We start from the raw sequence: 72,089 nt of genomic DNA, 5'->3' as shown, positions 1-72,089 counted from the left end.
CAGGCTTTCCCTTTGATGAACAATAAGCATTTAAGGTTCTTCCTCATCTTTTCAAGGCCTCATAGGTCATTTCTTTATAGCACTGGGTAATATTCCACTGTTTGGTGTACAATCACAATTTCTTTATGCACTCACCTATTGAAGGTCATTTTGGTTGCTTTCAAACTTGGCGAGCATAACTAAAGCTGTCTTAAACTGTGAGGGGGAACCTGTTACAGGACTCTCTCCCAGCCTCTGGTAGCCCCAGAAAAGGCCATCTTCCTGTGTCTTTTCATCATCTTCCTTCCGTCTGTGCATGAGAGCTAAGCTAAGCTACGCCTGAACTCCTGGTCCACAAGAACTATGAAATAATATGTGTTTCCTTAAACCACTAAGTTTGTAGTAACGTGTTGTTCAGCAAGTCCCCTTGTTTATATAATGTCTACTATGCTCCAAGCCATCCCCCTGTTATGATGCAGAAGGTATGTGCCATCTTTTCTTTGTACATTGGTCTCCTTCCCCTCCTGCCATATGGCAACCCAATCTGTAATTTTCATATATTGGTGCCGGGATATGTTACTAAAAGAGTACGTAGTGAGTCCCCACCTTGACCTAACCAGGCCGTCAGACATTGGGCCAAGACAAAGAACATGAGAAATGAGGCAAAACTTCTTTCCAGGAATTTCAGTAAACAGTTCCAGGTGAATTAGCCTGAGAGTTTCATCAATACTATTCATTCCTTCATCCATGCATTCCTGCATCCAACCATGCATCAAGCATGGACTCAATCCACTTTCATTCTGCTATGCATTTACTTAATGGGTACCTGAATCTTCCTCTGAGGTGGACCTCCCACAGATGACCCATCTTCAAGCAACTCCCAGGCTCCCACAGTGGACATCCTCAAGTAAGAGTCTGCTCTCTCTAATCTGTATCATTTCCCTGTACAGTGACAGTGTCCCAGTCATCACCCTCCTTGGATTGGTGGCTATCTGCCACGTGCAGAGACTCTATCCAGAGAGTGTGCATCTCAGCTGGATAGAGAACTGTCCTACATTGAAGGGAGCTGAGCAACTCACATCCAAGGAGAATAGTGATGGGCACTACACCTTGGGAAGCTTGCATTTGGTGAATGTGTCAGGCCAGGAGTCTGAGCGGGTGCTCACCTGTAAGGTGCAACATGAAGTACAATCTCCCATCCAGGCCAACCTCATACTGTGTACAGCACCCCATGGGACATACAAGCCCACTGGAAGCCCAGTTAAGCTCACCTCTACTGCTCCGAGCTCCTGGTTCACCTTGTCTCCTGAGTGGAGTGAGGTATTTAATCTCACAGAGCCCCCCATTTGATGTCTCCTGTTGCCCATTGGGATGCCTGTTCTTTTCTTTGTAGCTTTGTTTCTGGGCTTCAAGGTGCTGCTGGTGATGAGCTTCATAGTCACCTACATCTGCAGGCGACAGAACCTGTAACAGGTGATTTGATTTGGAGGTAGGCCTTAGTGCCAAGAGAGAGAAGTCATGTCACCATCATGGGCTGTCCAAAGGAGTCCAAAGTGAGCCCACTATTTCACACAGTACACCAGGGGGATCTAGCTTCAAGTGAAGGTTGGGAAGCTCTTGTTTTCTCTAAATGTTGTTGGAAATCTCAGAGGCTTCCAGCTCTCATGCATCCTACAGTGCCCTTGGGTTTGAAGATTTTTAAATGAAGTCCCTTGGAGTCCTGGGTGGGGATCCAAGCTGTGGAGTTGGGATGAAGGTCAAAGCTTTGATCTTCAAAGTCCAAGAGTGCCCTCATATACTTTTATATATCTCAGGTTTCATAGGACTTATCTTTGGAATGATTAAGGAAAGTATTACTAAGACTACGAATGGAGCCCACTAAGGGACAGCAAGGCTCTGACTAGTGGGAAAGATGAATGTGGGTGTGAAAGATCTCAGAACTGAGACAGAGGGGCTGGGGTGAGGTGAGTTGGCGTCTTTTTTCTGATCTGCACCATGAGTCCAGCTTTGCAGAGTGCAAACTGCCACATGGTAGGTGCTCAAGAGGTATTTGGGGAATTAATACAAGAATGATTGAATGAGTGCATGATTTTCCCGACTGCTCCTGCATGCTCTGCAATCCATTGCCTCCCACTCTGTCCAAGAAGCTCACGCAGGGTGTGTGTGTGTGGGGGGGGGGTGGAGAAGCTGCCAGTCTTAACTCCTACCCTCGACACGATCCCTTCCTCACATCTCTGATGTTCCTTCTCTCTGAGCTTCAGAGCGGCATGGAGGATGGACTTTGATCTGTGGGACCCAGAGATGTCTGAATCCTGATGGACTGAGCTTCAAACTGGCCCTACCTCTGTCTTAAAGGAGAATCAAGTGGGTCAAGAAAACAAGGTTTCCATTCTGATCCTGATCAGGAACAACCCTTAATTTTCAGAGCACATTTGACTTTTATTCTTTATTTTTTAATGTTAATTCCAGTGTAGTTACCATACAGTGTTATATTAGTTTTAGGTGTACAATATAGTGATTCAATAATTCTATACATTACTCAATGCACATCCTGTTAGGTGTAATGTTAATCTCCTTCACCAATCACCCATTCCCACACCCGATCTCCTCTGGTGACCATCAGTTTGTTCTCTATAGTCAAGCTTCTGTTTTTTGGTTTGATTTTTTTTAATCTTTTGTTTCTTCAATTCCACATATAAGTGAAATTAGATGGTGTTTTTCTTTCTCTGAGTGACTTATTTCACTCAGCACTGCACTCTCTAGCACCAACCATGTTGTTGCAAATGGCAAGATTTCATCCTTTTCAAGATGAGTGATACAGCATTATATGTGTATAATTATATGTCATATATATATACACACATATCACGTATGTATGTATATGTATATGTAGACACACACACACACACCACCTTCTTTTATCCATTCATCTACAATGGTCACTTAGACTGCTTCCATATTTTGAATGAGCACATTTTACTTTTCTACAGAAGTTCTGCAAGTAAGATTTTAATTTAACATCGATATATTTTGAAAAGTCTACATGGAAAGCATTTTTCAGTTCTGAAACATAGAGAAATAGAGTAAAAATCCTCAGTCCTACCGCCAGATCTATGCCAAATATTAACATTTAGCCGTGATGTTCTGTTTCTTTTGAAAACACTGACTGAATTTAGAGTTTCTCATTCTCCCTTTTTTTTATTGGAGTTTGATTTTCCAACATATAATATAACACCCAGTGCCCATCCCATCCAGTGCTCCCCTCAGTGCCCATCACCCAGTGACCCAATCCCCCACCCACCTCCTTTCCACTACCCCTCATTCATTTCCCAAAGTTAGGAGCCTCTCATGTTCTGTCACCCTCACTGATTTTTCTCACTCATTTTCTCTTCTTTCCCCTATAATCCCTTTCACTATTTTTTATATTCCCCGTATGAGTGTAACCATATAATGTTTGTCCATCTCAGGTTGACTTATTTCACTCAGCGTAATACCCTCCAGTTCCATCCACGTCGAAGGAAATGGTGGGTATTCATCGTTTCTAATGGCTGAGTAATATTCCATTGTATACATAGACCACAGATTCTTTATCCATTCCTCTCTTGATGGACCCCAAGACTCCTTCCACACAGACTCATAAAACAAGTTTGAAAGTATTCCATCCTTTTCCATCCTTTGGAACAGCTTTAATAGAATAGATATTATTTCTTCTTTAAATATTTGATAGAGGGCAGCCAGTGTGGCTCAGCGATTTAGTGCTGCCTTCTGCCCAGGGTGTCATCCTGGGGACCTGGGATCGAGTCCCATGTCAGACTCCCTGCATGGAGCCTGCTTCTTCCTCTGCTTGTGTCTCTGCCTTTCTCTCTCTTTCTGTGTGTCTATCATGAATAAATAAATAAAATCTTTTTAGAAAATAAACATTTGACAGAATTCCCCCTGAGAAGCCATCTGGCCATGGACTTGTGTGTCGTGGGAAGTTTTTGATGATTGCTTCAATTTCCTCACTGGTTATTGTCCTGTTGAGGATTTCTATTTCTTCCTGTTACAGTTTTGGTAATTTGTGGTTTTCCAGAAATGCATCCATTCCTTCTAGATTGCCTCATTTGTTGGCATATAGCTGCTCATAATAAGTTTTTAAAATCGTTTGTATTTCCTTGTTATTGGTTGTGATCTTGCCTCTTTCAAGCATGTTTTATTAATTTGAGTCTTTTTTCTTTTTAATAAGTCTGGCTAGTGGTTTATCTATCTTATTAATTCTTTCAAAGAAACAACTCCTGGTTTAGTTGATCTGTTCTACAGTTCTTCCGGTCCCTATTTCATTGAGTTCTGCTTGAATCTTTATTATTTCCCTTCTCTTGCCTGGTGTACGTTTTACTTGCTGTTCTTTCTCCAGTTCCTTTAGGTGCAAGGTTAGCTTGTGTATTTGGGTTTTTCCCAGTTTTTTGAGGGTTGCTTGTATTGCGATGTATTCTCCTCTCAGGACTGCATTTGCTGTATCCCAAAGATTTTGAATGGTCGTATCATCATTTTCATTACTTTCCATGAATCTTTTTAGTTCTTCTCTAATTTCCTGGTTGACCCTTTCCTCCTTTAGTAGGATGCTCTTTAACCTCCATATGTTTGACTTTCTTCCAAATTTCTTCTTCTGCTTGAGTCCCGGTTTCAAAGCCTTGTGGTCTGAAAATAAGCAGCGGACATCCCAATCTTTTTTGGTATCGGCTGAGATCTGATTTGTGAGCCAGTATGGGGTCTATTCTGTAGAAAGTTCCATATGCCCTTGAGAAGAACGTGTATTCAGTTGCATTCGGATGGAAAGTTCTGTATATATCTGAAATCCATCTGGTCCAGTATATAAGATACAGCCCTTGTTTCTTTGGTGATGTTCGGCTTAGAAAATCTGTCATTTGCCAAAAGTGTTGTGTTGAAGTCTCCTACAATTGGTGTATTAGTATCTAAGTATCTCTTTACTTTGGTTATTAATTGATATACTTGGCAGCTCCCACATTAGGGGCATAAATATTCTTGATTGTTAGGTCTTCTTGTTGGATAGACCCTTTCAGTATGATGTAGTGTCTCTCTTCATCTCTTACTACAGTCTTTGGGATAAACTTTAATTTATCTGATATGAGGATTGCTACCCCTGCTTTCTTATGAGGATCATTTGAATGGTAAATAGTTCTTCACCATTTCATTTTCAGGTGGGAGGTGTCCTGAGGTCTAAAATGATTCTCTTGTAGACAGCAAATAGATGGGTCTTGATTTTTCATCCAGTTCAATATCATGCTCCTTTTGATGCGATCATTTAGCCCATTCACGTTCAGAGAATAACTGAAAGATATTAATTGAAAGATATGAATTTAGTGTTATGGTAATACCTATTCAGTCCTGTGTTTGTGGATTACTACTTTGGACTTCTTCTTTCTTTTACAGGGTCCCCCTTAATATTTCTTGCAGAGTTGGTTTGGTGGTCACATATTCTTTCAGTTTCTGCCTATCTTAGAAGCTCTTTCTCTCTCCTTCTATTCTGAATGACAGCTTTGCTGGATAAAGTATTCTTGGCTGCATGTTCTTCTCTTTCAGTACCCTGAGTATATGCTGCCAGCCCTTTCTGGCCTGGCAGGTCTCTGTGGATGGGTCTGCTGTTAATCTGATATTTCTCCCCATATAAGTTAAGAATCTCTGGTTTCTTGTTGCTTTAATGATTTTCTCTTTATCTTTGGAATTTGCAAGTTTCACTAATACATGTTGAGGTGTTGAATGGTTTTTATTGATTTTTGGGAGGGACCTCTCTATCTCTTGGATTTGAATGCCTGGTTCCCACCCCAAATTAGGGAAGTTCTCAGCTATGATTTGTTCAAGTATACTTTGTGGCACTCTTCCTCTTGGCCTCCTCTGGAACCACAGTTATATTCCCATGCTATCCTTTATTTCCCTAAGCCTTTCCTCATTGTCTCTTAATTGGTTTTCCCTTTTTTCCTCAGCTTCCTTCCTTACCATCAACTTGTCTTCTATGTCACTCACTCTTCCTTACACCTCATTAACCCTAGCAGTTAGGACATCAAGTTTGGATTGCATCTCATTTAACTTATTTTTAATTTCAGCCTTATTAGATCTCAAATCTGCAGTAATGAAACCTCTAGAGTCTTTTATGTTTGGTTTTTTTTTCCCAGAGCCACGCATAGCTTCATAATTGTGCTACTGAATTGGCTTTCTGACAGCGAATTGAAATCCATATTCTGTAACTCTGTGGCAGAGAGTACTGTTTCTGGTTCTTTCTTTTGTGGTGAATTCTTTCTTCTAGTCATTTTGTTCAGTGCAGAGTGGCTGTATGAGTGGGCTGAGTCAAAAATATCAGCCACGACCTATGTAAAGTACACCCTAGATGATTCCAAAGAGGTCAGAGACCAGAAAATGAAAAAGAAGATCAGAACAAAATAAAACAAAAGGACCACTAACGAGAGAACAAATTCTAAAACAAAGTAGACAAAAGGCCAAAAACCCCAAAGAAGAAGAAAAAGAAAACAAAAGTAAAGCAGAAAAAGAGAAAAAAGAAAATGGGGGGGTTTTGAGGAATGGTGATGGTGAAGATGTGGTAGTAGAGAGAGAATGTATTCTACCTGAGGAGTCCTAGAGGGTGATTCTCTTGGTTCTGAGTGTATTTTATTCTGTATGTTAGAACATGCTCAACCCCAAATCTATATAAAACAGCGATGCTTATAGAATTGTAGCCCCAACAATGACCACCAAAACATAAACAAGATAAAAGAGGGGTGCAGAATGGGAGTGAGGAGAGAATGTAATCTCACAGAATGAACCAGCACAGTATTCCACTTGGTTCTCAGTCTACGCTGGTCATGTTTTAGAAGGTATTACCTTCCACATTGTAGAACAAAACGAGGCAGAGAAAACACAAAATACAAAGCATTAATCCATTTCTCGTATATCTCCCAAAATTAAATTGAATACGTTGAAGGAAATCCAGAAGTGAAAAATATATCTAAGACATGTAATTGTAGAAATATGAAAGTGAAAAAGGAAAACAACTTAAAAGTGAACAGCTGGTAAAATATTGTAGGTAAGGTGGGAAAAGAGAAAAAATATTGGAAATTTTTAGTCTGATACAAAAACAGGTGGTAATGGCAAAAGGGAAAAAAAGGTTACAAAATAAAGGGAGGGGCCTCTAGTTTTATATCCTATTTTCCCTTGGTCCTGGAGCTTTCCATCACTGCTTGGTCAAGAACTTGCTCCTGCCCTGTACTTGCAGCTGGTCTTCAGGGGGAGCAGTCTGCTGTGCTGATTCTCAGGTGTCTGTGCCTGGGCGGAGATGTCCCGCCCCTTGCCAGGTGCCCGGCTCAGTAAGAGCTGTTTATCCTGTGAGGCCTTGGTTCCCTGGCGGCCACACCTCTCCCAGGCACTTGGTGAAACCAGGAGGAAACAGAATGATGGCGGTGGCCAGCTCTCCAGCTCTGGAGTCAGCTCCCGAGAGTAACTAATGCAGTCTTCCAGTCCACACTGGCCTGGATGCTCCCGGGGTAGGCGTAGGTGCCCTGATCTGCACAACCTGGAGTCTCCTAGTGGCAGTTCTCACTGTCCTGTGCCCTCCTCTGTTCCGCCTGTCCCAGGGGAACGCAGGATCCCCAGCTTGGATGCCCTGGGATCCGGGGCCCTGTGTTGCTGGGCACGAGCTCCCGGGGGCCGCCTCTCCCAAAGGGAATGGGGCACAGCCACCTCCGTCTAGAGCAGGCCCACCTGACCAACCGGCTGCTCCCAAAGGCCCCGGGGGCTGTGGTGCTCCAGCCCTTTATGGATATCGGACCCGAGGTTTGCGGTGAGCTTTCCCCCGGGAGCCCCTCCTCTAATAGTGACTCGGGGAATCTTGAGGCTTCACTGCCCCTCCTGGGATTTTGCCCAATTTCCCTACTAAGCACTTTTCCATCAGGGAAAATTCCGGCGTAGGTTTTTAAAGTTCCCACTTCTCCAGAGCTGGGCTTTCCTGTCCCTGAGGCTCCCGCTGCTCCCCTTCAGCCCTGCTACTCGCGGTGCCCCTCCCCCACTTGATTCTTTTTTATTTATTTATTTATTTATTTATTTATTTATTTATTATTTTATTTTTTTTTTCTCGCCTTCGTACCTTGTTAGAAGTGAAAACCCTTCTGTTGGTAGCGTTCCAGCTGTTCTCTCTTTGAATCTCAGGTCAACTTCGTAGGTGCTCAGGATGTTTTGAAAGTTATCTAGGGTAGTTGGTGGGACCAGTGAGTCGAGGACCCCTACTCTTCTGCCATCTTGCCCTTCCTCTGGAGTTTCTCATTCTCAAATTTGATTTTATAATTTCACAACATACTATAATCCTTAAGCAATATACAATTTTACTTGCATGTTTTATATTTTATATAAATGCTATTACACTCTATACGACATTCTGGAACTTTTATTTTTTATGCTCTATACAACTTGTGGTATTTCTTCATGTTGCTATATGTAGCTCCACTTTATTAACTTTCCACAGCTCTATAGCTGTCTATGATAAGAATATGCTACTGCTTAGAGATTCTTCTGAGGATGATATTAAAGCTAACCTACTATTTGGGTCAGAAACTTTACAAGTATTTCTCTCTACCCTTGGGCACACATGAGAGGATCCCTCGTGTTCTTCTGCCATGGTCCACATAGCAGCAGAGTTAGTATCATTTGGGAGCTACTGTAGCACAAAATAAGCTTTTAATCTTTGATGAAGTTTTGCTCTTTCCATTTATACCTGATCTAGCTTTGTTCTTCTGAGTTGCGTGTGTGTGTGTGTGTGTGTGTGTGTGTGTGATATGACAGGAATCTTGTATTTTTTCTCCCATTGGGATAAATTATCCAGCCCTCACTGGTCAGCACAGCCATCTTTGCCATGTAATAAACCACTCCATCCATGTATGGCTCTTTTTATGAAGCATATCGCCATTGAGGTTTGGAGCTGCTTTATAGGATTGTAATTGAGTTTTGAACATCAATCTTATTCCAACAAGCTTATCACACTCACACTAATGCTCAAAGTATGGACATTCTCTTATGTGTAACTCTTCCAACACCAATCGGCTCAACTAGCTTAGTTTTTACCTTCATTAAACTTACATATGCACATGGTTTAAGAGGCAAATAGTTCTATACGTTCTACATATGAAGATTAGAGTCTGCCTACCTCCCACTATTCTCTATCTCCCAGAGGCAACCATTTCATAGTCTTTTATTGATTATTTTTGCATGTCATCCTTGTGCAGGGGCCATGCTAGCCCTCTCTGTACCATTCCAATTTTAGTATATGTGCTGCCAAAGCGAGCACTTAATTGGTTATTTTTAACTGCTTCTTCTAGAGATGATAGCCAGAACTCAGATAGCATGCTTATATTGCCACTTCTTGACTTCTCACCCGTCGGAAATATTCACTGACTTCCCACTATGGATGATTGGGATACAATGCTCTGTCACTCCTGACCCCACCCAACGTGTGCACATCTTTACCCCATCAACATAATATTTTAATGTTGGATAACATCATAGTCAGTGTCCTCATGATAATGATATTGGATTTTATAGCTCAATCGTGAAACATCCCTAGCTTTTGTGCGTGTCCACCTGCTTATGTGTATTTTGTGTGACCACCACCATATTCAGGGTACAAACAGTTCTGTGGCCACAGAGGTTACCCTTGTGCTACTCTTTCTTTGGGACAGTCAGCTCCATCACACCAACCTCTGGCACATGCCAATCTGTTCTCTATAATGTCAAGAATGTTGTGTCAGTGGAGTCACACAGTGTGTGACATTATGCGATTGATTTTGTTCACACAGTGTAATGCCTTTGGAAACTTACAAGCTGTGCACATGAAAATAAATTATTCCTTTTTATTGCTGAGTAGTATTTCCTCGTAGAAATGTAGCACACTTGGTTCCACCATTCACTTATCACTGGATATTTTACTTGTTACCAGCTTTTTACCATTACAAAGAAGGCTTCTGAAGACATTCACACACAGGTTTTTGTGAGGCTGTAGTCTTCATATCTCTCAGATAAATGCCTGGGAATGTGACTTTGAGGACAGCGAAACCCACTTCCTCTCCTGAAAGAAAAGAAATGATGCAAACACATGCAACTTCTTCTTTTTTATAGACTTTTTATAGATTGTTTGTTATAGATTGTTTTATAGATTGTTTTCTCTAGACAAACAGTTATCTCTACACCCACTTGGGGCCCAAAAACACAACCCTGAATCAAGAGTTACTAACTCCACCAATAAGCCAGTGAGGTGCCCCAAGCACAACCCTTTCTGAGGTCCACAGTGCACTGTGCATTGAGGTGAAGTTTTACCAGTTCCATCAATAAAGGGTTACAATAGGGAGTCAGTTGAGGAGCAGACCTCATTTGATCCCCAAGTTTTTCAGGTCCTGTCAAAGCCATTCCTTCCTCCAGTACAGTAGCTCTTGGTGGAGGATGGTACAGAATGAGGGCACAAGCTAGCCACCCTCAAGTGTCATAGGCTCAGGAGTTTAAGACAAAGCCCCCAACCACAGATTCTTCTTGGCTTGGAGATTCTAAGTGAAGAATCACCTGGAAGACCTCCAGATGGGGGAGGGGCCCAGTGCAAAGCGCAGAGGCCCCAGGTTGGCAGGAACCATTGTTTCTGCTAGAACTGTCCACTCCATCTGAAACATAAGAAAAGGCCTCTTCCTACATTTCCTCCTCACCATGTAAGGTCTTCTGTACGTGACTTCTGTTTCACAATGCACAAGCAGATTGCTGCCTCACAGCTATGTTACTGCATCATAGATGCTTCCCTTATATCACATGAGGGGTGGGTATTTCTTTTCTACAGAACAGAGGCTCATTTTCCCCAGCACACTCATTTGCACAGAGCAGGGTCCTCTGGCCTCCACAATGTCAGCTCCTGCCTCTGAACCCAGCCCCCCTCTCTACCTGCTGCTGGCTCTGCTATTGGGACTCACAGGTGAGCATTGCCTTGGGGGAGACTCCCCTTTCCCTGACTCCTCAATCTTTCCCTGCCCGTGGACATTGAAGGCCTCCAGGTAAGCACAGATATGCTACCTAGGTCTGCCAAAGAACGCCAAGGACTGGGTATCATCTGAGAGCATGACATCAGGGATCTGAGCATTTCCTCTATGAATCTATCACCTGCAGCTGGTTACCAGAGGTGTCCAAACAGTTGATGCTTCAATTGGTCACAATGACAATGTGTGTGTTCATTGACCTAATCCTCACAACGCCCTGCCTGGTAGCTCAGACTGTCCTGATTGCAGATGGGGAACCTGAGGCAGGGAGAGCAGCAGGCCCAATATCACTTACTTAAGTCAGAGTGGCCCAGCTTGGATTCATGTCCAGGCCACCCCGATCCACAGATCATTCTGTTAACCATGTTATGCTCCTTCTTTCTCAGTGGAGGCTAATTGCAGAAACATCAGAAAACACAGAGAGACAAACAGAAAAAGAGCCATCACTTATCACACTCAGGGGTCTCTAGAGTTCCAGTTCTGCTCTGTGAACTCAGAAACTTTTATTAATAATGTGCGGATGTTTCCTATGTGTTAAATTTTTTACTGAAGTTTAACACGTTTTAAAATTTCATTTATTCTTCAAAATGAACTCTATAGTAGCATGCTAGGCCAAACATTATATATATGTGGGAATGCACTTGTATGGGTGTGTGTGTGTGTGTGTGTGCAGGTGTGTACATGTATAGGTGGGTGTGAAAAAGCTGCATACACAAACTTGCTCATGCACATGGAATTTTTTCTTTCCTTTTTAAATTTAAAATCAAAATATAACATAGTGTATTGTTAGTTGAAGAGGTACAGGTTAATGATTCATCAGTTGCATATAACACGTCCTGCTCATCACATCACGTGCCCTCCTTAATGCCTATGACCCCATCCTCCCCACCCCTCTCCAGCAACCCTCAGTTTGCTTCCTAGGGTTAAGGGTCTCTTGTGGTTTCTCTCTCTCCCTCTGATTTTGTCTTATTTTATTTTTCCTCCCTTCCCTATGATCCTTTGTTTTTTCTTAAATTCCACATATGAGTTAGGTCATATGATAATTGTCTTTCTCCGATTGACTAATTTCACTTAATATAATACCCTTTGTTCAACCCACATCATTGCAAATGGCAAGATTTCAGTTCTTTGATGGCTGAGTAATATTCCACTGTATATATACCCCATATCTTCCTTATCCATTCATCCGTCCATGGACATCTGGGCTTTTTCCATAGTTTGACTATTGTGGACATAGTGTTATAAACATTGGGGTACAGGTGCCCCTTCAAATCACTATGTCTGTATCCTTTGGATAAATACCTAATAGTGTAACTGCTGGGTTGTAGGGTTGCTCTATTTTCAACTTCTTGAAGAATCTCCATACTGTTTCCCAGAGTGGCTGCACCAGCTTGCATTCTCACTAACAGTATAAGAGGGTTCCCCTTTCTCTGCATCCCTGCCAACACCTTTCATTTCCTGACTTGTTAATTTTAGCCTTTCTGACTGCCATGAGGTGGTACGTCATTGTGGTTTTGATTTGCACTTCCTTGATGTGGAGTACTGCTGAGCATTTTTTCATGTCTGTTGGCCATTTGTATGCCTTCTTTGGTGAAATGTCTGTTCATGTCTTCTACCCATTTTTTGACTGGATTATTTGTTTTTTCCCTGTTGAGTTTGATAAGTTCTTTATAGATTTTGGATACTAGACCTTTATCTGATAAGGCATTTATAAATATCTTCTCCCATTCTGTAAGCTGTATTTGGGTTTTATTAACTGTTTCATTTGCTGTGCATAAGTTTTTTATCTTGATCAAGTCCCAGTAGTGCATTTTTGCTTTTGTTTCCCTTGTCTTTGGAGATGTGTCTAGCAAGAAGTTACTGCAACCAAGGTCAAAGAGATTGCTGCCTGTATTCTCCTCTAGGATTTGGATGGATTCCTGCCCACATTAGGTCTTCCATCCATTTTGAGTTTTTTTATTCTGTATGTGTAAGAAAATGGTCCAGTTTCATTCTTCAGTATGTGGCTATCCAATTTTCCAACACAATTTGCTGAAAATAATTTTTTTTTAATTTTTATTTATTTATGATAGTCACAGAGAGAGAGAGAGGCAGAGACACAGGCAGAGGAAGAAGCAGGCTCTATGCACCGGGAGCCTGACGTGGGATTCGATCCCGGGTCTCCAGGATCGCGCCCTGGGCCAAAGGCAGGCGCCAAACCGCTGCGCCACCCAGGGATCCCTGAAAATAATTTTTTCCATTGGATATTCTTTTCTTTCAATAGATAAAAGATTAAAATATCAAAGATTTGTTGACTATAGAGTTGAGGGTCCATTTATGGGACCTCTCTTCAGTTCTATTGATGTATGTGTCTATTTTTCTGTCTTACTGATCACAACTTTGTAATACAGCTTGAAGTTCAAAATTGTGATACCACCAGCTTTGGTTTTCCTTTTTTCAACATTCCTTTAGCTTTTCAGGGTCTTTTCTGATTCCATACAAATTTAGCATTATATGTTCCAGCTCTCTGAAAAATTCTGATGATGTATTGTTAAGGATAGCATTGAATATATAGATTGTTTCGGTAGCAGATATTTTAACAATATTGGTTCTTCCCGTCCATGAGCACAGGAAGTTTTTCCAATTTTTTATGTCTTCCTCAATTTCTTTTATAAGTGTTCTATAGTTTTCAGAGTACAGATCCTTTACCTTTTGGTTAGGTTTATTCCTAGGTATCTGTAGCTTCTCTGATTTCTTATTGTATTGTATTTTTTTTTTTTTTATAAAAGCCAGCCATTCTAAGGAATGAAGAGATATTTCACTGTGGTTTTGATTTTCATTTTTCCAATGACTGGTGATCTTCAACATCTTGTCATGTGCTTTCTCACCATTTGAATACCTTCTTTGGATAAATGTCTATTCTAGTCTTTGGTCCATTTTTTAACTGGGCATTTTGTAATTTGGTTGCTGAATTATAGGAGTTCTTTATAATGCTAGTTATTAATCCATTGTGAGAAATATGCTTTGCATCATTGAGTTAACTTTCTCCTATTCTGTGAGTTATTTTGTCACTTTTGATATTGTCCTCTTCTGTACAAAAGCTTTTAATTTTGGTGAAGACCAATTCATATATTTTTTAGTTTCTTATGTGTGCTTTTGGGGTCATGCCCTAGAAATCACTGCTAAATTCAATATCATGAGTTTTGCTATAGTTTTTCCTCAGATGTTTATGGTTTTAGCTCTTATACATAAGTCCTTTCAACCAATCTGAGTTCATTTCTCTATGTAGAGCAAAGTAAGGGTTCAATTTTATTCTTCACATTTAGATATCTTTTTTTCCCACCACTTAGTGTTGTTCTTTATGAAAAGGCTGTTCTTACTCCATTGAATAATCTTAGCACTGTTGTTGAAAACTATTGGACTTTATATGTGAGGATTTATTGCTGGGGCCTCTATGCTATTCCATTGCTCTATATTTGTATCTTATTCTCAGTATCATAGTACTCTGATTATTACAGTTTGTAATAGATATTCAAATAAAAAAGTATGAGTTCCCCAATTATGTTCCTTTCCAGCGTTGTTTGGTGATTTGACATCCCTTGAGACTGTATATGAATTTTAGAATGGGCTTTTCTGTTTCTGAAAAAAAAAATGCCATGGGATTTTGATAGTGATTGTTTGAATATCAAGACTGCTTTAGGTAGTACTGATGAAGCCTTCCAACCCACCAGTGGGGGATGTTTTTCCATTTATTTATGGCTTCTTTTATTTCTTTCAGCAATGTTTTGCATTTTTCAGTGTTTTTTCCATACAAAAATTTACTCCTAAGTATTTTATAGTTTCTGATGTCAGTGTAAGTGGAATTGTTTGCTGAATTTCCTTTTTGAGTTGTTCATCACTAGCATATAGAATGCTCCTGGTTCATGACTATTCTATTTGTATAACACAAAAGAGCTGAATCAATTATTAACTCTAACAGTTTATGTTTATGTGTGGAACCTTTAAGATTGCTACTCATGAAATCATGTCATGTGCAAAGAGATATAGTTTTACTCATTCCTTTGCAGTTTGGATGCTACTTATTTATTTTTCTTGCCTAATTACATTTCTGGAATTTCTACTATTGTGTTGATACAAATGGTGAAAGTAGGCATCTTTGCCATGTTCCTGGTCTTAGAGGAAACCTTTCAGAACTTCCCCATGTAGGATGATGTTAGTTATAGGTATTTCATATATGACTTTATCATTTTGTGTAGGTTTCCACCTATTCCTAGTTTATTGATTGTTTTTATCACGAAATATCTTTAATTTTGTTGACCTATTTTCTGAATCAAAAGAAATGATCATGTTCATTTTCCTTCATTCTATAAATGTGGACTATTACACTGTCTGACTTTCATATGTTGAATCTGCATTCTGCATTCCAGGAAGATATTCCACTTGGATATTGTGTATAATTCTTTTAATATGCTGTTGAGCTTGGTTTGCTAATGTTTTGTTGAGCATTGTTGCATCAATATTCAAACAAGATATTGGTGTGTAGTTTTCTTGGAGTGCCTTTGTTGGCTTTGGTATCAGCATAATGCTGCCCTAGGATGAGTCTCAAATAACTAGAAATTACTTAGAAGACTTCTTTCCTCTTATGTTTTTTGGAATATTTTGAAGAGGATTAGTGTTACTTTTTTGATTTTTTTTTTTTAATTTTTGGAAAGAGTCTCTCGTGAAGCTATATGGTCCTGGGCTTTTCTTTGTTGGGAAATTTTTGATTATTGATTCAATCCCTTTACTAGTGATATTCTATTCAGAAGTTCTATGTGTTCATGATTCAGCCATGGTAAGTTGTGTGTGTCTAAAAAGTCATCCATTTTATCTAGGATTTCCCATTTATTGGTGTACAAAGTTCAGTGTATTCTTTTCGAATCTCCTTTATTTCTACGATATTCTTAGTAATGTCTTCCTCTTATTTCTGACTTTAGTTAGTGAAGTCATTTCTCTCTCTCTCTCTCTTTTGTTAGTCAATCTAGCTAATGTTTTGTCAACTATGTTGGTTATTCTGAAGAGGTACTCTTCAGTTTGTTTAATTTCCCTCTTGTTTTTTATTCAAATTATTTTTTATCTCTATACTAGCCCTTTTTACTTCGTTCTGCTAGCTTTGGGTTTATTTTTCACTTATTTCTCTGACATCTTACAATGAGAGTTGTTAATAGATTTGTGATCTTGCCTCTCTCTAAATGTAGGCATTACACCTATAAATTTTGACTTAGCACTGCTGTCACCACAGACCATGGGTTTGAGCATGTTGTGTTTTCATTTTAATTTATCCCAAGGTGTTTTCTAAATCCTCTATGATTCCTTCTTTGCCCTTTTGGTTTTTTTAGAGTGTGTTGTTTCATTTCAATACATTTGACGGCACCTGGGTGGCTCAGTGGTTGAGCATCTGTCTTTGGCTCAGGTCCTGATCTGGGAATCCCTGGATCAGGTCCTGCATCGGGCTCCTGATAGGTCGCCTGCTTCTCTCTCTGCCTCTATCTCTGTGTTTCTCATGAACAAATAAATAAAATCTTTAAAAAAATACATTTGAGAATATTGATTACTTCTTCTGCTATTGATTTCTAGTTTTATTTTGCAAAGAACTCCATCAATTCACTGCTTGAATAGTCCTTTCAGATCCTTTTTTTTATAAATTTATTTTTTATTGGTGTTCAATTTGCTAACATATAGAATAACACCCAGTGCTCATCCCATCAAGTGCCCCCCTCAGTGCCCATCACCCAGTCACCCCCACCCCCCGCCCACCTCCCCTTCTACCACCCCTAGTTCGTTTCCCAGAGTTAGGAGTCTCTCATGTTCTGTCTCCCTTTTTGATATTTCCCACTTACTTTTTCTGCTTTCCCCTTTATTCCCTTTCACTATTTTTTATATTCCCCATATGAATGAGACCATATAATGTTTGTCCTTCTCCGATTGACTTATTTCACTCAGCCTGCTCACTCAACCTGTATGATAGTGGCCCATACAAAAAAATTTTTTATGCTAATCTATTTCTATAATAGTCTGCGGAGACGTAGTTGACATAACAATGGCCCTGCAAAGAGATCTGTATCCTAATACCCGTATCCTAATATCCTAATATCCTGTGAATAGTTTCCTCTTACACAGGAAATGAGATTTTGCAGAAGTAGTTAAGTCATGACTCTTGCTATTAAGAGATTATCCTAGATCATCAAAGTGGCTCTGACATAGTCACAGGAGTCCTTGTAAGAAGGAGGCAGGAAAGTCAAAGTCAGAAAAGGAGAAGTGAGAATAGAGGCAAGAATTTGATATGGTAAGAAAATGGAAACCATGAGTAAAGGACTGTGGGCAGCTTCTAGAATTTGGAAAAGCAAAGAAGAGATCTCCAGAAGAAATGCATCATGACTGAACTTTGGTGTTAGCCCAACAACACTAATTTTGGATTCCTGATCCCAGAATTATAAGATAGTACATTTCAGGCACTACATTTTTAATAATTTATTACAACAGCATTTGAAAACTAATATAATGTGATTTCAGTATGGGAAAAAACTCCCGGAGATTTAAAACATTGTGTTACTTCTCATTTGACCTGCCTGTTCATTGTGTTTTTGGAAGCTCTGCCATCACTGTCACGTAAGTATCCAAACTAATGAAGGGATCTCAGCATAGATTTGCATGTGGAAGAGAGAAGTTGATCCACAGAGGTTCTTGATGTTAAATGCACAGCCCAGAAAATACACCCATCCCATTAGCTCATACACAATGCTCTAAAGAAGTCTCATGGTCCTGAGAGTGCCTGATCAGAAAGTGCAACACTCCATGAGGCCAGAAAGTGAACACTCAGAAACATTTGGTGAAGTATGATGCTTCCAGAGAGTACTGAGGCACTTAGACCTACTGTGTGACACATCACTGAGTCTCGGTGTCCCTTAGCTTCCTCATTTGTGATAGGGTCTCACCTTATAGGCTCATTGTGAGGGTTACATGCCATGTATGTGCAACGTGCTGAGTCCAGGCCTGCTCACGGGGTGCACTCAGTCAATGAGCTGTTGTGAATAAACCCTTGAAGAAATATGTAGGATCACATAAGGATGGATAAATGACTGCTTGGTTTTACCTCCAGGTGTGGCAGGTGAGTTGGAGCTGCAAGTGATCCAGCCTGAGAAGTCAATATCTGTTGCAGCTGGACAGACTGCCACTCTGCGCTGCACCCTGACCTCCATGATCCCCACTGGGATGGTTAAGTGGTTCAAGGGGACAGGGCCAGGCTGGGAGTTAATCTTCTCCTTCCATTGGGACCACTTCCCCTGAGTAACAAAAGTTTCAGATGCCACAAAGAGAAACAACATGGACTTAACCATAAGCATCAGTAATATCACCCCAACAGACACAGGATCCTACTATTGTGTGAAGTTCCAGAAAGGAAACTCCATGTAGAGTTCAAGTCTGGACCAGGCACCTAGGTCACCATGAGTGTGAGTATGGCATGGCATCCTTCTTCCCCTGGTTATGACAAGTCAATAAGAATGCCCTCCATTGTCTAGGCAACAGCTAAGAATCAGGTGTTGTAGTGGGTGCCCCTAATTTCAGCCCCTTCCACATATCAGAGAATTTGAAACCTAGAGATGTTATGATAATTTGCTTAAGGTGCCCCACTGGGAAAACAGTGGGAAACTCTAGAATCCCCAGTCTGAGGGCTCCGCAGCTCTTGCCTTTTCCTCCCCCCCCCCCACCCCACCCCCCACCCCCCGCTCTTGCCTTTTCCAATCCTGACCAGCCCTCTGGTTCCAGGGATAAGGGAATGAAAGTCTGAGTGACTTACCCAGTCACAAGATCTGACCTCAACCCTGGCTCCAGAGAGCACTCCCCTCAATGTATTACTGTTCTCTTTACTCGGCACTTATTGAGCACCTGCTGTGTGCAGGCTCTGCTCTGGGTGTTGGGGAAGCAGCAGGAAACAAACAGGCAAGAGTTTCTCTCTCATGGAGCTTAAGTTCCCTTCCCTTCCAGTGAGAATAAATGCACCGTTGGCAGAGAAGTGGGTCAATGTCTTTCTTTCAGCTTCAGAAAAATCACAATGAGAAGAAGCACAGGCTCACTGTTTATTCTGGCATCTCACGTTGGAAATGATGACAGTGAGTCTGAAAGAAAAGCTTCATGTAATTTGGGGACTGACTCACAAAATAGTGACTGAATCTCCCCATAACCCCTGGACATAGGCAGAGAAGGTAGCTGTATCCTGATGGTACAAGTATTACAGAACTTTTTAGTAGCACATTCCCTGAGGATGACTGGCGGCATTTCCTGGAGGGTGTTTTGAGTCCCTTGAGCAAAAGTTCATATTCTAGACTCAGCTGTTGGGACTCCACATTTTCCCTCTGTTGCTGAGGCGTCAGCAGGTCTTGGCACCCAGAAGAACCCCTCCCCATAATTGTTTGCAGTGCAGAAACTCAGAGGGAAAAGGAGGATGGTGTCACTGTCTGGCTGGAGAAGGTGGGACACTTGCTCAGTTATGGACAACAAGACTGGAGGCCACAGGAAGTCCCTAGGGATGCAGTAAGGGATCGGAGTAACCTCTTTGTACCTGGATGAAAATAGTTTGGTTCCTTGGTGAGGTATAGACAGAGACTATCCAGGGGGGGTTCTCTCACAAAGTTGTCTTCATTTTTACAGATAAGGAGATCACAGGGAAAAATTTCCAAAGCCAAGCTCTGCACAGGGGCCAGCAGCTCCATTTACTAGGGCTTGAGGAGAATATTCACAGGGGGATTCAACATTATAATGAGGTTGATCTAACAGTCAGCCACTATCTGATTCATCTGCTCTTTTCATCTGCATTTCCATGTTAAATTCCAAACAACTGTTTGCATTGCCTCACTTGCCCCTCACTGCAACCCTGGGAAAAGAGAAATGCCTGCTGTCCCATTTCACAGAGGAGGGCCACACTGTGCCATGATCCCATCTGGTTCTGGCTTCCATGGGGTCCTGCTCCACCCCTGCTTCCCCTGTAAGAAAGCTACACAGGCTCTCTGAGGTTTCCAGGGAGGCAGTGAGGAACCCTGGATACCAAGAGTGAGAGCCATCAGAAATGTCCTTCTTGTGCACAGATTGGTGGGAAGTCACCTGGCAGAGGAGAGAAAGGACTCTGAACTCAGGCCTGGAACTACACCTGGGCCATGCGCCCAACTCACAGTTCAGCTCTGGAACCTCGTGTCCTCCTCTGTGTGATGAGATGACACTGCTCTCCTCACACTATCAGGAGGAGGGCTGAGGCTTCTCCACAGTGTCACACACGTATGGTTAGTGCTGATGACCACAGTCATGCTTACTGTTCATTGATGCTCCTCTTGTAGCCAAACTCTCTCCCCGCATGGTGTCTGGCAGACAATGAGCTTCACCTGCAAGTCGCACGGCTTCTCCCCCAGAAGCAGCACCCTGAGATGGTTCAAAAATGGGAATGAACTGGCAGTCCTTCAGACCACTGTGTACCCAGAGGGAGACAACGCTTCCTACAGCATCTCTAGCACAACCAAGCTGGTGCTTCCCGGGGGACATTCGCTCCCAGGTCATCTGCGAGGTGGCCCACATGACCCTGCAGGGGGGCCCTCCTCTTTGTGAGACTGCCAACTTGTCTGAGACCTTCCAAGGTAGATGCCCCTCACCCCCAGCCCAAGCCCAGGTCTGGCCCCCAAGCCTAGGAGCCTGCCCTTCCCCCACTCTGCTCCAGGCCTTCCATTGTCTGGAGTCTGAATCCTGAAAGACCCTCCCAGTCATCTGACACATAGATGTATAGTCATCTGCTACTGTTTCTGTGGCAGCTTCCAGGCGAACACCTATCGTGCTGAGCACTGTGTTAGGTTTCATTTACTTTACCATGGCAATTCCAATTATTAAGCACCTGCTGTAACCCAAGCTATCATGTGCTTGGTGATTTCATTTGTTTTGCTACAGTTATTCTGTTTTACTGCATGCCAGGAACTTGCAGTGTCTTGATTTCACTCATTCTTATCCTAATAGGAGCTATCAGTCCTTGAGCACCTACTGTGTGCTGGGCACTGTACTTAGGGATGTCATTCACATGCAGACTACCCTCAGTGTTTGAGCACCAGCTGCATGCCTAGCACTGTTCTGGGTGATTCCCTTGCTGTGCGGTGGGAGCTAAGTTCTCAAGCCTCCCCCCTCCCCCATGATCTGTCTGTTCCATAAGGTCAGAGCTTCTGCTCTGTGCTGTTTCAGTTCCACCCACCTTGGAGTGGTACTCCAAGGCACCCCACAGCAGGGGACCAGGTGAATGTCACTTGCCAAGTGAAGAAGTTCCACCCTCAGCGCCTACAGCTGACCTGTTTGGAGAATGGAAATGTGTCCGGAACAGAAGTGGCCTTGGTGGCCTCCAACCTCCTAGAGAACAAGGATGGGACCGGTGAATTCATCCACCCACAGGGAAAATGTAGTGTTCACCTGCCTGGTCCAGCATGAGGGGCAGTCCACTGTCATAAAAAACCATACCCTTGTGGCTTCTGCCTGCCAGAAGGGCCAGGAAAACACTTAAACCCCAGGGTGAGGCTTCAGTGATCCTGTTCCTAGTATCCCACCTCCTGCTCCTTCACCTGACAGTGATTAAGTCACTATGCCAGGCCAGCCATCCCTCCCCCTGCTCTTTCTCACCTAAGGGTGGTCTGTATCCTTTCTAGACCTTTCCATCATCACTCCAGCAAATGTCTATACCTGCCACTCTGAAATTCCAAGAAGTAGCCCTGGAGACCGGAGTTTTAAGTTTGAATCAGGTTCCTGGGTGACCATGGGTAGTCACAGCACAGCCTCCTTTTGTCCCATTTGTGATAACGGATCAGCAGTAATCATGATTACTTACTGCAGTATTACTTTATGAGAATTACAGTTCATTTCTGATCTCCTTTCCTGCTTCAACCAACCCTGTGACCTTGGAATTTTACAGAAGGGACTTGGAAAGCAACGAAAGACAGGTGGTGAAGATTTCTTGCCTTTAGATGATGAGATAAACTATTCAAGGGATACTGGAGTCCCTAAAATAGGACCAGAGACCTATACAACAAACATGTGTCAATTATAGCAGCAGGGAATTTTCCCAAGGACCTACAGAGTCCCTTTTCTACAATCAAAATATTTATTTCTCTCTCATGTAACATCAGAAGGAGGTTGAGCCAGGTTTCCAGGAGTCTGCTCTGGAGTACCTCCCAAAGGCCCATGAGGCATTTGTCCTCACTGCTGGGTCAGCACTGGATCACTGAGTGTCCATGTCTGTACTGGCTGGGAGAGTAGAGATAAGAAGGGAAGAACTAATGATTTCACTTAAAACTAGAGGTATGCAAATGTTACATATTGTGTCCACTAATGACTTAGTCATGGATATACATCCAGTTGCAAATGGAGTTCACAATTATATGGTCACGTGATTAATGACATTGGTTTTTCTATGAAATCAATGCAACTACACACTTCCAAAAATTAATAATAATTGCCTAATAGCATCTTAAATGAAGTATATATCCACATCCTCCAAAATTTCTTCTGTAATTTTATTTTTTTGCACCTAACATGGTTTTAAGTTAACTGTAAATTCAACTGTAAATGCTTGAAAGAATTTTCCTGTGAAACATGTGGGCCTCCACACTTCTTTGATTTGAAAAGAATCTGAATAGCTAACTAAGGCTACTCAAATTCTTTATTTCATTTTGGATGTTTGTGACAGGGAGTGCTTTGAGGAACTTGTTCCATTTTGTCAAATTTCTGCCCACAGAGCTGCTTATAATATTACCTTATTTTCTTTTCAATGACTGTAGGTACTGTAGTGATATCCCATCATTTCTCTTTTTTTTTCATTGTCAGACTGCTAAAAATTTTTCAATTTTATTACTCTTTCCAAAGAACCCACTTTTGTTCCAGTGATTTTCTCAATTGTTTGTTTTTAATTTCATTGCCTTTCTCTCTCCTTTTTTAAAATTTCCTTCTGCTTGCTCTGGGTTTATTTTACTCCTCATTTTTTTTTTAAATGGGAACAAAGGTTATTAAACTAGACCTTCTTTATTTGAATGCCATATCTGAGCCTTCATCTGTGCCCAGCAATCAGAAGTGCGGAGCCAGGATATCTTGGACCTATCCTGTTCTACCTCCCACCAGGCCTTGGGACTTCTTCATCAGCCAGCTGAAAGAGACCAAGGTCCAAATATGCACATTAGGGCTGGCTTTCTAGATGCTCCCCACACAAACTTCACACATCAAGTGCCCTGGGAAGCAGAATCTAAGATGATATTAGAAGGGGAAACTCACTGTGGAGTGCTGCCCAATCCACATGCATGAAAGAGGGAAGGAGGCAGGACTGGCAAAGGGAGATTTTGAACACAATGCAGCACAGCAAGACATGGCCCATGGACATAGGATTGGCTAGTTGGATGCTCTTTTTGAGTTATTTTAAATGGAGTGGAGGGGCTAAGCCTCGGTACCCCCACTTTTTCCAGTCCTCTGCTGCAGGCTCCCCTCTAAGCAAGTGCAAACATAGGCAATAGAGCTCTTTCAACTGAAAAAAAAAAGCCCAGAAGTTTACCCATCTGAGACCTACCATCCTCCAACATGCCAGGGGGCAACTATGGTGAGCTCTCTGTTCCTTCCTTTAAGATTATTCCATGTATTTCAAAAATTATTTGCATTTCTTAATGTAAATATACAAGAAAAAAACAGTTATTGGGAAAAGGGAAAGAATATGAAGCTGTCACAGTGATCAATCACTACAGGCTTTAAAAGATGTGATGCTTACTTATCGTGAGATGAGCACCTATTCGTTACATAGGGATTTGTGGCCTGAGGAAGAGCTGGCAGCAAAGTTTGTACTTCATGCAATTGCTCATGGTAAATTCCACATGATAAAAAGAAATGTGTGTTGGGGGACTGATGCTATTTAACTGACCTGTGGCAACTGACATTCATAGGCATCAGCACCATGCAAAGTGAGAACTGCCTGTGTGTGTCTCTTCCTCAAATAGGGTGTCAACTCTGACAGAGAAGGGACCATACCTGTGTCCTCAGTTCCCAGAACAATGACTGCCATGTGGTAGGCCATCACATTAAAAAAAAAAAAAAAACAAATTGGTGAATACTTCATTGAAGATATCAGTTTCTACTAGATGTCAGATTGTAAAATAACATTTAACTTAATTCAGTCAACTGGTACATGTACCTAAAAATTTTTTTTTTATTTTTTTTTTTATTTATTTATGATAGTCACAGAGAGATAGAGAGAGAGGCAGAGACACAGGCAGAGGGAGAAGCAGGCTCCATGCACCGGGAGCCCGATGTGGGATTCGATCCCGGGTCTCCAGGATCGCGCCCTGGGCCAAAGGCAGGCGCCAAACCGCTGCGCCACCCAGGGATCCCTACCTAAAAACTTTTTGTTAAATACTACTCTCTCTTCTTTGTGTTGAAAAATTCTACCAGAACTTCATATCCTCCAGAAAGTAAGCAAGTGGATTTTCAAAAAACAAAACAATAACCCTTTCCTGGGTGTGTCAAATGAGTACAGGAACCTCCTGGAAGAGCTCCCAATGGCCAAAGTGCAACAGTTTGAGCAACAAATAAGTAAAGCAGTATATCTGGTTCTGCTATGATCTGAATGTTCAAGTCTCCACAATATTCAAGTGTTAGAATCTTCAAGCCCACTTGTTGGTGTTAGAAGATGGGGCTTCTGGGGGCACTGGGTGGCTCAGTGGTTGAGCGTCTGCCTTTGCTCAGGTTGTGATCCTGGGGTCTTGGAATTGAGTCCCACATCGGGCTCCCCACAGGAAGCCTGCTTCTCCCTCTGCTTATGTCTCTGCCTCTCTCTGTGTCTCTCATGAAAAAAAATAAAATGTTTAAGAAAAAAAAGAAGATAGATCCTCTGGACAGTGAGAAGGTCATGAATGTTCCACCCTCATGAGTGGGATTAGTCCTTATAAAAGAGACCCCCCAGTGCTCCCCAGCCACTTCAGCCACATGAAGACACAATGAAAAATCCATAGAGGGCCCTCCTCCAACCACACTGGCTCCCTGATCTCAGGTTCCAGCTTCCACAACTGTGAGCAAGAATTTTCCTTTGTGATAAGCCACCCAGTCTGGGATATTTTGTTATAGCTGCTTGAATTGACCAAGACTGATTATAACCTCACACATGAGATAAATATCTTTGAGCTCATATTGATAAAAATTAATAAATGAATACATTGATAAATTGAAGAGAAGAAATAATGTATAATGACTGATATATTTGCTATTCCATTTTCCAGAATGTCATATAGTTGGAGCCATGCAGTATGCAGGATTTTCCTTTCGATTAATAATAAACATTTAAGATTCTTCCCTATCTTTTCAGGGATTTCAGGTGCTCATTTCCTTTAGCACTGGATAATATTCCACTGTCTGGATATACCACAATTTCTTTAACCATTTACCTACTGAAGGTCATATGGATTGCTTTCATGCTTGGCAATTATGATTAAGCTTCTATAAATTGTGAGAAGGAATCTGTTCTAGGCCTCTCTCCTACCTTCTGGCAGACTCAGACCACCCACAGATTGTACATGGCCTTCTCCCTGTGGTTTCACATCATCTTCCCTCTGTGCATGACAGCTAAGCTAAACTGTGCCTGAACTCCTGGTCCACAGGAACTATGAAAAGTATATGTTTTTTAAACCAGTAAGTTTGTGGCAGTTTGTTATTCAGCAAGTCCCCTTGTTTATATAGTGCGTACTACTCCAGGCCATTTTCCTATTGTGATGCAGAAGGAAGGTATCCTCTTCATTTCTGTACATTGGCCTCCTTCCTCTCATCTCATATGGCAACTCAATTTGTAATCTTCATGCATTGGTATTGGTACATGTTGCTAAAAGAGTGTATAATGAGTCCTCACCTTGACCTAGAACCAGACCCTCAGATTATCTTGGTCCAAGACAAAAAAACAAGAGAAATGATGCAAAATTTATTTCCAGGGAACTTTGGGTGAAGAATTCTAGGTGAGCCAACCTGAGAATCCAGTTTCAGTCAGAAGTGGAGAGACCTTAACCCTGGGCTGCCACGTATCTGCTCGTTCCCCAGTAGGACCTGTCTTGTGGTTTAGGGAGAGTATCCAGAATGACAACTTGTCTACAATTTCAATGGAAGTTGCTGCCCCTGAGTAAATGAAGTAGAAAATACAGAGGTCAACCAAACAGACTATTCTATCTGCATTAGTGATGTGTTGCCCAAATATGTGGGCATCTATTACTGTGTGAAGTGAATAATAGGGCATCTGGGTGTCTGGTGGCTTTGTCAGTTAAGCATCCGATTCTTGGTTTCAGCTCATCTCATGATCTCAGAGTCATGAGATCAAGCCTCAGGTCAGGCGCCCTCTTGCACTCTCTCTCATTCAAATAAATAAATAAATCTTTTTTAAAAAATAGGGCATCCTAACATGATGTATGTATCTGGTATAGGTACTTATGTGTCCATGAAGGGTGACTACAGTCTGAGAAACCTCATTCTTTTGGTTTGTAAAAATAAATTTTTCAAAATTTGAAATACTTACCAAATCATCACCATACATTGGACACTGTGCCCCTTCATCTGCAAACAACCCTTAGGCTGGGATTCAATAAATGGCCCCTCTGTCCCTTGGAGGCCCTGTGCCCCATATTCAATCAAGCCATGTTGACAGACTATGCCTTTCTCTGATGGCCCAACCACCAAAACCTAAACATAGGGCAAGAGAAATTCAAAATAAAAAGATACTCAGTAGGTAAATTGCAACCACAAGTGTGCACTGCATGGTCCAAAACATTGGTAAACTGAATCTAGAAGTCTGACTGGCTTGAACTCAGGGATAAACCTGAGCTCAAGAATAGACATTGTGTCTATTGTGCCTATTTCCTGACTCCACATATCAGTCATAGACCCTTGAAGCCACATGTATTAGCTTCTGGATTTGGATGAAATCTCAACATGAGTGAAGTGAGTCCCCAAACCTAATATCTCCTGAGTCAAAGCAAAGGGATCTACAGGTAGGCAGAACCTCTACAAGCCTGCACAATTCCACTCACCCATTTCTAACTGGAATGTGATTGAGGCCTGGTGGCACGTCCCTGAGGGCCACCACAATGCAGGCAGGGACCCCGTTCCCCACACAGGAAGTCAGTGGGTAGATGTGGTCTCCTACTATGGCTTTGGGGGAGCCAGGAGACCAGAAGGAGGGGTTTTGGATATCACCCACCCCCAGATATTGTTTGAAAAAGCTGTCCTGGAGGGGTTGAATCATTCTGTTGGCACTTGATCTTTCCCTGATCTGCCTTACCTCCAGTTCTGCTCTTCTCTTATTTTCTGAAGACAATCAGTGTTTCCTACTTCTTACCACTCTCTGAATTAATTACATTAAATACAATGAGATCAGTGTATCCATCTGTTCTGCTGGGAAAACCAGCCTTCTTCAGTAATGTTTTCTTCAAGTCCAACCACATTCCACGCCATCCAACTGGCCATGGAAAATTTACATATTTCCCTCAAGCTGAAAAATATAGTATAGGTGGCTTACCTGCCATTCTCTTGCATTTGTCTGTGGTTTCATTGTAGGTACCACAACCTGGATCTCCCTGCCCTTGGTTTAGTGTTAGACTATACCATGCTGTGTGTTCGTATGAATTCTACTGAAATACATAACATTTTATCATATATAAACATCTTCCAGATTTTCCTCATTATGAATACATTCTACTGCATAGCTGAAATCAGTTGAAAAGAATTCTAGAAGTCGTTAGATCATAATTTCAGAAGCCAGGAATCACAAACATATAGTCTTAAAGTTGTAAGCCCAGTATGATGGTAAACATGCTGCGTCTGGCATAATCTCAGCTTTGCCCCTTGTGACCTTGAGCAAGTTACTGAACTTCCCCAAACCCTAGTTCCTTCTTATGTAAAATCTCAGTATCTTGGACTCATAACTGTGTAGAGTCTGTGAATATTCAAATCTTAGAATTATCAAGTCACAGAGTAAGGAAACTGACTTGTAGGTTCTTAAATGGAATGTAACGCTCATCTTTGCATCTTTCATAGCCAAAGTGGAAAAAAAAAAAAAAAACAGAGAGAAAGAGAGAGAGATTTTGATGGCTTTCCTCAATCTCATCATTCTTTCATCCATGCATTCCTCCATTCCCCCTTGCATCAAGCATACATTCAAAATGTACACTTTCATTCAGCCATGCATTTATTTATGCATACCTCTGTTAATAGATACCTGTGTCCTCCCCTGGGGTTGGCCCTGGGCAGATGACCCATCTTCAAGGAACCCCCAGGCTCTCACAGCGAATTTCCTATAGTAACTGATTACTTTCCTGGACTGTGTCAGTTTCCCCTACAGTGACAGTGTCCCAGTCTCCATTGTCTTCAGACTTGGTGTCTATTATCTGCTACATGCAGAAATTCTAACCACAGAGTGTGCATCTCACCTGGATAGAAAACTGTCATATCTTCAAGGGAGCTGAGCAACTCACATCCAAGCAGAATAGCAATGGGAACTACACCATTAGAAAAGCTTACATTAAAAAAAAAGAAAAGAAAAGAAAAGCTTACATTTGGTGAATGTGTCGGCACAGGAGTCCGAAAGAGTGCTCACAGTAAGGTGCAACATGAGGTACACTCTCCCATCCAGGCCAACCTCACAGTCCACACACCCCATGGCACATACAAGCCCATTGGAAGCCCAGGTAAGCTCATCTCCACTGCTTTGAGCTACTGTGTCACCCTTATATCCTAGGTAGAGTGAGGTATTAAACTCACAGAGAGCCATTTGCTGCCCCATTCTGCCTATTGGTACTCAGGTCCAGAGATGCCTGTCCTTATGTTCGTGGCTTTCCTTCTGGGCTTCAAGGTGCTTCAACTTTCATAGTCATCTACATCTACAGGTGGCAGACTCTATAACAGGTGAGTTTGAGGCAGGCCTATATAGGAAGAGAGGTCATGGTCACCATCATGGGCTGACCAGAGGAGTCCAAAGTGAGCCCGCTATTTCACACAGCACATACCAGGGGGATCTAGCCTCAAGGTAAGGTTGGAAACATTCTTGTTTTCTTTAAATGTCTGTTGGAAATCTCAGAGGCTTCCAGTTCTCATGCATCCTACAGTGCCCTGGGGTTTGAAGGTTTTTGAATGAAGTCCCTTGGAATCCTGGGTATGGGTCCAAGGTGTGGAGGTAGGATGAAGGTCAAAGCTTTGAGCTCCAATTTCCAAAGGGTGCCCCCATATACTGCTATATATGTCAAATTTCATAGAATTTATTTTTGGAATGAATAAGGAAAGTAATGCTAAACTCTACTAATGGAGCCCATCAAGAGACTGGAAGGCTCTAAATAGTGGCAAAGAGGAACATGAGTGTGGAAAAGTTCAAAACTCAGGCAGAGGGGTTGGAGTGTAGTGAGTAGGGGACTTTTTTCTGATCAACACCATAAATCCAGGCACATAGAGTGCTTGCCACAGAGTAGGTGCTCAATAAGTATTTGGGGAATTAATACAAGAATAAATGAATGAATGAATTTTTTCCCAATTGCTCTTGTATGCTCTACAATATATTGCCTCCCGCCCTGTCCAAGAGGCTCACATTGGGGGAAAAGCTGCTGCCCTCACTTCTACTTTGAACATGCTCCCTTCCTCATACCCCGTGATGTTCCTTCTTTCTGAGCTCCAGAGCTGAGTCAAGAAACGGACTTTGGTCTGAGGGACCTGGGAATGTTTGTACCCTGATGCATTGAGTTTCAAACTGGCCCTGCCTCTGCCCAAAAGAGAATCAAGTGGGTCAAGAAAACAAGATTTCCATTCTGCTCCTGATCAAGAACAACCCTTAATTTTCAGAGCACATTTTATCTTTATTTTATTTTTATTTTTAAATGTTAATTCCAGTATACTTAACATAGAGTGTTATATTCGTTCAGGTGTACAATATAGAATATAACAATTCTTTTTAAAAAATATTTTATTTATTCATTCATGAGAGACATAGGCAGAGGGAGAAGCAGGCTCCATGCAGGGAGCCCAATATGGGACTCAATCCCAGGACCCCAGGATCACGACCTGAGCTGAAGGTCACGCTCAACCACTGAGCCACCAGGCATCCCGAATATAACAATTCTATACATTACTCAGTGCTCAACCTGACAAATGTACTCTTAATCCTTTCACCAATCATCCACCCCTGCACCACCTCTCCTCTGGTGACCATCGGTTTGTTCTCTATAGTTGAGTCTCTTTTTTTTGTTTGACTCTTCCTTTTTCCTTCATTTGTTTTGTTTCTTCAATTCCACATATAAGTGAAATCAGATGGTATTTATCCTTCTCTGAGTGACTTATTTTGTTGTGTGCTCTCTAGCTCCATCCATTGTTGTTGCAAATGGCAAGATTTCATTTCTTTTATGACTGAATATATTCATATATATACACACATCTTCTTTATCCATTCATCTATTGATGAATACTTGGCCTGCTTCCATAATCTGGATGAGCACATTTTACTTTTATACAGAGCTTCCCCCAGTATGATTTTATTTTGACATCTACATATTTTGAAATCACTACATGAAATAAGCATTTTTTGGTTCTGAAATATTCAAGAAATATATTTTTAAAAATCCTTGGTCCTACCATCCTATCTTGCAAAATACCAACATTTTGCCATTATGGTCTTCTGTTTCTTTTAAAAACACTGTCCTGAGTTCAGAGTTTATCATTCTCAAAGTTGATTTTATAATTTTACAACATATTAGAAATCTCTAACCAATTCATATTTTTTTATATAAATGCTGTTATACTGTATACAACATTCTGGAACTTTTATTTTTATGCTCAACACAGTGCATGGGATTTGTTCATGCTGATATGCAGAGTTCCATTTTATTAATTTTCCATGACTCTATAATTCTCTATATAAGCATATGCTATAACTTAGGGATTCTTCTCAGGATGGTATGAAAGCTCTATTTGGTGTTTGGGTAATACAACTTTGCAATGAGCATTTTTCTGTCTGTTTCCTTGGGCACATATGGTAGAGTCCCTCTAGTTCCTCTGCTGTTGTCCATGGAGCAGGAGTGTTAGTATTGTTTGGGAGCGTTTGTAATACTAAAAAAAAAAAAAAAAAAAAAAAAAGCGCTTTTAATTTTTGATGAAGTTTTGCTCTTTCCATATGTCTTTGACCTAGCTTTTTTCCCCTAATGTGTGTGTGTGTGTTTGTGTGTGTTTGTGTGTGTGTGTGTGTGTGTGTTATAATTGGTAGGGATCTTCTTATTTTCTCCCTTTGGGATAAATTATCTAGCACTCACTGATAAGCACAGCTGCCTTTGCCTTTTAGCAAACCACTCCATAAATGTATGGTTCTTTTTATGAGATCTTATTGCCATCGAGCTGCTTGTCTGTCTCTGTCAAAACTACCCTATCCTATATAAGTCATGGGGATGAAAGTATAGCACAGGGGAATACAGTCAACAATATTGGAATAATGTTGTATGGTGATAGCTGGTAACTACTCTTACTATGCTGTGACCATTGCATAATGCATAGAATTCTTGAATTACTATGCTGTGGACCTAAAACTATTATAGTACTGCATATCGGCTCTAATAATAAAATTTAAAAAAATATTTTAAAAATAAAATTTGCCCTGGCATAAAAAAAGAGAAGTAGATCCATACATAATATGTACTTGGCTAAGTGATTTTTGAAAAAGTTGCCAGAGAAATTCAGTGTGGAAAGGATTGTCTTCTCAACAAATCGTGTTGAAACAATTAGATACTCATGTGTAAAGAAGAAGAAGCAGAAGCAAAAGCAGAAGAATAATCTTGACTGTTTCCTTATAACATACACAAAATTTAATATTGTTTTAAAATCAAGCTACCTTATAGCAATATTACTACACATTTTATAGCAAAATACTAAGAACAAATATGAGATGGATCATAGACCTAAATTCAAAACCTAAAGCTATAAAGCTTCTAAAAGAAATCATAGGATTTACCCCAAAGATACAGATGCAGTGAAATGCTGGGACACCTGCACCCCGATGCTTATAGCAGCAATGTCCACAGTAGCCAAACTGTGGAAGAAGCCTCGGTGTCCATTGAAAGATGAATGGATAAAGAACATGTGGTTTATGTATACAATGGAATATTACTCAGCCATTAGAAATGAGAAATACCCACCATTTGCTTCGATGTGGATGGAACTGGAGGGTATTATGCTGATTGAAGTAAGTCAATTGGAGGACAAACATTATACGGTCTCATTTATATGGGGAATTTAAAAAATAGCGAAAGGGAATAAAAGGGAAAGGAGATAAAATGAGTGGGAAATATCAGAGAGGGAGACAGAACATGAGAGACTCCTAACTGTGGGAAACGAACTAGGGGTGGTGGAAGGGGAGGTGGGCGGGGGGTGGGGGTGACTGGGTGACGGGCACTGAGGGGGGCACCTGATGGGATGAGTGCTGGGTGTTATGCTATATGTTGGCAAATTGAACTCCAATAAAAAAAAAAGGAAAAAAACAAAACTAAATCTTTATAGTCTTTGGTTCCCAGAGACTTTATTTTTTTTAATTTTTATTATTAATTTTTTGTTAACAGATACTGTATTTTGTTTCAGACATAGAATTTAGTGATTCATCAGTTGCATACAACACCCAGTGCTCATTACTTCACGTGCCCTCCTTAATGCTCATCACCCAGTTATCCCATCCCCCCATCCACCTCCCCTCCAGCAACTTAGTTTGTTTCCTAGAGTTAAGAGTCTCTTATGGCTTGCCTCCTTCTCTGTTTTCATCTTATTTTATTTTTCTCCTTCCCTTCCCCTATGTCCATGTGTTTTGTTTCTTAAATGCCATATATAACAATCACATTTTTTATGCACATAAAATATTTGACCAGATGCTCCACCAAAGAACATATATGAGAAGTAATGAGAGTTTCGCTGATGTAAAATGTATTTTTTTAACTGCTCTGTCTTAATTAGAACAGCTTTATAATAAGTTTCAATACCTCTTTTGGGCAAACTTTCCCACCTCGCCCTGTTGCTCAGAACTGCCATGGCATCTCCTCAGCCCAGATGTATCAACTTTCATTAAAAACCTTTTTGTGGGGTAGCCCGGGTGGCTCAGCGGTTTAGCGCCGCCTTTGGCCCAGGGTCTGATCCTGGAGACCCCAGATCAGGTCCCACGTCAGGCTCCCTGCGTGGAGCCTGCTTCTCCCTCTGCCTGTGTCTCTGCTTCTCTCTCTATCTCTCTCTCTCATGAATAAATAAATAAAATCTTAAAAAAAAAACCCACAAAAACAAAAAACAAAAAAAAACCACTTCTGTGGAGCACCTGGGTAGCTCAGCAATTGAGTGTCTGCTTTCTGCTTAGGTCATGATCCCAGGGTCCTGGGATCGAGTTACGCATCAGGTTCCCCACAGGGAGCCTGCTTCTTCTTCCTCTGCCTATGTCTCTGCCTCTGTGTGTGTGTGCCTCGTGAATAAATAAATAAAATCTTTAAAATAATTAAATAAATATCACTTTTACAATTATGATTCAATTGCATTGACTTTGTATATTCATGTGAGCAATTTAGGTTTCTCTTTGATGACTTTCAATTCACCAGTTTACAGGGATTTTTAGTCCTGTGATGGTCTTATGTATACTTACTTAGAGCTATCTTTAATATTTTATAGTTTATGAAAACTTTAAAAATTATTATAATGTTTGCAGTGGGTTTGGGACTGCTGTATATGAACATAAATGAGTTTTGAACATAGATATTATATCCAGCAAGCTTATCACATTCATACTAGTGCTCATAGTATGGACATTCTCTTACGTGTAACTCTCATAACATCAGTCAATTCACCTAGATTCGTTTTTACCATCATTAAACTTACATATGCACAAGGTTTAAGAAGCCAATAGTTCCATACATTCTACACATGAAACTGGAGTCTCCCTACCTCCCAGTATTTGCCACCTCTCAGGGGCAACAATTTCCCCTCTTTCAATTGATTATTTTTAACTGATTCTTCTAGATGTTACAGCCAGATTTCATATAGCATCTTATACTGTCACTTCTTGATCTCACCCATAGGAAATGTTCAATGACTTCTCACTCTAGATGATGGGGATACAATGCTCTGTTACTATTAACCTCACACCACATGTCTACCCCATCTACCCCACAGATGTCTACCACATCTCTACCCCATCAACATAATGTTTTAATTTTGGATAACATCATAGTCAGTGTCCACATTATAATAACATTGTGTTTTATAGCTTGATCTTGTAACATGCCCAGCTTTTGTTTTTGTCCATCTGCTCATGTGTACTTTGTATAACCACCACCATATTCGGGGTACAGAACAATTCTATGACCGCAGAGGTTACCCTTGTGCTACCTTTTCTTAGGGACAGTCAGCCCCATCACATCAAACTCCTGGCACATGCCAATCTTTTCTGTATAATGTCAAGAATATTGTGTCAGTGGAGCCACACAGTATGTGACATTATGAGACTGATTTTGTTCATGCAACATAATGCCTTTGGAAACTTATAAACTGTGCACATGTAAATACATTATTACTTTTTATTGCTGAGTAATATTTTCTGGTAGGAATGCTCCACAGTTGGTTTAGCCATTGACTTATCATTAGATATTTTGCATGTTTCCGGTATTTTCCATTACAAAGAAAGCTGCTCTAAACATTTATGCAGAGACTGTGTGAAGCCATGGTCTTCATATCTCTCAGATAAATGCCTGAGAGCGTGATTTCTGGGACATAGAAACCACTTCCTCTCCTGAAAGAATGGAGGAAATGATGCTTTTTGTTGGAGGCAACACATACAACTTCTTTTTTTAAAAAAGATTTTATTTATTTTTAAGTAATCTCTACACCAAACTTGGGACCCAAACCCGTAACATCCAAGATCAAGAGCCCCTGCTCTACCGATGAGCCAGCCAGGTGCCTCAAGCACATATAATTTCCGTGGTCCACACTGTACTGTACATTGGGGTGAAGTTTTACCAGTTCCATCAATAAAGGGTTGGAATAGGGAGTCATTTCTGGAGGAGACTTCATTTTATCCGAAGTTCTTTAGGCCCTGTCAAACCTATTTCTTCCTCCAGCTGAGCAGCTCTTGGTGGAGAGTGGTACAGAATGAGGCCACAAGTCAGCCACTCCCAAGTGTCCTGGGCTCAGGAGTTTGGGACACAGCCACCAACCACAGATCCTTCTTGGCCTGGGGCTCCCAAGTGGAGGATCACCCTGAAGACCTCAAGATGGAGGGAGGGGCCCCAGTGCAAAGGGCAGATGACCCAGGAGGGCAGGAAGCATCATTTCTGCTGGGCTTGTCCACTCTCTCTGAAACATAAGAAGAGGCCCTCCTCACCATGTGAGGTCTTCTCTGCATGACTTTTGTTTCACAATCCAGAAGCAGAATGCTCCCTCACAGCCATGTCGCTGCATCAGATGTTTCCTCTTACATCACAAGAGGGGCGGGCTTTTCCTCTCCATAGAACAGAGGCCTGTTCTCCCCAACACACACATTTGTATAGAGCAGAGTCCTCAGTCCTCCACAATGTCAGCTCCTGCCTCCGGACTCAGCTCTCCTACTTACCTGCTGCTGGCTCTGCTGTTGGGACTCACAGGTGAGCATTGCCCCTTAGGGGAAACTCCTCATTCTCTGCTCCCTCAATCTCCCCTACCCTTGGACATTTAGGGCCTCCAGGTGTGCTACCCAGGCCTGCCACAAAAGGCCAAGGACTGGGTGTCATCTGAGAGCATGAAATAAGGGCTAAGAGCATTCCCTCCATGGATCCATCACCTGTAGCTAGTTACCAGAGGCATCCAAGCTTCATTCAGCAGCAACAACAATTTTGCATGTATTATATGACCTAATCTTCACGACGTCCCTACCTGATAGCTCAGACTGTACTCCTGATTGCAGATGAGGAAACTAAGGCAGAAAGAGCAATGCGCCCAATGTCACCTATGAAGTCAGCAGCGCAGCTAAGATTCATGTCCAGGCCACCCAGCTCCACAGATCATTCTGTTAACCATATCATGCTGCTTGGCCCTCAATGGAGGTTAACTGCAGAAACGTTAGAAAACAGAGAGGCAAACAGAAGAAGAGCCATCACTTATCACACTCAGAAGTCTCAGAGTTCCACTTGTACTGTGTGTACTCCCAAACTTTCATTAATGATGTGTTAGGTGTTATATATGTGTCAATTTTTTTTTACTGAACTTTAACATGTATTACAATTTCATTTAATCCTCAGAGTACTCTATATATTAGCTTGCTTAGCCATACTTTTTAAAAAGAAATTATTTATGGAGCTTGGGTCACTCAGTCCTTTAAGTGTCTGCCTTCGGCTCAGGTCATGATCCCAGGGTCCTAGGATGGAACCCCATGATGGACTCCTTGCTCAGCAAGAGAGTCTGTTTCTACCTCTCCCTCTGTCCCTCCCTACCACTTATTCTCAGAGTCTCTCTCTCTCTCTTGCTCTCTCTCAAATATATAAATAAAAAGAGAGAGCAAGATCTAGAGAAATCATAGAGCGAGAGGAAAAGGGAGAACGGACTCACCACTGAGCAGAGAGCTCAACGTGGGGGTAGATCCCCAAACCCTGAGATCATGATCTGAGCCAAAGGCAGACACTTAACCAACTGAACCACCCATGCGCCCCTAGGCGTCACTTTATATATGTTTGAGAACACACTTATGTGTATGTATGTATGCATATGAGTGGGCATGAGGAAAAGTACATACCCCAGGGATCCCTGGGTGGCGCAGCAGTTTGGCGCCTGCCTTTGGCCCAGGGCGCGATTCTGGAGACCCGGGATCGAGTCCCACGTCGGGCTCCCGGTGCATGAAGCCTGCTTCTCCCTCTGCCTGTGTCTCTGCCTCTCTCTCTCTCTGTGTGACTATCATAAATAAATAAATAAATAAAAATTTTAAAAAAGTACATACCCCAGGTGTGCACGCACACAGGATTCTTGAAAACACTATCTGTATTTTTCTCTTCACATCAGGTACGGTCTACACAAGATGCACATTGAACAGATGCTTGGTTCCCTGTCTCTCAGCTATTCACCCTCTTTTTTACTTCTCCTAATGCATGGCTCTCCCTCCACCAAGCTCTTTTTTTTTTTAAAAGGTTTTATTTATTTATTTATTTATTTATTTATTTATGATAGTCACAGAGAGAGAGAAAGAGAGAGAGAGAGAGAGGGGCAGAGACACAGGCAGAGGGAGAAGCAGGCTCCATGCACCGGGAGCCCGACGTGGGATTCGATCCCGGGTCTCCAGGATCGCGCCCTGGGCCAAAGGCAGACGCTAAACCACTGCACCACCCAGGGATCCCCCTCCACCAAGCTCTTAAGCAAATTTCTCTCTTGGTAAAATGAATAGAAATTTGGACATTACTATCTTGGGAATCTTCTATGCTGGATTGGGGACGGGAGGAAAAGGGGGATATAAAATGCAAAGACTCCTGTCATATGATCTGCAACTATAATTATACCCATATCTACATCCTGATCCCAGTCATCTAGTGCCTGATGATGCCTCCATAACTCAGGAAATCTCATAAGTCATAACTTTCCAATTTCTTGAACACTCACCATGTGCTACCCATACCTGAAAATGCATGTCTGTTATGTCATGTGATCTTTGTATCCAACTTAGACTTTTTCATCACCCCTACCTTATAGATAAGAAAAGGAGACCCAGAAAGGTCCAAGGTCTTTCAGTGGTAAATGATAAGGCTAGGATTTGAGCTCAGGCAGTCTGATTCTAGGTCTCATGGATCTAACCATTGCTCTTCTCAAACTCTGTGGCCCCACTTCCATCCCATGAGATTTCTACAGACCTGCCAATGGTTGTAGGGAAGAGTGGGGTGGGGGAAGAGCATTTGTGGTTTGTTTCTCTCAGCTTTTTTGCTTCCTGGGTATATGCAAGTAGTTTCCCCCAAGGCAACTATGTGGGAATCTCAGCTTCTGATATAATTTCCAGAGAAATTCTCCATTGAAAATAGACTTTAAGGTCTTGGGAGTGGGGCACACTGGGCAATTCACATATTACAGAAATATTTCCTATATACCTACTTGGTGGCTAGAACTATTACATGAACTTAGGTCACACTGGATAAAAGAGACAAAGTAGTTGCCTTCATGCTAGATCCTAGTGAAGGAAAAAACAGGAAACAATAGACATAAATCAATAGCTGACAGAATACAGAAAGTAATGAGCATTAAGAAAAAAGCATGATGGTGTAAGTAAATAAGGCAATGAGAGAATCTTCCAGGATGGGTGTATTTAAACAGGTAGCCTGAGTGGGTATCAGTGAGAAGGGAGATTTGAGCAAAGATTATAAGAAGGTGGGGGAGTGAGCCATGTGATTTCCTTGGAGAAGAGCCTTCCTGAACAGCATGAGAACAACATGTAAGTAGAATTCTCCAACTCTGTTCAAGGATTTGGGCTTTTATTCTGAGTGAAATGGTTGCTATTGCAATGTGTTTTGTTTTTTGTAGTAAGCGTTTTTATTTCTTTTTTTAAAATTAGTTTCAGCATTAGAATTTAGTGATTTACCAGTTGCATATAACACCAAGTGCTCGTTCCATCAAGTGCCCTCCTTAATGCACATCATGCAATTATCCCTTCCCCCCAACCACCTTCCCTCCAGCAACCTTCAATTTGTTTCCTAGAGTTCACCCTCTCTTATGGTTTGTCTCCCTCTCAATTTTCATCTTGTTTTTTTCCTTCCCTTCCGCTATGTTCACCTATTTTGATTCTTAAATTCCACCTATGAGTGAAATCATATGGAAGTTGTCTTTCTTGGACTGACTTACTTTGCTTTCACATCGCAAGGTTTTGAAGACAGAAATGACATGATCAACATGAGTTTTAAATTATTTTAGCATTTGATTGATAATAGAGTACCACAGAACATAGATGGAAGCAACTAGAGCATTAGAGCTCATTGCACTCATGCAAACAACGAAAAGAGTTTTCATGAAGACAGCAGACGGCAGAGAAAGGGGAAAGAGGTCAGATTGTGGGTACATGCAGAGGGGAGCCAACAGGATTTCCTGATGCATGGAATTTGGGGTGGGAAAGAAAGGCTCCAAGGGCTTGGGACCTGAGCATCTGGGAGAATAATGTGTCTCAGTTAAGATGTACAAGGATGTGGGGGACTGAGGAGTTCAGTCTGAGATGTGTTAACTGTGAGAGGTTTTGTTTGTTTGTTTTTGAGAGGTTTACTTCTATCTAAGAAAAATGTTGAGTGGCTGTTTGGACATACAAATTGGAGTTCAGGGGCAAGGCCTGGGCCACAGATGAAACATGAGGATTATTGATACATAGATGGCAGAGTTTTCACCCTTTCCTGGCTCCTCTTAACCTTCTGATTCCTCTTACTTCTTGCCTTCCATATTCCCTCCGTTTCTCCCTCCATGATACATTACTATTACTTATCATTTTTATCTTAGAAGTTCAGCTTTCTCACCTCAATCTTCTGCAGTTTCAGAAACCAAACCATCTGATGTTCTTGGCATATCCAAGATCTGCCTGTAATAATAGCATATGCTCTCCTTAGAGTCATTTTTGGTAGCAAATAGTACTAAGTGCATGGTTTTTACTAACTCACACTCTGCAAAGGTGAACCACAGATTTTCTCGCTGAGGAGTAGCTAAGAAATAGAAAAGAACACTGGGTGTATGTGTGGTGCCACAACAGCCTGCTCCTCTGATTTATATCCCTGTCTGGTCTTCAGAATACTTGAAGTAAAAAGGAGTGATTTTGTATTTCTCGATGTCTCCAGAGACTGACTAGTCACTGAGGCAGGTAAATCCAACTGCAAAGTCTTGCACTCGCAGTTAAATGATTGCCTGAAGGTGATTCATGTTCTTCAATGCATAACTCAATTGTCCAGACATAGGATCCCCTACAATTCTTTTCAGAACACGAATTTGAATCTTCTTGTTATTCTTACTTGATTGCTCCCATGGTTCTATCTCTCCCTTCAAGGGCAGGTTTCTCAAATCTACTAGCCTCTTTTTTCTTGAGTCATTTAGTACAATCGATGGACTCTACATGGGGTGATCCCTTTGTTTGAATACATATATCTTATTGAGCTAAAATTTAGATAACATGAAATCTTGTGTTTCAACCATTTTCAGTGGCATTAAGTACATTCACAATATTGCAAAACCAGTACAGCTGTACATTTCAGGAATGGTTTCAATACCTTAAGCAGACACTATGCACCCATTAAACATGAATTCTCCATTCTTTTTCCCCCATAGCCACTGACAACCTCTATTCTACTTTTTTGTGTCTGTGAGCTTGTCTTTTCTAGGTACTTCATATAAGTGGAATCATATATTTGTCCTTTTGTATCTGCCTTATTTCACTTCAAGTATTTTTTAGATTCATCCATATTCTAGGACATACTAGACTGTCATTGCTTATAAAGGCTGAATAAAGGTCCACTGTATATATCTACATACAACTTTTATTTACCTATTCATCTACTCATGAAAATGAATTTTGTCTGCTACCTTTCAATTATCATCAATAATGCTGCTATAAACATTGATGTACAATTATCTCAGTACCTTCTTGTAATTTGGGGAAGGGGGTATTTACCTAAGAATGGAGTTGTTGGATCATACGGTAAATTATATATACTTAAACTTTAAAGAAAACATTACTGTTTCCACAGTGGCTGCATCGTTTTATATTCCTACCAATGGTGTACAAGAATTTCAAATTCTCTACAACTTATGCAACACTTATTTTCTGATATTTTTGTATTATATTTTGTTTTGCTTTGTTTTGATTTTGATAAAAGCCATTCATTCGAAGGAATGAAGGGTATCTACTATGGTTTTGAATTTCATTTTTTCTAATGACTAGTGAAGTTCAACATCTTTTCATGTAAACATTCTCACCATTTGAATATCTTCTTTGGGCAAATGTCTTTTCTAGTCCTTCGTCCATTTTTTAATTGGGCATTTTGTTATTTTGTTGTTGAATTATAGGAGTTCCTTATATATGCCGATTATTAATCCTTTATGAGACATACACTTTGCAAATATTTTCTCCCATTCTGTGAGTTGTCTTTTCACTTTTGATATTGTCCTCTGCTGCACAAATTCTTAAATTTTGGTGAAGCCCTATTTATATGTTTTTTTATTTTGTTATGTATGCTTTTGGTGTCATGTCATTTTGGTGGTATTATGCTTTTGGTGTCAAGAAATCATTGCCAAATCCAATATCATGAGTTTTACCTACAGTTTTTTTTTCAGAATTTTATAGTTAAGTTCTTACGTTTAGATACCTTCATCCAATTCGAGTTCATTTACTTATACAGATAGGGTGAGGGTTCAACTTCATTCTTTATATATAGATATCCAGTTTTCCCAGAATCTTATGTAGAAAAGATTATTCTTTTTTTGGGGGGGGGGGTTAGTCAGTCTAGCTAAAGTTTTGTCAACTATGTTGGTCTTTCTGAAGAACTACTCCTGGGCTTCCTGATTTTCTCTGTTGCTTTCCATTCACATTGTAGTTATCTCTACACTAGTCCTTTTAGTTTCCTTTATTCTGCCAGCATTTGGGTTTGGGGTTTATTTTTCTCATATTTTTCTGATTTATTAAGATGATAGTTGTTAATAGATTTGTGATCTTTCCTTTCTTTAAGTGTAGACATTATAATTATAAATTTCCCTCTAGTGCTGATTTCACTGCAAACTGGCATGTTCTCTTTCCATTTTCATTCATGTAAAGGTATTCTCTAATTTCCCCTGTGATTCCTTCTTGGCCCTTTTCATTTTTTAAGAGTGTGTTGTTTTATTTCAATATATTTAAGAAATCCAATTTCTTCTTCTCCGTCCAGGAGATGAGTGTGGTCAGCACAACAATGGTCCTCAAAAGACATTCATATCCTAATACCCAAAACTTGTGAATAGTTTTAAACAGCAAAAGAAATTTTGCAGGAATGATTAACTTAAGGCTCTTGACATGAGGCAATTATCCTAATTCATCAAAGTGGCCCTGGTATATTCACAAGGGTCCTTTTAAGAAGGAGGCAGGAAAGTCAACATTAGAGAAGGACAAGAGACAATAGAGGCAAAATTTAGAGTGATAGGAAAGATGGGAACAATAAGTAAAGAATGTAGTTAGCTTCTAGAATTTGGAAAAGCAAGGAACAGCCCTCCAGAAGAAATGCAACCTGGCTAACCCTTGGTGTTAGTCCAGCCACACCAATTTTGGACTCTAGATCTCCAGAATTATAAAATACCACATATATGCAGTTTCCAGGCACTATATTTTTAATAATTTGTACAGCAGCATTTGGAAACTAATATAACATGATTGCACTACAGGGGAAAAATCCCAGAGATTTGAAACACAGTTTTGTTTCTCATTTAAATTACCTGTTCCTTGTGTATTGGAAGCTCTGCCACCACTGCCACTCAAGTATACAGACTAATGAAGGGACCCCAGCATGTGGATGTGCATGTGGAAGAGGAAGCTGATCCATAGAGGTTCTTGAAGTTAAATGCACGGCCCAGAAAATATATCCATCCCTTTAGCTCACACACAGTGGTCTAAGGAGGTGTTATGGTCCCACTGAGTGCAAGGGACCAGAAAGTGCAATACTCCATGAGGCTGGAAATGGACAACCAGAAATATTTGGTGAAACATGATGCTTTCAGTGAGTGATGAGGCACTCAGACGTGCTGTGTGCCACATCAGTGAGTCTCTCTGTCCCTTAGTTTCCTCATTTGTGATAGGGTCTCACCTTATAGGCTCATTGTGAGGGTCACATGCCATGTATGTGCAATGCGCTGAGTCAAGGCCTGCTCACGGGGTGCACTCAATCAATGAGCTGCTGTGAATAAACCCTTGAGGAAACATGCAGGATCACATAAGGATGGATAAATACTGCTTTGTTTCCCCCTCCAGATGTGGCAGGTGAGGTGGAGCTACAGGTGATCCAGCCTGAGAAGTCAGTGTCTGTTGCAGCTGGACAGACTGCCACTCTGCGCTGCACCCTGACCTCTATGCTCCCCACTGGGACGGTTAAGTGGTTCAGGGGGACAGGACCAGGCCGACAATTAATCTTCAGCTTCAAAGGAGGCCACTTTCCCCGAATAACAAATCTTTCAGATGTCACAAAGAGAAACAACATGGACTTTTCCATCCGCATCAATAACATCACTCCAACAGACACGGGAACCTACTATTGTGTAAAGTGCCAGAAAGGAAAACCCGATGTGGAGTTCAAGTCTGGACCAGGCACTCAGGTCACTGTGAGTGGTGAGTATGGCATGGCATCCTTCTTCCCCTGATTGTGACAAGTCAGTAAGAATGTCCTCCCTCCATTGTCTGAGTAACAGCTAAGAATCAGGTGTTGTAGTGGGTGCCCCTGATTTCAGCCCCTTCCACAGATCAGAGAAGTTGAGGCCTAGAGATGTTATGCTATTTGCTCAAGGTGCCCCACTAGGGAAACAGTGGGAAACTCTAGAATCCCAGTCTGAGGGCTCCACAGCTCTTACCTTTTCCAATCCTAAACAGTCCTCTGGTTCCAGGAATGAGGGAATGAAAGTCTGAGTGACTTGTCTAGTCACCAGGTCTGACCTCAACCCTGGCTCCAGAGAGCACTCCCCTCAATGTATTACTGTTCTCTTTACTCAGCACTTATTGAGCACCTGCTGTATACAGGCTCTGCTCTGTGCTGGGGAAGCAGCAGGGAACAAAACAGGCAAGAGCTTCTCTCTCATGAAGTTTAAGTTCCCTTCCCTTCCGGTGAGGACATATACACCCAGGGCAGAGAAGTGGGTCAATGTCTTTCTTTCAGCTTCAGAAAAAATCCGTGAGAAGAGGCACAGGCTCATTGTTTACTCTGACAGCCCAGGTTGGAGAAGATGCCAGATTTTGGGCCTTTGCATGAGTCTGTCCAGAAAATCCTCAGCAGTTTACTGACTGACTATACAACAACTGAGTCTCCCCACAGCCCCTGAACATAGGCAGGGAATGTGGTTTTATCCTGAAGGTGCAGGTATTACAGAAGTTCCCAGTGGTGTATCCCTTGCCAGGCACCACAGTTAGTACATGGCTCCACTGCCAGGCAAATTTGTGCCTCTTAGGCACTCCTTCCTCTTCCCCAATCTGCCCAGATGGTGTTGCCCTAGATGGGAATGGATGGAGACAGTGGGGCCATCTCAGCCCCTTTTACAGGTGAGGACACTGAGACTCAGGAAACCTAACCTGAGCAGGCAGAGGAGACAAGATTTAACCCAAGTAGTCTGACTCACAGCCTTGTTCTTTGCACAATCACTGTGCTGGTCAGAGTGGGAGAAAATTCTAACTTTTCTCCTGAAAATCTTGTATTGTTCTCTTTTTCAGCAGTAGGAATTTTTTCCCCGCCCCTCAGCAGTAGGAATTTTAAAGCAATATGAGAGGTATTTGGTAGCTTTGCACCCCCAGATCAGACAGATACACTTACATCTCATGAATTGTTAACCCTGTTGCTTGAGGACATGGTTCATCACACCCAAGAGCATCAGGAGTCTTTCCCATTGTGTAATGTTGCTCCTTCACTGAGCAGCCTGGGACAGTAGCTTAGACAACAGAGCAGAGGAGCCACTACAATCCCAGCAATACTGGGCATCCCATTCATGGCTCTGCAGACTGGGGATGATTGGGAGACACATCCTGGAGGGTGTCTGGGGCCCCATGAGCAAAAGAGTTCATATTCTAGACTCAGCTATAGGGACCCCACATCTTTCCTCTGTTGCTGGAGGGTCAGCAGGTCTGAACACCAAGAGGGACTCTCACCATAACTGCTTGCAGGGGAGACTGTCAGAAGGACAAGGAAGGTAGAGGTCACTGTTGGGCTGGGAAGTTAGGACACTTACTCTGTTGTGGACAAGAAGACTGGAGGTCATAGGAAGTCCCCCAGGAATGTAGGGGTAGGAGTAATCCCTTTGTAGCTGGATCAGAGTAGTTTGGCTCCTTGGTGAGGTATAGACAGAGACTAGCCCAGGGGAGTTCCCTTAAAAAGTTGCCTTTATTTGTACAGATAAGGAGATCACAGGGAGTGATTTCCAAGGCCATGACCCCAAACGTCAAGCAGGCTCCATTTATTAGGGTTTGAGATCAATATTCAGAGAGGGATTTAACATTATAATGAAGCTGACTTAACTGTCAGCCACATCCTGATTTTTCTGCTCCTTTCATCTGCATTTCCATGTTAAATTCCAAACAACTACATCATTGCCTCACTTGCCCCTCACTGCAACCCCAGGGAAAGAGAAATGCCTGCTGTCCCATTTCACAGATGGGGGAGCCGCACTGTGCCATGTCCACACCTCTGGTCAGCCAGCCAGCCTGGTTCTGGGCTTCCATGGGGTCCTGCTCCGCCCCTGCTTCCCCTGTAAGGAAGCTGCACAGGCTCTCTGAGGTTTCCAGGGAGGCAGCGAGGAACCCTGGATACCAAGAGTGAGAGCCATCAGAAATGTCCTTCCTGTGCCCAGATTGCTGGGAAGTCACCTGGCAGAGGAGAGAAGGCACTGTGAACTCAGGCCTGGAACTGCACCTGAGCCCCTGGGCCCAACTCACAGTTCAGCTCTGGAAACTCGTGTCCTCCTCTGTATGATAAGGAGATGACACTGCTCTCCTCACACTATCAGGAGGGCTGAGTCTTCCCCACAGTGTCACACGTATGGTTAGTGCTGATGACCACAGTCATGCTTACTGTTCATTGATGCTCCTCTTGTAGCCAAACCCTCTCCCCCCGTGGTGTCTGGCCCCACGGCCAGGGCCACGCCTCAGCAGACAGTGAGCTTCACCTGCAAGTCGCATGGCTTCTCCCCCAGAAACATCACCCTGAGATGGTTCAAAAACGGGAATGAACTGACAGCCTCTCAGACCACTGTGTACCCAGAGGAAGACAACGCTTCCTACAGCATCTCTAGCACAACCAAGCTGGTGCTGGCCCTGGAGGACGTTCACTCCCAGGTCATCTGCGAGGTGGCCCATGTGACCCTGCAGGGGGGCCCTCCTCTTCGTGGGACTGCCAACTTGTCTGAGGTCCTCCAAGGTAGATCCCCCTCATCCCCAGTCCAATCCCAGGTCTGGCCCCCAAGCCTAGGAGCCTGCCCCTCCCCCGCTCTGCTCCAGGCCTTCCATTGCCTGGAGTCTGACTCCTGTCAGACCCTCCCAGTCACCCTGCGCCTAGATGTACACTCACCTCCCCTGTTTCCATGGCAGCTGCCTGGTGAACACCTACCACGTGCCAAGCACTGTGCTAGGCAGTCTCATTTACTTTACCATAGCGCTTCCAATTATTGAGCACCTGCTGTATTCCAAGCCACCGCGTGCTTGGTGATTTCATTTGTTTTGCTACAGTTACTCTGTTTTAACTGCATGCCAGGGGCTTGCAGTGTGTCTTGATTTCACTCATTCTTGACCTAATAGGAGCTATCGGTCCTTGAGCTCCTACTGTGTGCCGGGCACTGTACTTAGGGATGTCATTCATATGCGAAGACTGCCCTCAGTATTTGAGCACCAGCTGCATGCCTGGCAGTGTTCTGGGTGATTCCCTTGCTGTGTGGTGGGAGCTAAGTACTCAAGCCCCTCCCCTGTGATGTGTCTGTTCCATAAGGTCAGAGCTTCTGCTCTGTGCTGTTTCAGTTCCGCCCACCTTGGTGGTTGCCCAGAAATTCGTGGCAGGGGATCAGGTGAATGTTACTTGTGAAGCCAAGAAGTTCTACCCACAGCATCTGCAGGTGACTTGGTTGGAAAATGGAAACATGTCCCAAACAGAAACAGTCTCGAGCTTCATAGAGAACAAGGATGGGACCTTTAACTGGATGAGCTGGCTCCTGGTAAATTTATCTGTCCACACAGAGGAAGTGGTGCTCACTTGTAAGGTGCAGCATGATGGGCAGCGGGCAGTTGCCAAAAGCTGTATACTGGAGACCTCTGCCCACCAAAAGGACCAATGCAGAGATAAAAACTTTGGTGAGACTCAATGCCAGGTGACCTGGTATTTAAATTTTATCTTTTCTTTTTTTATGTGAAATTTAACAATTCATGCTTAGACTATTCCAGAAGTCTATAAATACAAAGTAAAATGTGCACTGTGTTCCCTTCCCCCAAAGCCCACATGCCAAGAATGACCACTGGTAAGAGTTTGGTACATATCTTTATAGATCTTTTGATATAAACACATATGAGAGAAAGAAAGAAGAGGAGAAGGGAGATGGTCCTGTTGTTAGTGTCCTACCTCCTGCTCCCTCACCTGACAAGGATTATGTCAGGACATAGGCCAGCCACCCCCTCTTCCTGCTCTTTCTTACCTGGGTCTGGTCTCTATCCCATCTAGACCTTTTCATCCTCAACCCAGCAAACATCTCTTAAAACTAGAAGTATTCAGAAGTTGCATCATTTTGTCCACTAATGGGTGCACATCTAGTTGCAAAAAGAGTCCATAATTGTGTGCTCATGTGATTGATGACATTAGTTTTTCTACAAAACCAACATCATTGCATAATATGAAAAATTAACAATAATTACCTCTTGAGTCAGGGATATTTTAAACCCCTTTATATGATCTGTGTCCATATCTGCAGAACATATTTCCAATATTTTCTAATTTAAGCTGGATTTAGCATTGCTCGCGAGATTTCCTTTTTTTTTAATAAATTAATTTTTTATTGGTGTTCAATTTACCAACATACAGAATAACACCCAGTGCTCATCCCGTCAAGTGCCCCCCTCAGTGCCCGTCACCCATTCACTCCCACCCCCCCACCCTCCTCCCCTTCCACCACCCCTAGTTCGTTTCCCCGAGTTAGGAGTCTTTATGTTCTGTCTCCCTTTCTGATATTTCCCACACATTTCTTCTCCCTTCCCTTATATTCCCTTTCACTATTTATATTCCCCAAATGAATGAGGACATACACTGTTTGTCCTTCTCCGATTGACTTACTTCACTCAGCATAATACCCTCCAGTTCCATCCACGTTGAAGTAAATGGTGGGTATTCGTCGTTTCTAATGGCTGAGGAATATTCCACTGTATACATAAACCACATCTTCTTTATCCATTCATCTCTCGATGGACACCGAGGCTCCTTCCACAGTTTGGCTATTGTGGACATTGCTGCTAGAAACATCGGGGTGCAGGTGTCCCGGCGTTTCATTGCATCTGAATCTTTGGGGTAAATCCCCAACAGTGCAATTGCTGGGTCGTAGGGCAGGTCTATTTTTAACTCTTTGAGGAACCTCCACACAGTTTTCCAGAGTGGCTGCACCAGTTCACATTCCCACAAACAATGTAAGAGGCTTCCCTTGTCTCCGCATCCTCTCCAACATTTGTTGTTTCCTGCCTTGTTAATTTTCCCCATTCTCACTGGTGTGAGGTGGTATCTCATTGTGGTTTTGATTTGTATTTCTCTGATGGCAAGTGATGCAGAGCATTTTCTCATGTGCATGTTGGCCATGTCCATGTCTTCCTCTGTGAGATTTCTCTTCATGTCTTTTGCCCATTTCATGAGTGGATTGTTTCTTTGGTGTTGAGTTTAATAAGTTCTTTATAGATTTTGGAAACTAGCCCTTTATCTGATATGTCATTTGCAAATATCTTCTCCCATTCTGTAGGTTGTCTTTTAGTTTTGTTGACTGTATCCTTTGCTGTGCAAAAGCTTCTTATCTTGATGAAGTCCCAATAGTTCATTTTTGCTTTTGTTTCTTTTGCCTTCGTGGATGTATCTTGCAAGAAGTTACTGTGGCCAGTTCAAAAAGGGTGTTGCCTGTGTTCTCCTCTAGGATTTTGATGGAATCTTGTCTCACATTTAGATCTTCCATCCATTTTGAGTTTATCTTTGTGTATGGTGAAAGAGAGTGGTCTAGTTTCATTCTTCTGCATGTGGATGTCCAATTTTCCCAACACCATTTATTGAAGAGACTGTCTTTCTTCCAGTGGATAGTCTTTCCTGCTTTGCTGAATATTAGTTGACCGTAAAGTTCAGGGTCCACTTCTGGGTTCTCTGTTCTGTTCCATTGATCTATGTGTCTGTTTTTGTGCCAGTACCACACTGTCTTGATGACCACAGCTTTGTAGTACAACCTGAAATCTGGCATTGTGATGCCCCCAGATATGGTTTTCTTTTTTAAAATTCCCCTGGCTATTCAGGGTCTTTTCTGATTCCACACAAATCTTAAAATACTTTGTTCTAACTCTCCGAAGAAAGTCCATGGTATTTTGATAGGGATTGCATTAAACGTGTAAATTACCCTGGGTAACATTGACATTTTCACAATATTAATTCTGCCAATCCATGAGCATGGAATATTTTTCCATCTCTTTGTGTCTTCCTCAATTTCTTTCAGAAGTGTTCTATAGTTTTTAGGGTATAGATCCTTTACCTCTTTGGTTAGGTTTATTCCTAGGTATCTTATGCTTTTGGGTGCAATTGTAAATGGGATTGATTCCTTAATTTCTCTCTCTTCAGTCTCATTGTTAGTGTATAGAAATGCCATTGATTTCTGGGCATTGATTTTGTATCCTGCCATGCTACCAAATTGCTGTATGAGTTCTAGCAATCTTGGGGTGGAGGCTTTTGGGTTTTCTATGTAGAGTATCATGTCATCAGTGAAGAGGGAGAGTTTGATTTCTTCTTTGCCAATTTGAATGCCTTTAATGTCTTTTTGTTGTCTGATTGCTGAGGCTAGGACTTCCAATACTATGTTGAATAGCAGTGGTGAGAGTGGACATCCCTGTCTTGTTCCTGATCTTAGGGGAAAGGCTCCCAGTGCTTCCCCATTGAGAATGATATTTCCCGTGGGCTTTTCATAGATGGCTTTTAAGATGCTGAGGAATGTTCCCTCTATCCCTACACTCTGAGGAGTTTTGTTCAGGAATGGATGCTGTATTTTGTCAAATGCTTTCTCTGCATCTATTGAGAGGATCATATGGTTCTTGGTTTTTCTCTTGCTGATATGATGAATCACATTGATTGTTTTACGAGTGTTGAACCAGCCTTGTGTCCCGGGGATAAATCTTACTTGGTCATGGTGAATAATTTTCTTAATGTATTGTTGGATCCTATTGGCTAGTATCTTGTTGAGAATTTTTGCATCCATGTTCATCAGGGATATTGGTCTGTAATTCTCCTTTTTGGTGGGGTCTTTGTCTGGTTTTGGAATTAAGGTGATGCTGGCCTTAAAGAACGAATTTGGAAGTACTCCATCTCTTTCTATCTTTCCAAACAGCTTTAGTAGAATAGTTATGGTTTCTTCTTTAAACATTTGATAGAATTCCCGTGGGAAGCCATCTGGCCCTGGACTTTTGTGTCTTGGGAGGTTTTTGATGACTGCTTCAATTTCCTCCCTGGTTATTGGCCTGTTCAGGTTTTCTATTTCTTCCTGTTGCAGTTTTGGTAGTTTGTGGTTTTCCAGGAATGCGTCCATTTCTTCTAGATTGCCTAATTTATTGGTGTATAGCTGTTCATAATATGTTTTAAAAATCATTTGTATTTCCTTGGTGTTGGTAGTGATCTCTCCTTTCTCATTCATGATTTTATTAATTTGAGTCTTCTCTCTCTTCTTTTTAATAAGGTTGGCTAATGGTTTATCTATCTTATTAATTCTTTCAAAGAGCCAACTCCTGGTTCTGTTGATCTGTTCCACAGTTCTTTTGGTCTCAATTTCATGGAGTTCTGCTCGAATCTTTATTAACTCTCTTCTTCTGCTCGGCATGGGGTCCATTTGCTGTTTTTTCTCTAGCTCCTTTATGTGTAAGGTTAGCTTTTGTATTTGAGTTCTTTCCAGTTTTTGAATGGATGCTTGTATTGCGATGTATTTCCCCCTCAGGACTGCTTTTGCTGCATCCCAAAGATTTTGAACGGTTTTATCTTCATTCTCATTAGTTTCCATGAATTTTTTTAATTCTTCCTTAGTTTCCTGATTGACCCTTTCATCTTTTAGCAGGATGGTCCTTAACCTCCACGTGTTTGAGGTCCTTCCAAACTTCTTGTTGTGATTTAGTTCTAATTTCAAGGCATTATGGTCTGAGAATATACAGGGGACTATCCCAATCTTTTGGTATCGGTTCAGACCCGATTTGTGACCCAGTATGTGGTCTATTCTGGAGAAAGTTCCATGTGCACTTGCGAAATATGTGTATTCAGTTGAGTTTGGATGTAAAGTTCTGTAACTATCTGTAAAATCCATCTGGTCCAGTGTATCATTTAAAGCTCTCGTTTCTTTGGAGATGTTGCACTTAGAAGACCTATTGAGGATAGAAAGAGTTAGATTGAAGTCCCCAAGTATAAGTGTATTATTATCTAAGTATTTCCTCAGTTTGGTTGTTAATTGGTTTAAATATTTGGCAGCTCCCACATTCAGGGCATATATATTGAGGATTGTTAAGTCCTCCTGTTGGATAGATCCTTTAAGTATGAGAGAGTGTCCCTCTTCATCTCTCACTATAGTCTTCGGGGTAAATTTTAGTTTATCTGATATGAGGATGGCTACCCCTGCTTTCTTTTGAGGACCATATGTATTGTAAGTGGTTCTCCAACCTTTTATTTTCAGGCTGTAGGTGTCCTTCTGTCTAAAATGAGTCTCTTGTAGACAGCAAATAGATGGGTCCTGCTTTTTTATCCAGTCTGAAACCCTGCGCCTTTTGATGGGGTCATTAAGCCCGTTCATGTTCAGAGTTACTATTGACAGATATGAGTTTAGTGTCATCATGATATCTATTCAGTCCTTGTTTTTGTGGATTGTTCCACTGAACTTCTTCTTAAAGGGGAATTTTAAGAGTCCCCCTTAAAATTTCTTGCAGAGCTGGTTTGGAGGTCACATATTCTTTCAGTTCCTGCCTGTCTTGGAAGCTCTTTATCTCTCCTTCCATTTTGAATGAGAGCCTTGCTGGATAAAGTATTCTTGGTTGCATGTTCTTCTCATTTAGGACCCTGAATATATCCTGCCAGCCCTTTCTGGCCTGCCAGGTCTCTGTGGAGAGGTCTGCTGTTACCCTAATACTCCTCCCCATAAAAGTCAGGGATTTCTTGTCTCTTGCTGCTTTAAGGATCTTCTCTTTATCTTTGGAATTTGCAAGCTTCACTATTAAATGTCGAGGTGTTGAATGGTTTTTATTGATTTTAGGGGGGGATCTCTCTATTTCCTGGATCTGAATGCCTGTTTCCCTTCCCAGATTAGGAAAGTTTTTAGCTAGGATTTGTTCAAATACATATTCTGGCCCTCTGGCCCTTTCGGCCCCCTGGGGAACCCCAATTAAACGTAGGTTTTTCTTCCTTAGGCTGTCGTTTATTTCCCTTAATCTGTCTTCATGGTCTTTTAATTGTCTGTCTCTTTTTTCCTCAGTTTCCCTCTTTGCCATCAACTTGTCTTCTATGTCACTCACTTGTTCTTCCACCTTGTTAACCCTCGTCGTTAGGACTTCTAGTTTGGATTGCATCTCATTCAATTGATTTTTAATTTCTGCCTGATTGGATCTAAATTCTGCAGTCATGAAGTCTCTTGAGTCCTTTATGCTTTTTTCTAGAGCCACCAGTGGCTGTATAATAGTGCTTCTGAATTGGCTTTCTGACATTGAATTGTAATCCAGATTTTGTAACTCTGTGGGAGAGAGGACTGTTTCTGATTCTTTCTTTTGAGGTGAGGTTTTCCTTCTAGTCATTTTGCTCAGTGCAGAGTGTCCAAAAACAAGTTGTATTGGGAAAAGGAGAAAAAGAGAGAGAGAGAAGGAAAGAAAAGAGAAAAAGAAAGAAGAAAAAAGGAAGAAAAAAAGAGAAGAAAAAAAGAAAAAGAAAGAAAGGTGAAAAAAAGGGGTGGGGGAAGCAATCAGAAATCAAAAAAAGAAAAAAAAAACACGGGGGAGTATCTTCTGATTCTGTATACTTTAAGTCCCTTGACTTCCCCTGGAACTTGTCCCTCTAGCTGGTCTTCTGGGGGAGGCGTCTGCTGTGCTGATTTTCAGGTGTTAGCACTTGGGGGAGCTGCTCTGCCCATGCCTGGTGCAGGGCTCAGTGGGGGTTGTTTACCCCGTGAGGCCCCAGGAGGAACAACCCCAGTGGCTACTGCAGCTCTGGAAACCTGGATTCAGCTCCCGCTCTCGGTCTGCAGGGCCTGGAGGTTCCGGGGCGGGGCCGCTGATCTGCTTATCTCGGGGCAGGAGTGTCCTTGCTGTCCTGGACCTTCCCGGCCTCTGCCTGTCCCCGGGGGAGGCCAGATCCTGGGCTGTGTCCCCGGCGCCCAGTGCTCCCGGCCTGCGCTGTTGGATTCGCGCTTCCGCCCCGCAGCCCCCTCCGCGGAGCCGCCGCCCAAGCCCCTCCGAGCTGCTCCGGGTCCCGCCGTGCGCGCTGCAGCCCTTAGGGAGCTCGGCGCACTCTCCTGCGCACGCAGGTGTCTGTTAGTGTCCCCGGGAGCCCGAGGGCATCCCTGCCCTCCTGGGGTCCTGCTCTAACTCCCTGCAAGCCCCTTTCCGCCCAGGAAGGTTGGTGCAGCTCCTGCTTCTCCAGGACGGGGCTCTCCTGTCCTGGGGACACTCGCCCCGGCCTCAGCCCGGCTCCTCGCGGGGCCCCTCCCCTTTGGAGGCCTTTTGTTTCTTTATTTCTTTTTCCCCGTCTTCCTACCTTGATAGAAGCGCGAACTCTTCTCACTGTAGCGTTTCAGCTGTTCTCTCTGTAAATCTCAGGCCGAATTCATAGATTTTCAGGATGATTTGAAGGTTATCTAGGTAATTTGGTGGGGACAGGTGATTTGGGGACCCTACTCTTCCGCCATCTCGCCCCTCTCCGCTGGCGAGATTTCCAAATAACTCTCAGGCTCCTTGGCTGTCTACCCTTGTCTGTCTCTCCTGCCCTTTCCCGTGGCTGGTGAAGGTAAGAGGGCAATGACTTAAGGTATTGTGCATTTGAATTTCATTTTTCTCTATTGTGTCCTGGAGATTTTGCAGTTTGTGCATTGCTCCTCAATGACTACTGAAAGCAGTTTTCCATAGAATTTACTGGTTTTTTATTGGTGTGTGTGTGTGTGTGTGTGTGTGTGTGTGTGTGTGTGATGGGTGTGGGGGGCCGCGGGGGGTGGTTGAGATGCCATATTTGGACACAAATAGCTATGCTTCTGCCTTGTCCTCAGCAGCTCACAAGTGCCCTGAGGGCTTTGAATGCCTTAGCCTTAATGTTCCTATCCCACATCTCAGTATCTATTCCCATATTTCCACATCATGGTCCTATTCTGGCAGAGCAGGTGCACTGTAACTGAGAGTTCAATCCTCTCTACAGTACTGATGCTTATGAGTATGTCGGACCCAATTATGTACTCAAGTTTTTTCTGCCCTCCAGCTCTAAGAGGCAATAGTCTACAGTGTTGCCCAGAAGTCCTCTGATGTTTACACACAACCTTTCATGTGTGATCAGTTGGTCTTCAGGTTGTACTATCTTTCTGCGACGGATTGATGCCCAGCAATAGCCATTCAACCTGTAGTTCTTATAATTACAACGCATTTCCAGAATACCAGGGTACTCCCCTCTTCTGCTTACACTGTCCCAGGACAACACAGTGAGGTTTCAGCAGTGACAATAGCAGGGCTAGCTGGGACTTACCTTTCTACCTTCCACAAGAGCTGGGGGCTTCTTGGCCAGCCAACTGATAGAGACCCAAGTTCAAATCTGCACATTAGAGAGGGCTTTTCAGATCCCTCCCAGACAAACTCCACATGTCAGGTGCCCTGGGAAGCAGACTATAAGATGCTATTAGAAGGAAAATTCGCTATGGAGTGCCCCCTGATCCACATGCATGAGAAAGAGGAGGCAGGACTGGTGCCTCTCATGCATGAGAAAGAGGAGGCAGGACTAGTGCAGCACAACAAACATGGCTTTGGACAGATTGCTGGCTAACTGTATGCTCTTTGTGAGTTGTTTTAAATGTAATGAAAGATCTAAACCTCTATACTCCCACTTCTTCCAGTCCTCTAATGCGGGCTGCCCTCTAGAAGCAGGTGCAAAGTGGGCAATGCAATTCTTTCAACAGAGAAAGCCCAGAGGGCCATCCAGCTGAGGCCTGCCATCCTACAACAACCCAGGGGCAAATATGGTGAGGTCTCTGCTCCTTCCTTTAAGATTATCCCATATATTTCAAAAAATTATTTAAATTTCTTTATGTAAGTAAAAAGCAAAATCTGGTCATCGTAAAACAAATCTTTTTTTTTTTTTGTATATTTTTTATTGGCGTTCGATTTGCTAACATATAGCATAACACCCAGTGCTCATCCCATCAAGTGCCCCCCTCAGTGCCCATCACCCAGTCCCCCCATCCCCCCACCCACCTCCCTTTCCACCACCCCTTAATTGTTTCCCAGAGTTAGGAGCCTCTCATGTTCTGTCTCCCTCACTGATATTTCCCACTCACTTTCTCTCCTTTCCCCTTTATTCCCTTTCACTACTTTTTATATTCCCCAAATGAATGAGACCATATAATGTTTGTCCTTCTCCAATTGACTTACTTCACTCAGCATAATACCCTCCAGTTCCAACTACGTCGAAGCAAATGGTGGGTATTTGTCGTTTCTAATGGCTGAGTAATATTCCATTGTATACATAGACCACAGCTTCTTTATCCTTTCATCTTTCGATGGACACCGAGGCTCCTTCCACAGTTGGCTATTGTGGACATTGCTGCTATAAACATCGGGGTGCAGGTGTCCCACCATTTCACTGCATCTGTATCTTTGGGGTAAATCCCCAGCAGTGCAATTGCTGGGTCGTAGGGCAGATCTATTTTTAACTCTTTGAGGAACCTCCACACAGTTTTCCAGAGTGGCTGTTCACATTCCCACCAACAGTGCAGGAGGGCTCCCCTTTTCCACATCCTCTCCAACATTTGTTGTTTCCTGTCTTGTTAATTTTCACCATTCTCACTGGTGTGAGGTGGCATCTCGTTGTGGCTTTGATTTGTATCTCCCTGATGGCCAGTGATGCAGAGCATTTTCTCATGTGCTTGTTGGCCGTGTCTATCTTCTTTGATGAAATTTCTGTTCATGTCTTTTGCCCATTTCATGATTGGATTGTTTCTTTGCTGTTGAGTTTAATAAGTTCTTTATAGGTCTTGGATACTAACCCTTTACCTGATATGCCATTTACAAATATCTTCTCCCATTCTGTGGTTGTCTTTTAGTGTTGTTGACTGTTTTTTTTTTTCTTGCTGTGCAGAAGCTTTTTATCTTGATTAAGTCTCAATAATTCATTTTTGCTTTTGTTTCCCTTGCCTTCATAGAAGTATCTTGCAAGATGTTGCTGTGGCCAAGTTCAAAAAGGGTGTTGCCTGTGTTCTCTTACAGGAATTTTTTCTTTTTTCTCGTTTTTTTTTTTTTTTTTTTAGATTTTATTTATTCAGAGAGACACACACACACAGATTGAGAGAGAGAGAGAGAGAGAGAGAGAGAGGGAGAGACAAGGGCAGAGGGAGAAGTAGGCTCCATGGAAGGAGCCCGACATGGGACTTGATCCCAGGTCTCCAGGATCAGGCCTTGGGCTGAAGGGAGATGCTCAGCCACTGAGCCACCCAGGGATCCCTCTTCTCTAGGATTTTGATGGAATTTTTTTTAAGATTTTATTTATTTATTCATGACAGACACAGAGAGAAAGAGAGAAAGAGAGAGGCAGAGGCACAGGCAGAGGGATAAGCAGGCTCCATGCAGGGAGCCCGATGTGGGACCCGATCCCGGGGCCTCAGGATCACACCCTGGGCTGAAGGCAAGTGCTAAACCACTGGGCCACCGTGGCTGCCCGATTTTGATGGATTTTTGTCTCACATTTAGATCTTTCATCCATTTTGAGTTTATCTTTGTGTATGGTGTAAGAGAATGGTCTAGTTTCATTCTTCTGCACGTGGCTGTCCAATTTTCCCAGCACAAAAGGCAACAAATCTTAAGCTAGGCTTCCAGATCCAACTTTCTGTGCTCAACAGAAAAATGTCAACTGATGTTGGCACTGGCGTCGAGATGGGCAGGATGGGTTTTGAACACCTCCCCCCAAATATTAGACCCCATTTCCTTGCCTCTCCAGGATGCTATCCAAGAGCAGGTCTCATGAGGTCAGGCGACCATGAAGCCTCCCTCAGCACTTGAGTGCATGGGCTCATGCATGGAGCAAAGCCTTGCACATTTCTCACCATGACACCTGTCCTCACTCCACTCAAGGTCAGGCTGACATTTATTTCTATGATCCTAAGAGTTTGGACTTATTTTGGCCCAGAGACAAAGTCTGAGTCATCCTGTAGGACAGCAGTGAGGGACTCCCTGGGTTTGAATCCACTCATCTTATGACCCTCTCTAAATTATGAGCCTGTTCCTTCACCAGAAAGAGGATATAGGATCGGGCCCATAGGTCCTGGGGAACAAGTAAACCATGTGTGCACGTTACTAGGCACTCATTCTCTCCACCTCTTCCCTCAAGAAGGCAGCCTGAGAAAGGATTAACAAAATGGGGAACTTCTTATCCCAAATTCTGCCTGAGTCTGACTGCAGGGAAGATTCATGACCTTTAGAGAATTGATGAAGCCAGTCACCTCAAATGGAGTAAGTGGAGGCTCAAGGGAATGGACTCCTGGGTGCCCCATCTAATGGTGTCTCTGGTCCATTCATTTTCAGACCCAAAGCTGTCTACTCTACTCCTGGTGATTGTCTTCCTGGGCCCCAAGCTGCTGCTGCTCATCACTGTCTCTGCCACTTATGCCCACAGAAAGCAAGGGCCTGACTATGAGTTTGTAAATAAAACTTGAACCATGTGTTGGGAGACTAATGTTATTTAACTGATCTGTGGCAACTGACATCAGCACCATGCAAAGTGAAAACTGCCTATGTGTGTTTGTCTCTTCCTCAAATAGGATGTCGACTCTGACAGAGAAAGGACTATCTGTGTCCTCAGTTGCCAGAACAATGACTGCCATGTGTTAGGTCATCACATTATTTAAAAGTAAATTGGTGACTACTTCTTTGAAAACATGTTTCTATTAAATATCGATTTTAAAATAAAATATTTCTTCATTCCATCACGTGGTGCATGTATCTAAAACCATTTTGCTAAATAATACTCTTTTAGGAGCTTAAAAATTCTCATAAACCATATCAGAAAACCATATTATCCAGAGTGTAAGCAAGTGGAATTTTAAAAAAAAAAAATTAATCACTGATTGGAGTATGTCAAACGAGCACAAGAATAGCCTGGAAGAGCCCTCAATGGCCAAACTACATTTTGAGCAACAAAGAAGTAAAATAGTATCTGGCTCTTCCATGCCCCAAATGTTCTTGTCCTCACAAAACTGAGTTTTGGAATTCTCAAGCCCACATCATGGTGTTAGAAGGTGGGGGCCTCTGGAAGGTGAGCAGGTCATGAGTGCTCCACCCTCATGAGTGGGATTAGCCCTTAAAAAAGAAACCCCCTGAGAGCTCCCTAGCCCCCCTTCTACCGTGTGAGGACACAATCAGAAATCCATAAAGGACCCTCTCCCAACCAGACAGGCCGCCTGATATTGGACTCCAGCCTCCACAACAGTAAGCAAAAATTTATTTATAAGCAACCCAGGCTGAGATATTTTGTTATAGCTGCCTGAGTTTGCTAAGACTGGTTATAGCTTCACACATAAAATAAATATCTTTGAGCCCATATTGATATAAATAAATAATTGAATAAATAATTGAAAAGAAAAAATGGCCTGTGCAAGAAACTCTGAAATTATTTAAACAGATACTTTACCCTAAGGAAGGGAAACTTAACTGCCCCCTCTCATTCAGGCTACTTGAGGTGACTCCCTTCCAAAGAGGACAGAATGGGAGGACATATGACAAACATAATTCAGCCAGGTAATCACAAGTTTGCCAATAGTCATGAATCATGGCCATAGTGTTCACACTGATATAATGTCATGAAAACAGCACTTTTTCTCTTCCTCCCCAAACCCATCACCCCAGTCTGCTTATGAGAAGAGCATCTGACAAATTGAAAAGAGAAACATTCTATGATATACCTGAGTAGCACTCCTCAAAACTGACAGGCCATCAGCCACAAGGAAAGTCAGAGAAGTTGTCACAGCTGAGAGGAGCCTAAAGAGACATGACAAGTAAATATAATGTGGTACGGAATTCTGGAAGACAAAGGGACATGCAGGTAAAAACTAAGTAAATATTTTCTAGGCTGAATGTTTGTGTCTCTCCCAAGTTCACATGTTGAAATCTAATCACTAGTGTAATGGGATTTGGAGGTGGGATCATCGATGGGTAATGAGGTTGTGAGCGTTGTGAGGGTCCTCATGAAAAGAGGCCAGCTCATCCCCACCCCCATTCACCAGGTGAAAATACAAGTAGTTGGCAGTCTGCAACCACAAAGGGGATTCTCTTCACAACCCAACTATCCTGGCATGCTGATCTCAGACTTCCAGCCTCCAGGACTGTGAGAAATAAGCTCCTGTTCAAGGCATCCAGTTTGTGATGTTTGTTATAGCAGCCAAAGCTACAACAAAATCTGAATAAACCATGCCCTTTAGTTAATAATAACGTACCAATATTGGTTCATTAATTATCACAGATGCACCAAATTACTGTAAGATGCTAATAAGAGGAGAAATTGTGTGCAGCTATATATTGGAACTCTGTACTATTGTCACAATTTTTTTCTAAATGTAAAACTGTTCCAAAAAATTAAGTATATTTTTTAAAATGTCAACATTTTGTCCTCAGCTGGATCTCTGCCTCTTACACCTCCTTCGGGGACAATGCAAAGATGTATGTGGTGACAAGACATTTGTGTTTCTATACTGAGGTTTCATCTCACTTCACAAGTCTGAGGTTCCCTTCTCCCCCTTCCTCTGTCCTCTGACAGAGCTCACTCCAGAGCCAGGCACTCAGAGATCCCAGAAGAAACTGTTTCTCAGTCCCCCATGATATTCATCCTTAATGTTTTCAACTAGTAAAGCGCAAGTTGGTTAGACCAAGTGAGGCAAGAGACCTCTGGGCTCCTGAGTGCAGTGGGGTAGCTTTATTTACTTATTTAAATTTTGTTAGTTAAATAAATAAATACATAAATACATAAATAAAATAAAAATAAATTTTGTTAGTTAACATATAGTGCAATATTAGTTTCTGGAGTAGAATTCAGTGATACTGGGGGCAGTTAATCCCTGTCATGTGCGCAAGGAACTGAGGTAGAAGGGGCTCTGCAGAGTGGGTGCTGTGATGAACCAGGCTTCAGGAGATGGCCCTCAGCTGTCAGCCCTCTTTGGGATGGCCTCCTGAAAAGAGCCACTATGCCCAAGGTTATGTCTGGGAACTTGCCATATCCAGTGGCTCATCAACATGGAAACGTAAAGGAACAGCCCTCTCACCCCAGCTCAGGACAATTTTAAAGGAACATCCTAGCACCAGAGGTCCATGGAAGATCAGCTGAAGTTTTCTTTGGGACTTCATTGTAACTCAACTTCTTCTAAACAGTTCTGCTCCCCTCTACCATTGGATCCTGAAGTACTCCTTAAAAATAACCTGCTTCTTAATATTTATCTCAGCCCCTATTTCCCAGGGAACCTGATGTGGAAGGGAGGCTGTGGTGGGTACCAGAAAAGATTGGGATCCCTTTGTCTGTGGGGGCCAAGCCAGTCATGGAAGGATGAATTGTTTACACTATCATATACCATATACCACATACCATATACAATAAATCACATACTATATGCCATACACCATATATCATCATACAGCAAACAGTCTTAATATAAGGAGCAATGAGAATCCACAGAATTCTTTATACAAAAAAAGGAATGCACTCAGATCTGTGTTGTAAAAGACCACTCTGCATGAAGTAGAAGGTAGACCTACAGCAGGCAAAAGATTTGAGGATAGCCTATTAAGAAGTGTTATCATTCTAGCAGGAGATGACAATGAACATAGAGACATAGACTCAAGAAGTATTTAGGAGGTAAAATGAACAGGGTCTGGTACAGAGCAGACATGATTTGACAAGTGAGGGTGTAGAACATGGGCCCCTTCTCAGTTTGACCAAGTGGGTAGAGGATGTGCCACACACTGAACAGAGTATAAGGGGATAAGAGAATGTCCGAGTTTTGAATATTTGAGCTATACAAATGAAAATTTCAAGGACAAAGGATATATAGGTCAGCCATCAAGAAGGAGACTCAGGATTGGAACCTAACTTGCATCTGGTTGCAAAGCCAGTGCTCCTGATCAGGGCACTAAAATCCCAGGCTCTGTAGAGTATAGGATCCAATGGAAGGTATGAGGTCTGCTGGAGGTGGAAGGGTAGGATGCTGGAACCTGGAGGAAAGATCCTGTCCAGCCCTCAGCAGGGGCCATGGATGGCCTTCCAGCATGGAATTCATCATTCCAGAACAATGTGATAAGATGGTGACATCACAAGAGGAGAGGAGTCTTGTCATCTCCTACAGGCAGTTTGGGCTTACTATGGACTCTCCTCTTGTAACACCTCTCCTGGCCTTAACATCCTATTGATCTCTGAGAGGAGGCAGGGATCACAAGGAAGCAACAGGAAAATCACCCTAGAGTCAGTGCCTGACAGTAGACTTGTGGACATCAGAGGGTCACCAGCTGAGTGTGGACTGAGAGTCTCACCACAGCCTTTGTGCTTGGGTAGAGTCTTTTGCAGAGGTGAGAAAAAAAGAAGCCGAAATTCTGGTTTCTCTCTCTTTCCAAGAGCATTTCTTATGTCCTTCCACTTCCTTCCTCCTGAGCTAGCCCCAAACTCAGCATAGACAGCAGAGGCAGCCCTCACCTTTCAAATGTATTTCTAGGTGCATTGCTTTCCATCCTGCAAAGTAGTCCCCCAGCCCCACCTTCCCTGTAGCCCCTTCTATCCTCTAAGACACAAATCATCACCATCTCCTAAGCTCCAATCTCTTTCCCACACCATGTCTCTGGGCCTCTAAATTGGCAGAGGTGCAGGATGAAGAGACCTCAGATGAGAGGAGGCTCAGGAAAGAGCACAAGCCTATAAGTATCATGCCCTTAACTATAGAAAACCAATCATTTCTAGCAGCTACTTATCAGTAGCTTGTGATCACCTTCTCTGTCCATTTGATAATCTCAAAGAAAAAGTGATAAGTCCTGCGGTCTTTCTTCTCATCACAATCCCCTTCCTCTGACCTCATGGAGGCAGGGAGTGTCTTCTCTCCTCAGAGCACAGAGTCCTGGGACCCACTAGAACAACACTCAGACAGAGAAGGATCCAAGGGCCACCACAATGCCTGTACTTGCCTCCCAAACCTGCCCACTTCTGCCATCCCTGCTGCTGACTCTGCTGCTGAGATTCACAGGTGAGTTGTGTCTCAGATATGTGTGGTGGAGACCCCTATACTTGTTTACTTTTTCTCCTCATCTGTTTCCCTAGAATTTCCTGGGGAGGGGGGAGGTTCTCTATCACAGCCAGAATCTATAGAACTAGATTGGAATGGCTCCCAGCTCACAAAATTTCCCAATGGCCAAGTCTGTTCCAGACCCTTTTGTTTGGGAATGGACACCCCTAATGGTCAAAGGGTTGAGCACAGAACACATTAGAGTTCTCATCTCCTAGCCCCTAGAAACAAAGAACCTACCTTTCAAATGTATTACCACCACACAGGTGCAGTTCTCAACAAAGAAAAACATGTTGGAGAACATGAAATTATGAAGCAAAAAAAGAATCCACAATGTTTCCACCCTAAGATAGTCACTATTAAAAATTTGCAAAAGTTTGTGTGCTCATGGAATATTGGTGGGAAGTGGTCACTAGAGGTCTCTCTGGGTCAGTGATGGAAGCTGAACCCTGCAGGCTTGCTGAAACCCTGCTTGCTGAAAAAGCTGAACAAACATGTGGAATCTCTTCCCCAAGGCTATTGGTCCATCTTAGCAGAGGCTTTGAGTTCCAATTGCCAGAGTAGATGAAAGAGGAGGGGTTCAAATCAGGTGAAAGAGAAAGCCAAGGCTCTTATCTGATATAAGAAAGGAAGAAGAAACCTTGGGTGTTTTAGGAAAGAGTAAAATATATGAAACACCCAGGCCCACTGTAAAATATTAGCAAATATTTAAATGGGAATTAATACCAAGTTCATAAATCTCTTCCAGAAAATAGAAGAGGAGGAAACACTTCCCTACTTATTTTATGAGGCCATTATTATTTTGATAGCAAAACCAGATAGACTGTACATAAAAAAGAACTACAGACCAATATCCCTCATGAATCTAAATGCAAGAAATCCTCAACCAAAGGTTGGCAAGTGAAATTTCACAATGTATAAAGCTATATACCATGACAAAGGAGGATTTATTCCAGGCATGCAAAGCTGTTTTAATATTTGAAAATTAATTACTATAATCCATCACATCAACAAGTTAAAGAAGAAAAATGGCATGATCATATCAGTTGATGCAGAAAAAAAGCATTTGGCAAATCTAACACCCATTCACAATACAAACTCTTAGCAAACTAGAAATAGGGGAGAACTTCCTCAATTTCATGAAGAACATCTACAAAAATTCCTACAGCTATCATTATACTTAATGGCGAAAGACTAAATTTTTTTTGTAAGATAAGGACTGAGGCAGGATGCCCCTACTCTAAACTTTTATTCAGCACTGTTCTGGAACTTGTAGGAGAGAGGGACAGGAAGAAAGGAATGGAGGGGAAAGGAAAGGAAAGGAAAGGAAAGGAAAGGAAAGGAAAGGAAAGGAAAGGAAAGAAGGAAATGAAACTGACTGAAAAGGAGAAATAAAACTTCCTTATTTGCAGATGACATGATTGTCTACATAGAAAATCCCAAAGAATCTACAAAAAAAAAAAAAAAAAAAAAAACCTTCTTAGGGTTAATAAGCACATTCAGCAAGGATACAAGATCAACACACAAAAATCAATTGTGTTTCCATATACCAAAAACACACATGACAATTTACATCATCACCCCCCAAAAAAGAGAAATAGGTATAAATCTCATATTATGTGTAAAAGATCTATATAAAGAAAGCTAGAAATTGAAGCTGATTGAAGCAATCAAAAAAGAACTAAATAGAGATACATCCCATATCATGGATGGGAAGACTCAATATTTTCAGGATATCCATTCTTCCCAACTTGATCTAAGGATTAAATACAATCCCAATCAATATGAGCAAATTATTCGATGAATATTGATTAACTGAATCTAAAGTTTATATGGAGAAGTTAAAGATCCAGAATAGCCAACTCAATGTTGAAGAAGAACAAAGTCAGAGGACTCACAACATTTGACTACAAGACTTACTAGAAAGGCACAGTAATCAAAACAGTGGCATTTGTGTGAGAAGAGACAGATCAATGCAACAGAATAGTCCAGAAATAGACCGACATAAATACAGCCAACTGATCATTAGGAATGGAGCAAATATAGTCTTTTCAACAAATGTTGCTGGAGCAATTGGACGTCTGGAAATCTATGTGCAAAAAGAAAAATTGATTCTAGACACAGACCTAACAGCCTTCATAAAAACAACTCACATATAAAACACAAAACTATAAAATGCCTACAAGATATCATAGAAGAAAATCTAGTTGACCTTTGATATGGTCATGATATGACTTTTATATATTGACTTCATATTTTTTAAAGCAGTTTTAGGTTCACTCCAGAATTGAGCAGAAGGTGCAGAGATTTCCCATAGGACTCCCCACCTCCACACATCACAGCTGCTGCCATTATCAATATCCTCCACCAGTGGTATATTTATTACAAATGATTAACCTACACTGATATGTCATTAATATCCGAAGTCCACAGTTCACATTATGGTTCACTCTTGGTTTTGTATAGTCTATGGGTTTGGACAAAGGTATAGTGATATCCACCTTTATAGCATTATACAGAGTAGTTTCACTGCCCTAAAAGTCCTCTGCATTCTAAAGTCCTCTGTTTTCACCCTAACCCCTGGCAATCACTTATATATTTACCATCCCATAGTTTTGCGTTTTCCAGAATGTCATATAGTTAGCATCATGCAGTATGCAGGCTTTTCCTTTTGATTAATAATAAGCATTTAAGTTCTTTCATACCTTTGCAGGCCTTGAGAGCTCATTTCCTTTAGCACTGGATAATATTCCACAGTCTGCATGTATCACAATTTCTTTATCCATTCACCTACTGAAGGTCATCTTGGTTGCTTTCATATTTGGCAATCATAACTAAAGCTGCTATAAACTGTGAGGGGGAATCTGTTCCAGGCCTCTCTCCTAGCTTCTGGTAGCCTCAGACCACGATCTTCAGATTCTAAATGGCCTTCTTCCTGCATCTTCACAGCATCTTCCTTCCCTCTGTGCATGACAGTTAAGCTAAACTGTGCCTGAACTCCTGGTCCACAGGAACTATGAAATAATATGTGTTTCCTTAAACTAAGTTTGTGATAATTTGTTATTCAGCACGTTCCCTTGTTTGTATAGCTCCTACTATGCTCCAGGCCATTCTCCTATTGTGATGCAGAAGAAAGGTACCTTTCCCCTTTCTGTACGTTGGTTGCCTTCCTCTCATCCCATATGGCAACCCAGTTTGTAATTTTCATATTTTGGCAAGAGTACATGTTGCTAAAAGAGTATGTATGTTGATGTAGAACCAGAACCTCAGAACATCTTGGGAGGAGACAAATAACATGGGAAATGATGCAAAATTTCTTTCCAGGAACTTCAGATCAAGAGTTCCAGGTGACCCAGCCTGAGAGTTCAATTTCAGTCAGAGCTGGAGAGATCTTAACACTGGGCTGCAATGTGTCTGCTCGCTCCCCAGCAGGGCCTGTCTTGTGGTTCAGGGAGAATGGGCAAGAACGACGATTAGTCTACAGTTTCAATGGAAGCCAATTTCCCCGAGTAACCCAAGTAGAAGACACAGAGTTCAACCAAACAGACTATTCCATCCGCATCAGTAATGTGTCACCCAAAGATGTGGGCACCTATTACTGTGTGAAGCTAACAATAGGCCACCCTGACATGTCGTATGTATCAGGTCCAGGCACATATGTGTCTGTGAATGGTGAGTATAGTCTGACAAACTCCATCCCTTTGGTTTGTAAAAATAAATTTTTAAAAATCTGAAACATGTATAAATCATCATACACACTAGATTCTGTTCCCTTTCAATCACAAATCACCTTTAAGATCCTGCAGACGGCCCTACTGATTAACCATTCTTCAGTCCTGTGCCTGATATTGAATCAAGCCATGTTGACAGGCCATGCCCTTCCCTGACAGCCAACTCCACCAAACCAGTGACATATGGCAAGGGGAACCCTCACATAAAAAGACACCAAATAGGCAAAATGCAACTACAGGTGTGCACTTGATGATCCAAAAAGTGAGAAAAGTGAGACCTAGATGGCTGACTGGCTTTTCTAAGGTCTGGGGGACAATACTGGCATGAAGTTATCTGTTGAGTCTCTCCTAACCTATGCTCTGAGACCCAATTTTCATTCACTAACCCTTGTAGCCACATCTTATCTCACAGATTTAGGACAAAATCTTAACATGTACTCCCCTAAGTTTGATAATACCTCCTGAGCCAAAACAAAGGGATCCACAGGCTAGCAGAACCTCTACCAGCCTGCACCATTCTACTCACCCATTTCTAACTGGAATGTAAAGGGCCCTGGTGGCAGGTCCCTGAGGCCCACCACAATGCAGGCAGGGACCCCGTTCCCCACACAGGAAGCCAGTTAGTGGGTGTGGTCTCCTATTATGGTTTCTGGGGAGCCAGAAGACCAGAAAGAGGGGTCTCGGGTATCACTCACCCCCAGATCTTGTTTGGAAAAGCTGTCCTGCAGGGGAGGGATTGAGTCACTCTTCTGGCATTTGATCTTTCCCTGGTCTGCCCTAGTCTACCCCCAGCTCTGCTCTCCTCCTCTTCTCTGAGGACAACCAGTGCTTCCTGGTTCTTGCCACTCTCTGAATTCATTTCATCAAATACAGTGAGATCAGTGTGTCCATCTGTTCTGCTGGGAAAACCAGTAATGTTCTCTTCAAGTCCAGCCACATTCCATGCCACCCAATGGCCATGGGAAATTTACATATTTCCCTCAAGCTGAGATGTGAGAGTGTAGGCAGCTCACTTACCTGCCATTCTCTCCCAGAGTTCCCTTCTTGCTCCAACCCACACCTTAGCCCATCTGTGGTTTTGACGGTTTGCCAACCTGAAAGGAGAGAGATTATCAGGACCTGACTAATATGGGGGAGTGATGCTGGTGGTAGCAAATGTTGGGGGTCAGTTGTGGGCCCTCCAAAATTGACAAGGTCCCTTGAGGTTCTACTCTTTTTTTTGTGGAGAAGAGGAAACTGTCTCTTCCTTCTTGACACATAAGCAGAGGAAACATACTCTGCCTGCATGAACTTAGTAGTCCTAAATGGCTCCCGATTCTTTAGGCTTGCTGTCTCATGACTTACCCTTTCTCCACACCTCTCAGAATTAATATCTTCACAAGTTCAGTGGCTGCTCACCCTTCAGAAAAGTGATGAATGTCAATCTGAGGTTGGCAGAGGGCACTTGGACCCATCTCCAAGTGCACTGTGTGATTTGGGGCATTTAGATAGGGGAGAGACTAGTGTCTCTCTCCATGAATTCATAATCCCAGCCCTCTCCTTCCCTGTCCTCTTCTTCCCTTGGTTCATAGCTGAGACATGGACCCGGGGAGGAAATACATCTGATCCACTGTACTGACTCCCCTCAGTCAGGTCAGGAGCTTTCACCACCTGCAGAGGCCTCTCTAAATTCAGTGTGTGTGTGCTCACACATGTCATTAAATGAAGTCCACCCATGATCTGGATCCAAGTTCTTCAGTCCTGCCTGGGTCAAAGGATGGGAAATGGGAAATGATTTTGTATTTCTTTGCAGGAACCACACATGAGATATTCCAGGTGCAACAATCTGAGATGACACAGACTGTATCAATTGGAGAGACAGTCACCTTGAGTTGCAGTGTACCAGATTCATTCCCAAAAGGACCTGTCTTATGGTTCAAGGGATCTGGGCCAAGCCGGGAATTAATCTACAATTTCAAAGAAGGTCTCTTTCCCAGAGTAAAAGAAATTGGACACATCACCAAAGCTGGCAACACAGACTTTTCCATCCGCATCAGTGATATCTCTCTTGCCGATGCCGGCACTTACTACTGCGTGAAGTTCAAAGAGGGGAAACCTGACAGAGAGTTCCAGTCAGGTCCGGGCACTGAGGTGTTTGTGACTAGTTGAGTTTGTCTCCTCTACCTCCTATCATGAGCTATCCATCTCAGTTAACCAATCCTTCATTTATTGAATTACTAGATAATGCTAAATATTATTGTAGGTGCATTAAACATATGATATGTCATTCTCTCAGCAACCTGTGAGTTAAGTGTTTAACATGAGGAGAAACAGACTCAGAAAGGTCAATTGAGTAATGAGGGATATTTTGGTTGATGTCCCAATATTCTCCTAACAGCTAGACTAAACTAAGATAATTTCATGATTCCTTACTAGTGATTAGCTCAAATATGAGACTGGCTTAAGCCAATTTGTGTCCATAATGAAAAGGACAGACTTGCAGAGAAATCCAGGAAACTAATGCAATTCTCTCTCCTGTTGGCTAGGAACAAGCAATCATTTTGCCCCAGGTGATCCAGAGAGCCATCTTATGACCATGAGGGGAACCAAGTTGAGGAAAAATCTACTCTAGCGAAGTGCAAAGATGTAAAGAATGTGGGTTGACAACATTGCACGGCAATATTGTTCCTGGTTCCAACCCCACTTCTGGACCTTCAGTAATGGGAGAGAAAACATCTCCTTGTTAAGCCAGTTTGCTTAAAGTCAGCACTGCCCTAAGGGATGCCAGGTGATAAAGTTCCCACATCCACAGAGCACTGACGTACAGTTTCAAATAACTTTTTTTCTGTTTCAAAAGCCTTACTTTTTTATTTTGTCTATTTTGTTATAATCTCTGAACTCTGAGCAATATCCATCTTGAAAAATGATTAAATTGGTGATACTACAATACTACTATTTGTTGGGCATCTACTGTGTACTAAGCATCTACTTTTCCCATATTATTATATTCACCTGCATAGCAACTTGAGTATAAGAATGATTGTCCTTGTATGAATGAGGAAACTGAGACTCAAGGCGATTCAGAGATACAGATAATAGGAGAAAGAGGTAAAGGGTCTGGGCTCTCTCGAGAATGCTCTACGTATTAGTGAACAACCTTTCTTTACAAGGGATAAGAACCCAAAATATTAGTTTAATGTGATCCTGTAGCTGAGAAGGATTCTAGGTTTCTCAAAGCATCCAATGCAGAGCTTTAGGACTAAGGGCTCAGTGCCACTGAGACTCTTATTCTTTGGAATTCTCTCATCTTTATTCATCTCTGCCTGGCTTTGTCTATCTTGCTGCACATAGATCTTATTCATATAATGGAAGAGATTAAGTATAGAAAATGTTAATATCCATTACCTCATCTTAGAATCCCAGGGAATCATTTGAAATTTCCTTTCCTATGCCTTTCATTTACTCTTTATTACAAGGGAGAGGAGGAGCTAGGTAGGGAATCCATCAACCCAATGAAATAGATGTTCAATAGACTAAAAACAACATTATGTCCATCTCAAGGTCATCCTTCATGTAACATAGGAGAAAGTTCAGATCCAGAGATTGGGCTTGCCTAAAATTATGCAGACAATGGATACCAGAACTCAAATCTCTTACTCCCATAATCTTTGAGTTTATGGCTTTGTCTTCTTCTTAATAGGAAGACTATAGTTAGAATTGGAGGTGTGGATATGCATAAAGATGATTTCGAGGAAAAATATTGTGAATGAGTTCAATCTCCCTGTTATAAGCCAAAGAGTCAGAAATGTATTAGATTTACACCATTTCTACATAATAAATAAAAGGCACATATACATATAGTTTTAAAATATTGAGCTAAGTATATTTGCTATGGTTGATGTAACAAACTTTGTCACAAACTTTGGTGTTTAAAACAGGAATAGTCCTATGTGGATGGTATGACAGTGTGAAAAGTTCCATGCATCTACTCCCAGATACTGGTGAGAAAAATTTTTTAAATCATTTAGGGTAGTGACAGCAGTAAAATGACAGACCATGAAGTCTCCAAACCCTCTCCAATGGAGACAACCAAATAACAACAATCTGTGGACAAGAATGCCTTTGTAAGAATGCTAGAAACCAACTAAGAAGCAGCAGCAACCAGGCCAATGGAAAACCAGGAAAGGATTTCAATGAAAGTTATGGGAACTTTTGCAGAGTTTTGTACACTTGTACACCACCCCTAACCTGGTGTAGTGGCACCATTAGGAGGAAATTTCCCATATCTGCTCCACCCTCAGAATGAAAATAGAACAGACCATGAGTCAAACAATCTGGATTGTCTGAGGGATGCCTGAGGGGATGGATTCTGTGTCTTCTCATTCAGAACACTAGTAGGAACAGCAGAACAGTTTAGAAGTGACAGAGACCATTGAAGGGGCTCAGCTACATACATTTTGCAGTTCCACAAGAAGAGGCTGGGGGAATAAGATTGTGATCTCCTGAGAAGAAGAAAGGCAAGCTGCTTAGAGAATTTGAGATAGCTAAAAAAAAAACCCACAAAGACAGTATCTTCAACAAATGGTGTTGGGAAGACTGGACAGTGACATGCAGAAGAATGAAACTGGACCACTTTCTTACACCATACAGAAAAATTTTAAATGGATGAAGGAACTAAACGTGAGACAGGAAACCATCAAAATCCTAAAGGAGAAAGCAGGCAGCAACCTCTTTGTCCTCAGCTGCAGCAACTTCTTTCTAGACACGTCTCTGGAGGCAAGGGAAACAAAGGCAAAAATGAGCTATTGGGACCTTATTAAGATAAAAATCTTCTGCACCACAAAGGAAACAATTAACAAAACTAAAAGCAACCAATAGAATGGGAGAAGATATTTGCAATTGACATATCAGATAAAGGACTAGTATCCAGCATCTATAAAGAACTCATGAGAATCAACACTTAAAAAACAAATTATCCTTAAGAAATGGGCAGAAGACATAAACAGACATTTCTCCAAAGAAGACATACAAACGGCCAACAGACAAATTAAAAAATGCTCAACATCATTCATCATCAAGGAAATACAAATCAAAACCACAATGAGATACCACCTCACACCAGTCAGAATGGCTAAAACTAACTCAGGAAACAACATGTTGGCCAGGATGCCGAGACAGTTTGCACTGTTGGTGGGAATCCAAACTGTTACAGCCATTCTGGAAAAGTTAAGAGTTTCCTCAAAAAGTTAGAACTACCCCATGACCTCGCAGTTGCATTACTAGGTATTTATCCAAAGGATTAAAAATGCTTATCCAAAGGGGCACATGTACCCCCAATGTTTAGAGCAGCATTATCAATAATAGCCAAATTATGGAAAGAGCCCAAATGTCCACTGACTGATGAATGGATATAGAAGATGTGATTGATACATATTAGAATATTACCCAGCCATCAAAAAGAATATCTTGCCATTTGTAATGACATGGTGGAACTAGAGGGTTTTATGCTAAGTGAAATAAGTAAGAGAAAGATAAGTATCATATAGTTTCATTTATATGTGGGATTTAAGAAACAAAGCAGAGAAACATAGGGAAAGGGAGGGGGGGAATAAGATAAAAATATAGAGGGAGGCAAACCATAAGTGACTCTTAACTACAGAGCACAAACTGAGGGTGCTGAGGGGAAGTGGGTGGGAGGATGGACTAAATGGGTGGTGGGCATTTAGGAGGGCACTTGTTGGGATGAGCAGTGGGTGTTATATATAAGTGATGAATCATTAAATTTTACTCCTGAAGCTAATACTAGACTATTATTATTAGTTAACTAACTTGAATTTAAAATATTTTGGGTGCAACTGAAATTGAGTTGTTATCAGCTTAAAATGGACTGTTATAACTTTAGGGTTTT

General features: G+C 42.0%; 2 protein-coding genes and 1 non-coding gene across 3 annotated transcripts; 2 read left to right on the top strand and 1 right to left on the bottom strand.

Annotated features, from left to right (window-relative positions):
• Positions 1 to 9,197: 9,197 nt before the first annotated feature.
• Positions 9,198 to 9,304, bottom strand: LOC140595533 (U6 spliceosomal RNA). Its single transcript, XR_011997266.1, has one exon. It is a non-coding gene; the product is annotated as a U6 spliceosomal RNA (small nuclear RNA).
• Positions 9,305 to 35,571: 26,267 nt separating this feature from the next.
• LOC112909936 (signal-regulatory protein beta-1-like) lies at positions 35,572 to 58,145 on the top strand. The gene is made up of 5 exons (XM_072736205.1): positions 35,572 to 35,701; positions 43,027 to 43,380; positions 45,845 to 46,165; positions 46,759 to 47,088; positions 57,745 to 58,145. Exons 1-5 carry the CDS (start codon positions 35,632 to 35,634, stop codon positions 57,873 to 57,875), a joined length of 1,206 nt encoding a protein of 401 aa, XP_072592306.1. The 5' UTR covers positions 35,572 to 35,631; the 3' UTR covers positions 57,876 to 58,145.
• Positions 58,146 to 62,359: 4,214 nt separating this feature from the next.
• LOC112909937 (signal-regulatory protein beta-2-like) lies at positions 62,360 to 68,350 on the top strand. The gene is made up of 3 exons (XM_025986130.2): positions 62,360 to 62,432; positions 65,796 to 66,143; positions 67,995 to 68,350. The coding sequence occupies exons 1-3, from the start codon at positions 62,360 to 62,362 to the stop codon at positions 68,348 to 68,350; spliced, it is 777 nt and encodes a 258-aa protein (XP_025841915.2).
• Positions 68,351 to 72,089: the final 3,739 nt, after the last annotated feature.

This window comes from Vulpes vulpes, chromosome 14, assembly GCF_048418805.1.
Source record: "Vulpes vulpes isolate BD-2025 chromosome 14, VulVul3, whole genome shotgun sequence".
In the NCBI taxonomy this organism is placed as follows: domain Eukaryota; kingdom Metazoa; phylum Chordata; class Mammalia; order Carnivora; family Canidae; genus Vulpes; species Vulpes vulpes.
The sequence above is the reverse complement of the archived record's forward strand: the minus strand, read 5'-3'. Positions and strand labels throughout refer to the sequence as shown.

What these genes read in the sequence shown, in the direction of transcription:
- LOC112909936 (XM_072736205.1), top strand. Translation starts at nt 35,632, where the DNA reads ATGTCAGCTCCTGCCTCCGGACTCAGCTCTCCTACTTACCTGCTGCTG. An exon ending in TCTGCTGTTGGGACTCACAG is followed by an intron (nt 35,702 to 43,026) that starts GTGAGCATTGCC and finishes TTCCCCCTCCAG; the next exon opens with ATGTGGCAGGTGAGGTGGAG. An exon ending in CTTGTCTGAGGTCCTCCAAG is followed by an intron (nt 46,166 to 46,758) that starts GTAGATCCCCCT and finishes GTGCTGTTTCAG; the next exon opens with TTCCGCCCACCTTGGTGGTT.
- LOC112909937 (XM_025986130.2), top strand. Translation starts at nt 62,360, where the DNA reads ATGCCTGTACTTGCCTCCCAAACCTGCCCACTTCTGCCATCCCTGCTG. An exon ending in TCTGCTGCTGAGATTCACAG is followed by an intron (nt 62,433 to 65,795) that starts GTGAGTTGTGTC and finishes ATTTCTTTCCAG; the next exon opens with GAACTTCAGATCAAGAGTTC. An exon ending in CACATATGTGTCTGTGAATG is followed by an intron (nt 66,144 to 67,994) that starts GTGAGTATAGTC and finishes ATTTCTTTGCAG; the next exon opens with GAACCACACATGAGATATTC.